General features: G+C 44.6%; 4 protein-coding genes and 2 long non-coding RNA genes across 7 annotated transcripts; 2 read left to right on the top strand and 4 right to left on the bottom strand.

The window, feature by feature from the left end:
• Positions 1 to 19,611: 19,611 nt before the first annotated feature.
• On the bottom strand, positions 19,612 to 23,892 carry LOC139070589 (uncharacterized). The gene is made up of 2 exons (XM_070553080.1): positions 22,279 to 23,892; positions 19,612 to 22,216 (listed from the first exon to the last, which is right to left on the bottom strand). The coding sequence occupies exon 2, from the start codon at positions 21,634 to 21,636 to the stop codon at positions 19,612 to 19,614; it is 2,025 nt and encodes a 674-aa protein (XP_070409181.1). The 5' UTR covers positions 21,637 to 22,216; positions 22,279 to 23,892.
• A 1,494-nt stretch (positions 23,893 to 25,386) lies between these two features.
• On the bottom strand, positions 25,387 to 28,901 carry LOC139070591 (zinc finger CCHC domain-containing protein 12-like). The gene is made up of 3 exons (XM_070553084.1): positions 28,780 to 28,901; positions 28,632 to 28,702; positions 25,387 to 27,929 (listed from the first exon to the last, which is right to left on the bottom strand). Exon 3 carries the CDS (start codon positions 27,229 to 27,231, stop codon positions 25,573 to 25,575), a length of 1,659 nt encoding a protein of 552 aa, XP_070409185.1. The 5' UTR covers positions 27,232 to 27,929; positions 28,632 to 28,702; positions 28,780 to 28,901; the 3' UTR covers positions 25,387 to 25,572.
• Positions 28,902 to 37,328: 8,427 nt separating this feature from the next.
• Positions 37,329 to 48,646, bottom strand: LOC107396593 (uncharacterized). The gene is made up of 5 exons (XM_070553674.1): positions 48,556 to 48,646; positions 46,962 to 47,147; positions 46,718 to 46,850; positions 39,047 to 39,186; positions 37,329 to 37,619 (listed from the first exon to the last, which is right to left on the bottom strand). Exons 2-5 carry the CDS (start codon positions 47,061 to 47,063, stop codon positions 37,329 to 37,331), a joined length of 666 nt encoding a protein of 221 aa, XP_070409775.1. The 5' UTR covers positions 47,064 to 47,147; positions 48,556 to 48,646.
• Positions 39,244 to 43,673, top strand: LOC139070594 (uncharacterized). The gene is made up of 3 exons (XR_011521085.1): positions 39,244 to 39,888; positions 40,590 to 40,651; positions 40,740 to 43,673. It is a non-coding gene; the product is annotated as an uncharacterized lncRNA (long non-coding RNA).
• On the bottom strand, positions 41,188 to 42,152 carry LOC139070592 (spectrin alpha chain, non-erythrocytic 1-like). Of its 2 annotated transcripts, XM_070553094.1 has the most exons (4): positions 42,069 to 42,152; positions 41,854 to 41,958; positions 41,749 to 41,781; positions 41,188 to 41,676 (listed from the first exon to the last, which is right to left on the bottom strand). In XM_070553094.1, exons 1-4 carry the CDS (start codon positions 42,132 to 42,134, stop codon positions 41,623 to 41,625), a joined length of 258 nt encoding a protein of 85 aa, XP_070409195.1. In that variant the 5' UTR covers positions 42,135 to 42,152; the 3' UTR covers positions 41,188 to 41,622. The 2 variants fall into 2 exon arrangements, with proteins under 2 accessions (XP_070409195.1, XP_070409189.1); XM_070553088.1 differs by having other exon boundaries at positions 41,188 to 41,781.
• A 3,519-nt stretch (positions 48,647 to 52,165) lies between the features above and the next one.
• LOC129162774 (uncharacterized) lies at positions 52,166 to 60,298 on the top strand. The gene is made up of 3 exons (XR_008562763.2): positions 52,166 to 58,047; positions 58,176 to 58,399; positions 58,467 to 60,298. It is a non-coding gene; the product is annotated as an uncharacterized lncRNA (long non-coding RNA).
• The last annotated feature ends 520 nt before the right edge of the window (positions 60,299 to 60,818 follow it).

Genomic DNA, 60,818 nt, shown 5'->3' with positions numbered 1-60,818 from the left:
GGATCCACTGATTTCCCTCTTTCCTATTCACTCTCTCTTTCTTAGCATTTTTCTTTTAAATCCCAATTGTCTATTTTTAATCATTTTAAATATATTTTTAAACATTTTCTAAATGCTTTTTTATATTTTTACAATTTTTTGTTTTTGTGAAGCGCCTCATGATTTTTATCTTGAGAGGCGCTATAGAAATGATATTTTCTGTTTCTTCTTCTTCAGTTCTTCAGCCTCACAAACTGTGGTCTGTTTGTCAGGTAGTCTTTAATCCAGGCAATAGTTGAGGCCCCCACCGGTGTCTTCTAGAGTTTCTGGCAAAGTACATCAGGCTGGACTGTGTTAAATGCACTGGAGAAATCAAAGAACATGACCCTGACAGTGCTGCCTGCTTTGTCCAGATGACAGTGGATTGGTTGAAGCAGCTGGATGATGGCATCTTCAACTCCAACTCCATGGCGATAAGCAAACTGTAGCGGGTCCTGATATGTTCTAGTTTGCTTATTCAGGTGGACCAACAGGAGTCTCTCCAGGACCTTCATTATGTGGGATGTCAGGGCAACCGGTCTGTGGTCGTCATTGACTGATGGGCGAGTTTTCTTTGGAACTGGAACAAGGCAGGATGTCTTCCACAGGACTGGAACGTTCTCCTGGGCCAGGCTGAGGTTGAAGAGGTGCTGCAGAATCCCACAGAGCTGCTCTGCATAGGCCTTCAGTACTCTGGGGCTGACACCATCTGGACCTGCAGCCTTGTTCCTGTTCAGTCTCTCCAGCTGCCTCTTCAGCAGCATCTCCTGACTTGGTTGAAGACATATTTATAGAACCAGAAGAGTCCATGACTGTGTTAGAGGACAAAAGAGCTGGTGTGTGACAGGAAAATGTTGGATCAGAGGAGGATGGGATGTCTGATTGGCTGGGGACAGGCGAGGAGGATTCTGGGTTTGTTCCTGAACTGAACCTATTGAAGAACTTGTTCAGTTCATTGGCTGTGTCCATGCTGCCATCTGTGCAATCCTTCCTCTGCGTGAAGCCTGTAGTCTTCTTCATCCCTGACCAGATATCCCTGATATTGTTCCTCTGAAGTTTGTTCTCCAGCTTCTTCCTTTATGTCTCCTTGCTGTCTCTGATCTTGATCTTCAGTTGCTTCTGTATACTCCGCAATAATTCCCTGTCTCCCTCAAATGAAGGCTCTTTTTTCTCATTTAGCAGATTCTTAAGTTCACTGGTGATCCAGGGTTTGTTATTAGCGAAGCATGTCACTGTTCTGGTGGGTATGATGTTGTCCACACAGAAGTTTATATAGTCAGTGACACATCCAGTCATGGCATTGATGTCCTCTTCATATCCTTGGCAGAGAGTCATCCAATCTGTGGTCTCAAAACAACTCTGCAGGGCTTCTTCAGCATCCTGTGACCATTTTCTCACAGTTCTTCTTGTCACAGGTTGCCTCTGAACAAGTGGTTTGTATTCTGAGCAGAGAAAAACAAGATTGTGATCTGATTGTCCCAGAGGAGGTCTTGTTTTGGACATGTATGCATTCTTTACATTTGCATAACACAAATACAATGTCTTGTTTTCTCTGGTGGAGCAGCTGACAAACTGTTGAAATGTTGGAAGTGTAGCAGAGAGCGAGGCATGATTAAAATCACCAGATATAGCCACAGATGCATTGGGGTGCTGGGTTTATAGCTTAGCGACAACAGAACTGATGGCATCACATGCATTTTCAGCAAAGGCTGAAGGTGGAATATAAACGGTTGCCAAGACAACACTGGTGAACTCTCTTAGCAAATAATATGGGCGGCAACTTACTGCCAAGAGTTCAACATCTGGGCTGCAGAGACGACATTTCACTGAAACATGACCTGGATGGCACCATCTGTTGTTGACAAGCACTGCCACTCCACCTCCTTTTCTTTTCCCTCTCCTCTTCAGATCTCTGAAGAAATACACTCCTCGATGTCTAATGGCTTTATTGACAAGGATGAAGGAGCCCTGCGGCAAGATACAAAGCTGAGTGAGCAGAAGCTAACGGCAGCATGAAGCAGCAGCATGGGCTGAAGACCGAAGCTAAGCAATGCGATAAAATTAGTAAATAAATGCAGCGTGGCTTAGCATGCATACTGACAATGTGACCATTACATTAGCTCAACCAGCAGGTGAAGACTTACAGATACAAGTCGAACAGTAGCATAGATAGACAGCAGTGTGATGGTTGAGCAGCAGCAATCCAAATGAGAAGCAGCAGTATGTTCAGTGAGGGATAGTCACATGTACATGACTTCAGGCACGTCCCTGCAGGGGATAGTCACCTGTACGTGACTTCAGGCACATCCCTGAATACACCTTTTCCCAAAGTCACATCCCTGAATACACCTTTTTCTCTCGAGGCTTGATCGCAGCACACCCTAGTGGCCAGTGGTGACCTCTGCAATCTCTGTCTGCTCGTACAGTCAGGAATCCTGGCAGAGAGACGCTGGAATCAGGGATGTGGTCCTGCAGCCACGTCTCACTGAAACACATAACACTACACTGTCGATACTCTGGCGGAGTCATGAAAAGTCATGGAGTTCATCCATCTTGTTGGCCAGTGATCTCACATTGCCCATTATGATCGATGGAAGAGATGGTTTGAATTTCCTCTTTCTCTGTCTCCGTTTTGCTCCGGCTCTGCACCCACGCTTCTTGAGTTTTAGCTCATTTGGGATTTGTGGCTTCAGTTGAGGTATTATTTCAGCCTTCCCAATGTTAATCAGCTGCTCCTGATTGTAAACCAGCTTCTTGCCATGGTTATGCATCATAACAAATGCTCAAAAAGTGAAAAAAGTGAAAAAATAGCAGTAAAAAACCTCCATGCTTCACAGCACCAGAAACAGAAAAGTAAAATGTCCAAAAAATACCGTTTGTCCCGAGAAACCAGAAGAAAAAATGGTCCTGACAATTACATCCATGCACTGTGGTCCTGTCCACCTGTCCAGGAACTTTGGGGTAGAGTATGTGAAGACCTGTCAAAGTGTCTGAAATGTCATATCCCAACTTCCCCCTCTCTTTGTTTACTGGGAAACCTGGACAATGTCCCGATTGAAACATCTTTGGTTCACGTGGTTCTGACTGCCATATGCATCGCTAAGAAAACTATCCTCATGAATTGGAAAAATAGAGATACTCTTTGCATTAACCAGTATAGAAATCTTTTGTTGGATCATATTTCACTTGATACAGCCTCTGCTTCCACTTCAAATGAATCTATCTGGGCTCCTTTGATCGGTTCCATCACATAGCAATGATCACATAGCTGCCTGGCAGCTGCATTGCCCCTGAGCAGGTCTGGGTGAGAGCCTGGGGGCTCGGGTGTGGGGGTGGCCTGCCCCGTGTGGGAATCCGGGCGGGACCTTGGGGATCGGGTCCTGATATGTATGCTGCCGGGGAGAAGGCAGGAACATGCTGCAGTGCCTGGCCCAGGCTCAGGGGCCTCAGGTAGACCTTGGCTCCTCTGCTGTTCCATCACAGGGGAGGGAGATGTCCAGGAGGGGGAGGACCCAACCCTACCTGGATGTCCTATGTCTTATATATCCTGGAAGTTGTGCAAATGCAGGGATGGGAGTAAGTATTCTGCTGGGGTGGGGCTGGGTTGGTGCCCTCGGACTCTGTGAGGCTTTGCAGTGCTGCTGCTTTGGGCTCTGGCAGGATGGGCTGGGGTCTCCATGCCGTGGGTGGCATTTTGGCAACAGAGGTGCCTATTGGGGCCAGTGGGGGAGCTGGCTCCCTGGAGGGCTTAGGCAAACCAGCCATTCCTCCCAAAGCCCACACACTTTTCTCCTCCTGCTCCCTCACATCATCACACAAACATGCACATAGGATCATGGGGGGTGGACAGGTCAGGGGGTGCGGGTATGGACCCAATTTCCGCATTCCTGTGGCAGCCTGCCCCCAACTTTATTTGCACCATAAACACTTCAACCAATGAAATTCCACGCAAACACACACGTAGGGCCTTGGGAGTGAGCACATTCTACGGCATTTGGCAAGAGGATTTTTCAGCCTCATCCCAAGTGCCGGTGCCCACTTCCAAATTTAAACTGCACTTAGACACAGAGGGCTTCAAGGGGTTTAAGATTTTTGGCATCTGCCTGATCGAAGCTAGTCTTTAAGAGTTTGATGGTGTTTTCTGCGATGCATCAGGGGGATTGTTAAAAACTTTATTGATAGTGGAAAACAGGATTTTTATTTTCTGAGATGATTTAGAAAAAGTATTCATACCTTGAGCTCCTTACTGCATTGTTGAATGACTTTAGAGTTTCTCTGTATATCTGATGGTTTATTATGATTTAGTGTTTCCTCCATTTTCTCTCTGCTGCCCTGCAGTTCCTCTTTTGTGTTCTGAGAACTTCGTTTCTCCATGGGAATGTCAGTCTAGGCTGTATCTTTTTATTTTATTTTTTTTGTGGAGCCAGACGGTCAAGAGTGGATTGAAGCCTGATTGAAAAAAAAACGTAATTGTCTTTTTGCTTTTATTATATGTAGCATGAGCTAGCTAGAAGGTGGAAAAACAAAGGAACTCAGGTCCTGGTGTTTGCTTTTTTTTTCTTTATTATTTTTATTTTTTGTTAAAAGGACACTATGCTACTTTTTCATATTTTTAAATCATTTTCTGGAGCCAGTATGTGTTAAAATGACCCTTTAACTCAGCCCCCACCACCCCTAATAGCCAGAATACCACACTTGCAACTTCAGAGTATCTGGACCACTCTCCAAAGTCACGTATCTTGTATTAACAAGTAACACTTTACGGCAGTCTATGTTTACACCTCAGGAAAGACTATCTGTATCTGGTTAGCATTTATTGAAACGTGTCAGATTGGTCTGTAGTTATTCATCACTAAGGGATCTCATTTTCTTTTCTTTAGAAGAGGCCTAACAGCAGCAGTTTTCAGTGATTTAGGAAAAATACCTGACATTAAGAAGCAATTAACTATCTTCAGTACATCAACTTTCAAGCAGCTAAAAACAAAAGTTTGTTGGCAGGTTGTCCAGAGTAGATGAATCTATCCTATCTCCTCCAGTATTTTAGCACTAATCACATTGGAATCTGGCTTTCTAGCCAGATTGTTGTTGTGAGGCTAGCTGTGGTCATGGTTGTGTTGGGTTGACATGCAGTGCCTAAACTAATGTCTTTAGTGTTAAAGACTCAAAAATCACATGTAATACATACATAAAACCACAAGATGTCAGTGTTATACCATATTAGAAGATGGTGTAAAATGACTGATGCGAAAACAAATATATGGGAACATGGGAAACTAGAAGGCCAGTACCAGGTGTTTATAATGCAAATGCACCAGAAAAGGCTGCGGTGGAGGCACTGAATGTAAACACTTGGAAGAACACCCTAAAACTGTATTTAATCAGCAAGAAACAGGAAGGGTCTATTGTGCATCAAGAATAAAAATTTGTAGTTTAGTGCATTTATACATCATATAGAATTAAAAAACATTTTTCAGGGAGATGGTGGCACAGGAGTTAAGTGCTTGCTCTGTAACTGGAAGGTTGCAGGTTTGTGCCCTGCACAGTCTGTCGTTGTGTCCTTGGGCAAGACACTTATACCCACCTTGCTTGCTGGTGGTGTTCGGTGGGACTGGTGGCGCCTGTGTACACCAGACTCGCCTCTGACAGTGCACCCCAGGGCAGCTGTGGCTACCACGTAGCTCATCACCACTAGGGTGTGAATGTGTGTGTGATTGATAGTGTTGGAAAGCGCCTTGGGGGTTTTCCAGGACTCTAGAAGGAGCTGCATCAAATGAAGGCCATTCAGCATAATTTGTACACTGACTGAACAAAGATGCAAACTGGTATATTAACATATTTATCATGCTTTATTAGCAAAACATGCATTCAATTACATTTGGTCATTCACTAAAAATATAATTGGTCTTACTTCAACACCAGTTACAACTTTTATATAAGATTGAACAAATGTTTAGAGTTTGTTTATTAGGAAGCTTTATAATGTTAAATCCTTCTTGACTATGAATGACTTTGAGAAGCTTATTCATGCATTTATAGCATCTCATTTAGACTACTGCAGTAGACTTTTATTAGGTGTTAATCGTGGTACAAGGCTGCAGCTAGTTCAGAGTGCTGCAGCTCGTCTCCTCCTGACTGGCACAGGTAGGTTTGACCATATCACTACAGTTCTTGCCTCTGTGCATTGGATCCCAGTTTAGTTCCATGTGCAGTTTAAGATTTAGGTTTTAGCTTACAAATGTTTGAATGGACTTGCTCCTAGTTATTTATCTGAACTCCTCGTGTCACATGTTCCATCTCGTGGATTGCATTCAGCTGATCAACATTGGTTGAGTGTACCTAGGGCAAGTGTAACGGGTATTACAATTAAATAATATGAAATAGGTATTGAACTATTGTCTTGACAACTCTGGACCAGTATCAAAAGTTCTAGGTAAGATTATGGAGCCTTGAAAGGATCAGCAGAGAAGGAACCACACAATGACAGATAAGATATGATTTAAATAGAAACTGTATTGAAAAGGTGTAAAGTTTACAAACCCTGCCTGTCTAAGCCGGCTTCCTACAGTGCACAAACGCACATTAAAGGACTCAAAATAAAACCAAAACCCTCTTTGAGGAAATTCTCCAAAGAGTTTCAATTAAAGAGCTTCCACTCCTGTTGCTCAGTCCACTTCTCTTTGGAAAGAGAAATTAGTTTGTGTGTGTGCGTTTCTGTCCAGTGGATCTAACACTACCCGGGTAGATTTTTTAAAAGTGTCAGTCTTATCTGTGTGAAGGGATGTAGTGATAGTCCTGGGGTTCGCTGAAGATGGATCCCACGGCTGGCCACACCGTACTCTGGTCCGTCTACAGTCACTCTCTTGGAACTGGCTCGCCACTGAACCCACAAGGTTCAGATCTCAAATGATCCGGTCCTGGTCAAAAAACCAATCTATGCACACAGGGCAGAGTGCATACATTACTATTTTATCTATGCTCCTTCCATCACTCATCTTTAGTTACACAATGTCTCAAGCATCATGAAATAACTTGAGTTGCATCACACAAGGTTTTAGCGCAACAGAAAATATACCTTATATTTACCCTTTTAAGAATAAATAAATTTGTAAGATTCACTCTCCCACATTTATCTTTTTTTTCAGCTTGCTTTTAACTGTTCTTCCTTTTCAGATATTTCAACTGAATTATTTCTCAGAAAAATATATCAACTTCTTTAAACACTAATACATCCAACAGAGTAATGAGATCCTTCACATTTTATAATGCCATTTTATGAACTTTTTGCATCTTTATCAAATGAATTAACTTTTAAATCAACAACTAAAAGGGTGCCTTTAAGCACTACATGACAATATTACTGTTCCTTTAACGTTTTGGAAAGCTAACAAACTCAAATGAATCACAGTAATAGTAGAACACACAGAAATTGCTAAGCAGTAGCTTAATACTAGCGGTTAGCTGGGCACATTTTAATATATTCTTTAACACTTAAAAATAAACATCTGCACATCAGTGATGTTACAGTACTTTAAACATAAATATCACAACTCCGACTGGTTTTTAAACAGGAAATATATTAACAGCAGTCAACTACATGTCTTTATGGTGCTAACATTCATGTAGCATCCCTTACCGGAGCTCGTGGTGAGATAGCTCGCCTGGCTGACGCAGCTTCCCACGGCCGTATTTCACAGAATTCAGATCCTAACAAATAGCCATCTGTTAATAGCTAGTTGGTGAAGATAAATTGCAAATTTAACTTTTATTTTAACTTTTCTTACCAGGATCTTTCAGTTAATCTGGCGGTTGCCTCGTGAGTAACGGCTTTCACAACAGGAAATGCTGACTAACAGGAAGTCATCTCAAGGCATACTCGCCTCCTAGTGGCGGAGAGGGAAATTACACCTCCAACCTTATGCCGCAGCACAAACCACAATTCTGATGTGGGTTACACTCTCCCCTCCTGAACTCTTGCACGTCCCTGTGCATGACAAGGTTCACACAAATGTCTCTTGGGGGTAAAGGCAAGAGTAGAAGCATGTGCTTCACCTTCATTTACCATGTCATTCCACGCATCGGTCAACCCTTGGAAGAAGGACTTTACCACGGTGACAATTGGTTTCCCCAATTCAGTGTAGTCGAGCCTCATCGGTGGTTGGCGATCCCGCTCAGACCTCCTAACATGGGTATCAGTGTCAGCTTGTTCCTCTACTTCACCATCCTCCTCCTGTCCTTCAGTTCTAGGATCATTCATCACATCCTCCAACGCTTCTGGGAGGACAGGGATCTCTTTAGGTTGGTCCTCACTTAAGTCCTTGACCTCGTTAAGCAACTCCTCCTCTCCTGAACTGCAATCCAGCAGCATCCTTTGTCCCTCAGATTCAGTGGATGCACTATCATCCACCTTTGCTCCTCCCACAGACTCATGGAGTTCAAGTGCTGGTACGTTTGCAGCAGGAGGTAAGGTCTCACCATCGTCTGGAGTCTGCTCATTGCCACAATGATCTGTTCTGTGGTAAATTGATGTGACCTCAGGCATAACATTGGCACCTTCCAGATCGTCCGTTGACTCGGCAGAGATTGGTGTCAAGTTATGCTTGGCGTGACTGGAACCTAGGTCTCTTGAGGCGTTTTGTGTTGCAGCACCCCCAGTCGTCTCAGAGAGTGGTTGTATTTCAAACCAAGCAATGGGAACAATGTCCTCCTCATCTGAAGACTGGTCAAGCTTCGTTGTGCTGCTAGGAGTACTCTGACGTGTCCTATGCTTTCTAGCTCGTTTGGGCTGAGAACACTCCTCCGTTGGTGCAGCAAGAAATCCGCATGGGAGTAGGAGGTCGCGATGCAGCGTGCGTTTGGGACCCTCGTTGTTCTCTGGTCTAACTGTATAGACTGGAAGGTCTCCAGCTTTCTTCACTACCACATGGACTGTGGATTCCCACTTATCAGCGAGCTTGTGCTTTCCTCGAATACGCACATTTCTGACAAGTACTCTGTCGCCAACGCCTAAAGCAGAAGGACTTACTCGCTTATCAAACCGAATCTTATTTTTCTCAGCTACCTTGGCAGCAGTCCTTGTGGCAACTTCGTAGCTCTGCTCAAGACGAGATTTAAGGTCCTGTACGTATTGGGAATGTGACTTGTGTCGCTGTTCTTTCACTGGTAACCCAAATGCGAGGTCAACAGGCAACCTTGGCTGGCGTCCAAACATTAGTTCATATGGTGTGAACCCAGTCACCTCACTCCTGGTACAGTTGTACGCGTGCACCAACGGCTTTACAAAGTCCTTCCAGTGAGATTTTTCTTGACTTCCCAGAGTGCCAAGCATGTCTAATAGAGTGCGGTTGAAGCGTTCCACCGGGTTGCCTCTCGGGTGGTATGGTGTTGTTCGCGTTTTACGGATGCCCGCAATCTGACAGAGTTCCTTGATCAACCGCGACTCAAAGTCAGGACCTTGGTCACTGTGCAGCTTCTCTGGGAATCCATAATGGACGATGAAATTGTCCCACAACCACTTTGCAACTGTTCGAGCCTTTTGATTTTGTGTCGGCCCAGCTACAGCATACTTGGTGAAGTGATCAGTGATCACGAGAATGTCCTTTGTGTTGCTTCTGTCTGGTTCAACAGACAAAAAGTCCATGCATACCAATTCGAGTGGTCGTGTAGTCATTATATTCACCAGAGGTGCAGCTCTCTCAGGTAGAGCTTTCCTGCACACACACCGGGTACACGTTCTTATTTTCTTCTCAATGTCCGAAGCCATTCTTGGCCAGTAGAATCTGGCTCTGACCAGATCCACGGTGCGTCCCTTTCCCGTGTGACCCATGTCATCGTGTAGGCTTCTCAGAACCACGTCTCGAAGTTCTTCAGGCAAGACTAACTGATGTTGTGTGTGTCCCTCTTCTAGGCGTGTTCTATAGAGGATGCCATTTCGGAGCTCAAACTTGTTCAACTCTCTCAACAAGAGAGGCAGGTCTGGAAGCTCGGTTCTTAGACTAGGTGGTGGTTTCACTCCTTGCTCAATCTGGGAAATGACATGCTTAATGCACTGATCAGCTCGTTGCTTGTCTCTGAGGTCCTCTTCTGAAAGGTTTGGAATGATGGGTAGTCCTCCAAGCCCATCCTCATGCCCAAAGCTGTCAGGCACTGCATCTGCAGAAATGGCCAGGCTTTCAACCAGAGAGATACCACCATCACAGACCATTGCACTGTTGGCGCAATAGATAAGTTGTCTCTCACAAATGGCTTGAACGACTTCTGGTTTAACCACTTCAATGTCTCCTGGGTCAGATAGGTGATGTTGAGTGAAACGACGTATCCTGTCCCACTCTTTCTGAGACGGTAGGTCGTCATGCAGATTGCCGTGAGGCCGTCGTGACAACGCGTCAGCGTCTCCATTTCGTTTCCCAGGGCGGTACTGGAGCTTAAAAGAGAAGGTGGAGAGTGCAGCCAGCCACCTATAGCTGGTTGCATCGAGCTTGGCAGAAGTAAGTACGTAAGTGAGGGGATTGCTGTCAGTGACCACCGTAAACTGGTTGCCATACAGATAGTCGCTGAACTTCTCTGTCACAGACCACTTCAATGCCAGAAACTCGAGCTTGTGAGCTGGGTAGCGGGATTCACTACGTGATAGCCCTCTGCTAGCGTAGGCAACAACACGCAGCTGCCCCTCCTGCTCCTGATACAGGGCCGCTCCGAGGCCGGTGGAGCTTGCATCCGTGTGTATGATGTAGGGCAACGTGGGATCCGCAAAGGCTAGAACTGGGGATGTTGTTAATTTGTCTATAATCATTTCAAAGGCCTGCTGGCAGGCAGGTGTCCAACGGTCCAGAAATGGTTCTTTTGGGTGGTAGTACTGGCCACTCTTGTCTTTCGACTTGGAATGCTTCTGTACAGGTGGGTACCCCGATGTCAGATCATTCAGAGGCTTTACTATGTTTGAATAGCCTTTGATGAACTTCCTATAGTACCCGCAGAATCCCAGGAAGGCTCTCAGCTCTTTTAGACGTTGAGGAACTGGCCAGGTCTTTAACGCTGCTATCTTCTCCGGGTCTGTTTCCACTCCCTGCTCCGACACCACATGCCCCAGATAGCGAACCGAAGACTGGAAGAACTTGCATTTTTCCGGAGACAGCTTCAGACTGTTGGGGTTATTAGGAGCGAACAATTCGTAAGCGTTAACTTACTTTTGGATTCTTCAATAAATTCTGTAAATATGTAAATATTTACTGATTTATTAATTAATTAAGATATTCTTAGATATACGGGGCACCATTCCCCTTCAACCGGGGAAAAAATTGAATCCAAAACTCTTATCAGTCTTTCTTGAAGTTCGTAGAATCCTTGGAGCAGAGACTTCTCTTCGACACAACAAAGCTACTGGAGACGAAAATCTGAATTTTATAACGTTTAATTAACAATTTGTCAAATGAATAAACAGTGGAATAGATGAATAATAACCGTGTGATATGATTGAAGATGGATGTGTTTGCATGTGATGGAGGATGTATGAATGGGGTCCTTTGTTCTCACAAAGGAGTAGTGTGTATGTGTGTGTGTGTGTGCGTGTGTATGGATTCAAAATGGAGTCTTGAATACAAGATGGCTGACCCCTTTGTCTGGCTAAAGTGTGGGTGGCAACTTGCACTTTAACTTCCAAAGCACTTAGAATCAGTAGTAACTTAACCTTAAATCACTCAAAACATTTCAAAAGATCATGAAACAACACAAAAGATTAATCACAAATTAATATCTTTTAGTTTCAGCCTGGCCATGACAGAAACCATTTTAAGATACCAAACAATGATCAATAAGCAGTTTATTCTTTCAAAATGACCCGACGGACGTGTTTGGGACGAAAGAGGAAAACACGAAGCTACTTTTTAAGCAATAGACGCGGTTTATTGCTTATTTGAGACTATAGAGGAAACGGGAGAAGAAAAGGAGAGAAAAAAATGAGTTTCCTGATCACCAAAGCAGCAAGGCGTCCCCCGCTGTTATGACTTGACGGTTCTCCGTTTTTCTCCGCAGTTTCCGGCGTCATCCGTCGGTTTGATGCTTTCTCCGTTGTTTGGCGTTCACGAGTGTTTCTCCACGGGCTGGACAGAGACAGCAAAGTTTCTTTCTGTGCTGAGTTATAACTTACAGCGTTTCTGAGAGCTGGATGGAGTTGTTGTTTCCCTCCGCAGTTCTGTGTCCTCAAACATCAGCTGGAGGGGAGCAGAAACGAGCAGATCAGCGGTCCCGTGGGCTCAACTTGGCTCTTAGAGCTTCCGCGTGCTCAAAGAAGTCGGAGCGTTCGACAAGCGTGTCCTCACCGCCAGGTATCCTGGGCAAAAGAACGAGGTTTCTTTGTCTCATTCATGATTTATAGTCTTTGAAGTCGCGGGAAAGCTCCAAGCTCCCGCCTCCCGCAGATCGTGTTTCTGGTATTAGGCGGTGACGTCATCACAATGCTTCCGTGTGCAAAGCATCATGGGAAATGAAGTTTCTTGGCGCTGATGTGGTTATTTGCTTTTCAGAGCAATTTAAGCACAGTCATTTTGGAGAAAATCACTGCATAGTAATTTCCTCATGAGGTCAGACCCTCAACATTCCCCCTTTTGGTTTCGGGGATCGCGCCCAAAGCTCGATCGTCGGAAGCACAGATGGGTTTGTTCCTCATGAACGTAGGTCGACTTGATTGTCGGAAGCACAGGTGGGTTTGTCCCTTAGGACGTTGGTCTCCTTGGACGCCTTTGTCTTTGGTCTTTGTCTTGGATCCTGGCGCCTTTGGTCTTTGATCCTGGTCAGGCACAAAGAGGATAGGAAACGGGATAGTCCCCAACGCGCATAACGAGAAGAAGCCACTCACGCAGGTGGTACGCAATGATGATGTCGTCCATGCGAGAGGTAGTAGTGTAGAAGGAGGAATGTCGGTGGGCGGTTAACTCCACGAGGGGACACAAAGGCATCTCACCGCCGGCCATACAGTTCAGTTTATGGATCACGCGGTGATGTACGAGGTCCATAGTTCGCAAACGCGCATTGACCTATGTGGTCCCAAGATTCCCCCCTTTTTGGTCCAAAGGGTGGATCAGGACAGTCTTTGGGCTAAAACAAGGACCATAAAACTAAGAGGTACTACAATGTGCTGGTGCGTCAGACAGAGTCATTGACAGACTGAGCTGGGCCGGCACATAACCACTAGTTAATATGTGACCAAGTAAGAAACAAAAATACAGAAAACCCAAAAAAAAAAAAACATGTAACATATAACATCCAAGAAAATTCATAGCAACCTTGAGGTCTCATAAAATACATTCTTAGGTCATACATTCAGTGTGTAGCTTATAAAGAATGTGACATAATGCAACACTCAGATAAAAATGTGAGGTAGACTAAAGTGAGAACTACTCTTAGGGTTACAAAATAATAAAGAAAATGTTGCTCACCCCCTTTAGACAGGTGTGGTACATTCACGCTTGGATTCTCCCCGAACGCGGTCACGAGGCACACCGTAGGTGAGCAAGTGCATCTTATCTTGGAGTTTATTAACACGCCTGTAGGCGGAATAAGCTATCACGGCCGTGATGAGCCATCCCATCCCCAGGGCGACCAATGTGCAGATTAAAGTCGTATAATCTGTGTCAATGTAGCGTCTTGGGCGTCAAAGTAAGTTCACGCGGGTTTTGTGTGAACTCAGCAAATTTGGTTCCTTCAATCAGTAATTGTTGGTCAATTTCTAAATCGATGGTAAAGTTATAACCCTGGAAAGCGTCCATGATCTCAATCTCCGAATCATGCTGTTCGAGGTTGAGGTGATGGAGTGCCAGGTTTTTAGTTCAAGGTGGAAATGCCTACCGTCCTTTCAAATACCAATGTTCAGCATCGACCTAAACTTATAGATGTGAGGTGTCACAATTATGGGAACGTTTAACAGGAAACCGAGTTCTAATTTTTTTTCCAACGTGAATGGGAATTGCACTGCCTAGGCTGTACGCTAGGTGGATTTATGAAAGGTGCACAGTAGAGGGGTAGCAGCTGTCAAGCTAACTTTGAGCAGGTCCAGTGGTACCAAGTACGGGGAAATACGACTTTCAACCAAGCTGTCAGCGTGGAACTTACTTCCCTGAGCAGGTCCTGCATCAAATCTCTCACCACTCGTGTGTACACAATATCCTGATGTATGGTTTCAGACAAAGTCTTGATTGCACGTAGAGATTCATTAATCAGAGCAGAATGTAGGTTCCAAAGTACCCTGTAAGGTTTTAGTAGGTACTTCCTGTTAGAGGTCTAGGAGGAGTTACTCTTGGTTAGTGAAAGTGACGGCGGGGGGCCTGGTTCTTTGTCGGTTAGTACATGTTAGTGGGTTAAACGTGCACTTTCCCCCCCTTTCCATTTCCATGCATAGAACTATGTCGAGACTACGTCTACCTCCTGCGGGGAGTCTGGTCTCTGTACCCGCGGGGATGGTTTGACGTAGGGTTTGATTTGGTTTGCATGCACCCATTTGTAGACAGGCTCCTGTCTCGCTTTGGTGATGCGTAACCTGTATGCAACTGGAGAGAGTTTTGCCACGATCTCAAATGGTCCTGACCAGCGGGGCAGGAACTTCTTAGCTTTGCGTGCCGGTTGGGCGAACCGAAAGTAGAATACTTTGTCCCCCACCTCGTATTCGCGGATGGTTGTCTTTTGGTCGTAGTAGGCCTTAGCGCCTTCTACGTTGGTCTCCAGTTTCTTCTGAGCGTGCGCGAACGTAGCTCTGAGGTGTGTTTTCAAGTCTGCCACATACTGATGAGCGGTATAGGCAGTGGCAACACTGACATCCTCTGGGTGATACAGGAGGTGCAGTGGTAGAGTCATCAGTCTGCCGGTCATCATCTCAAAGGGCGTAACCCCCGTGGATCGCTGTGGAGTGGACCGTATGGCCATCAGGACCAGAGGGAGCTTGACGTCCCAGTCCTTCCCAGTGGAGCAGACGTACTTTTTGAGCATAGAGACGACCGTGCGGTTCATCCGTTCGACCTGTCCGGATGACTGTGGGTGATAGGGGAGGTGGAATCTCACTTCCACTCCCAAAAGTTCAAACAGGGACGTCATTACACTGGATGTGAAATGAGTTCCTCGGTCAGAGTCAATGCAGAGTGGAAGTCCCCATCGACTGAAAACGTGGTTAATCAGCAGTACAGCGGTTGTGACGGCTGTATCGTTTGGCGCTGGAAGGCACTCCACCCACTTTGTGAAACTGCAAGTTACAGTTAGCATATATTTGTTTCCTCTTGCCGATTTGGGAACCGGTCCAACCCAGTCGATCTGCAGGTGGGACCAAGGGAAGGTTATTCCCCTGCGTTGCAGTGGTGCTCTAGCAAGCGGCTGGGAGGGTTGAAACTGGGCACAGATGAGGCAGCCTTGGACATAGCTGTGTACGTCCTTGGACATCGACGGCCAATATGCTACTTCTGTCAGTGATGCGAGGGTAGCTTTTGCTCCACGGTGACCTCCAACCGGAGTGTCGTGGGCGTAGGCAAGCATCACTCCTCTGTGGTCGAGTGGAACAACCCAGCGCGGCGGGCTGTGATCGTCACGCATGTAAACTAACAAATCGTTTTGTAGTTTCAGGTGCGTGAGTTGACGATGCAGGTTTACCAAATCTTGGCTTGCACCAATAGGTGGTGATGGTTGTTTAGACATCGGGCCCTTTTGGAGAAGCTCGCGGATGAGCTTCAGGTCAGGATCTTGTTCCTGCATGGTGACTAAGTCCGCGTCCTGTGGTTGTCTGCCTAGAAACACGGGTACCTCAACGGTCCGAGGTTCGTCTGCCTGTTTAGCATGGCGACGAGTAATCGCGCAGACCTTGTGAACGGCCTTGGGTGGAAGCCACTCGTCTTTGAATTCCCAGCAGGTTCCCTGGTCAGCACCGAGCTTAGCAAGGCGGTCAGCTTCGTCATTACCATCTTTCTCTGGACCTAGGGTCCTGGAGTGACCTTTGACCTTTTTCCAGTAGACCATTATGCCTTTCTCAGTGGTGAGCAGATCACACGCTAGGAATAACTCCGAGTGTTTCACGTCTCTGTTCCTGGCGTTTTTCATGTGGTTCTCCTTCCACATGGGGAAGTGAGAAATGAAGCTGTGTCTAGCGTAGTTTGAATCTGAGCAAAGGACGATTTGAGTGATGTCCAAGGCTGCCGCCTGCTGGAGGGTTATCAACACTGCAGCAATTTCGGCGTACTGACTAGACTTTTGGCCCAACCGGTAGTGATTTGGTTGCTTAGTGTCACAGTCCACCCAAACGACTCCAACCCCGGCACGGAGCTGGCCTTCGTGAAGGTAGGCACATCCGTCAGTGTAAACTTTTGGAAGCCCTTGGCAAACATTCTCATCAAAGTAGCGATGATTGGATGCGGTTGGGTAGACTGCGGCAGGTGTGTCCAGGGGGCCCATGACGGAGTCAGAGTCACAGTGCTGGCAGCCTGCTAGCCCTTGTCCTAGCGCTAGCTTGGTGTTCTGACCATACTTGACCTCAATGTTGTATCCTTGGAGCACCATCATCCACGTCGCAATGCGGCTGTTTGACACTCTTCCTTCGCGCAGTCGCTGGCTGTTTAGGAAGGTGACGGGCTGATGACACGTTTCAATGATCACTTTCTGTCCACCGATGTAACTACGAAAGTGTTCGACAGCCCAGACTGTAGAGAGGAGAGCTCTCTCGCAGTCTGAGAACTGGAGTTCCACCTTGCTCAGAGGCTTGCTGGCGTATGCCACAACTCTCATGTCCTGATCGTGTTTCTGCTTCAAAGCAGCGCTCAGGCAGTGAGAGGAGAAAGTCGCCTCTATGAAGAACTCTTTATCCTTGTCTGGGTAAGCCAGACAGGGTGCGGACGCCAACTTCTGTTTTAGGAACTGGAAGGAGTGTTCTTGGGGTCTGTCCCACACGAAAGGTGTGTCGTTCTGAAGCAGCTCAGTGAGGGGCCTCGCTATTTCAGCATACTCCTCAATGAACTGCCTGGAGTAGTTGCAGACTCCGAGGAAGCTCCTGAGTTCGGTCAGATTAGCTGGGGCTTTGATGTCCTGAATGGCTCTAATGCGTCCCGCTTGGGGCTCGACTCCATTAGGGCCAACCAGCAGTCCAACATACTCCACTTTGGTTCGACACCACTGTCCCTTGAGAATCGCCAATTTAGCTCCGGCGTCAGCGAGCTGTTGCAGCACGTGACGGAGTTCGGCCAGGTGCTCCTCGAAGGTTCGACTCCTCATCAAGATGTCATCGACATATATGAGGTTCCCTCTGGAAGCAGCATCTGACATGGCTTTGTGGAGGAAGATGTTGAACTCGGCAGGTGAGTTAGAGTAGCCAAAGGGGCAGCGGTTCCAAGTATATTGGCGATTTCCAAAGGAGAAAGCCAGTTTATACTGGTCCGCCGGCTCAACCTTCATGGTCCAGAAGCCGTTGGCTACGTCAACCGTAGAGAAGAAACGAGCATCTCTGACTCTGGCTAGCTCCTGATCTAAATGGATCATAGGCCACCTGGAGAGAGGTACTTGTTTGTTCAGTGCACGATAGTCTATGGTGAGACGCCATTTCCCAGTCGGTTTCAGAACCGGCCAGATGGGAGAGTTGTAAGTGGAGTTACACTCTCTGATGATGTTTTTCTCCTTCAGCTGATCGAGGATCTCTTGGATCGACTCATAAGCAGCGAGGGGAATCTTGTACTGACGTACAAAAGTAGGAGGGGCATTCGGGTTCGTTGGAATGCGAACCGTGTGCAGGTTTGTGAGTCCACAGTCCAGGGAGTCCCTGGATAAGACGGACTGAAACTCATAGAACAGGCTTCTAAGCTCTGCTCTCTGCTCCTCTGACTCCAGCGCATCCGCTTTGTCAAGCTGCTGGCTGACTTCGGCCTCGAAGCCGTCATAAGGTTCAGAGGAGGAGGGTCTCTGGTGTTCCGGGCTTTCAGCCGGTGACTCAGAGGGTTGAGTACTTATTGCAAAAACCGTTAGACACTGACCACCGTCAGTATCTAAGGTTGCACTGCAAATGGGTTCCTCAGGAAGGGCTTCATGCCGCTTGATGGTAATCATTTGTGAAGGGAAAGTACTGAATGTGTCTGCACCAACCTGTCTGTCGTTCAAGAACAACGGAAGTTGTCCGATCACGGGGACTGAAAGTTCGAAGTCATGGAATGAGCTATCTATCAGCATGCCCAAGGGCTTTCCTGCCGGCATGTGGATAGGACTCCGGGTCGGATTTTCGACCAACAAGTAGGCAGAACAATTGTTCAGCTCCAAGAGTGGCGTGCCACAGACGGCTAAGTTGAGCTCCAAGAAGTGTGGTGATGGCTGGAAGAAGGCCTGTGTGCCTGGCAGCTTCTGATGCTTCATCAGAGTCAGACGAACAGGCACTCCTTTGACCAGTGGGGGCAGAACCGTGCTGGCCTCAACCACTGCACGGCAGGCCTGTGGAATGGTCTGTCCGGACAGCAAGTGTTCACAGCCTTCTGAGCGAGGCTCAGAGGAAGGTGTGGCCCGGGCCCAAAGGACTTGATTGCAAGTGTCCAGCTGGGCACCGAGTCGAACCAGCAGATCTGCTCCGATGAGTGCAGGTGGATCAAGCTGTGGTATGATGCTGAATGTATGTGTGAGCTGTCTTGCTCCAAGTTGGATAGTCAGAGAGCAGACCTCTGGCGCTTTCAGGAGCCTCTGCGGCCAAGTAGGTGACAAGAGCCGATGGCTACGTGTCACACTGACCAGAAGGGGGTCCTTCTGACGCAGGTGTTCAAACGTCTGCTGGCTGATGGCTGACTTTTCAGACCAAAGAGCAAGGCGAGCATCTGAGATGTGGGTGCAGTTGATGGTAAGACCACCAACTATGTGTGGTGCATATGGCTGCAGGCTGACGTTCTTCAGCGAGCAGAGAAAAGATGAATGTGTGCAGAGAGGAGTTCCAGGAGCGGTTTCGTGCCTTTGCAGGCGGACATCGTCTGTGGGAGCTGTAGGGAGGGGCATGACCTTGGAACAAGGGTTTTGCGGCTCACTTATGCTGACTTCAAGAATGGAGGATGGTCGGCTGCTATCTGGGTTCCAGGGCTTAGGTGTGTCCACCTGGGCCCACAGTTGACCCTTCTGGCAGTCGATGAGGGGAGCTAGACGTTCAAGCAGGTCCTGACCAATGAGAAGTGGTTCAGTGTCTAGCTGGCAGACATAAAACGGGTGAACCAGAGTCATGTCTTGGAAGGTGATATCCAGCCACGCCCGGTGAGTGATACACTCCCGGGTCTGGGTGTAGCTGGTGATTTTCAGGTCACAGGGTTCTACCTGGACTGGTTTCCCGAGCGACCGCATTGTGTCAGACACGCGATGGAACAGTGTGGAGCACATCAGGGTGATTTCTGAGCCGGTATCCAGCAGAGCATCAACCTGTATGCATCCACCTACGTTGGTGCTACAGTACAAACGGCGAGCATGATCATGGTTTGTTAAGTCACCAAGGAACTTCAGAAATTTAGTATCAGGTTTCTCTGGGGGGTAGATTTCAGGAGACTCCTGTGATCTACCAGTAGTGTTCCCCCAGCTGATCAGGTAGGTCCTGGCCACGCTGGGGGGTTGAGCCACGCCTAGTCATGCGGACGTTGGCTCTGGGTCTGGCTTCTTAGAAGACGACTTTGGTGCAAGGGTTTCATCTGCAGATCTCAGCTGTTCCTTCTGTTTAGCTAGGAACTGCTGAAACATCTCCTGGAGGTCGGCTTTGGTCAAGTACTCACTTGCGGACTTGTGTTCGGGACCTACCTGTGGGCGGCGCTCCTTAAACCTTCCACTGTTCCGACCTGCTTGCCGTTGGTTTTGGTTGGGCCACTTCCTGTCTGATTGTCCAGACCTAGGCAGCCAATCAGCACCCCCCTTCCCCTGTTGAGGAGATTGGGACTGCTCTCGCGGTTTAACAGGTCTAGGTTTAGCAGATTTTGGCTTAGTGGGTGGAGCTTCTGTGCCTTCGAGCTCCAAACGCGGCTCGGCGTCGGGAGCTAGGTGCATAACGCGGTGATGTGCGTCAGGCTTTTGGGGCTTTCCGCCGGCTTCCCAAGCCTGTTGAGCGTATCTCCTAATCTCCTGAGTTGTCAGTTTTTTAATCCGACAATACATTGAGACTTCGGAGCGAACACACTCGTGCAGGTTGTGAATGAACAGGGATCTGAAGGCAGGGTCTTCCTCGAGCCCAGGGCCGTTTCGACCTTGGAAATAAGCACTTTTGAGTCGGCGATAATACTCTCTGGGGGGTTCGTTCCTCCCGTGTTTGATGGAGAAGGCCCCCATTGTAGCTGACGCAGAGTCTGCATACGTGGCGTATTCATCTCTCAACGCTCGGCAGAGCGAGGAGTACCGATCACGAATGTCAGGTGGTAGAGTTTCCATGAAACCGTGCACCGTTCTAGATGTGGTTTTCCAAATTAGCTTGAGCTTTTCCCTTGAAGAGGGTGCTGGAAGATCAAGCAGACAACGTTCTATCTCCCTGAGATAATCGTCGACATTGGATTCATTGGTGTTAGGATCAAAACGTTCTACGTCTTTAGCTAGCGATTCAATTTGACGTACACGGAGCCCTGACTCACGGTACGGCGCGTCATCCTCTGACTCTGACCCACGGTCTGTCTCAGAAGGCGCTGGATATCGCTGGTGTGCTCTGGGCTCCCAATGTTGACTCCTGGGGCCCAAATCGGGGTTCGGCATGTTGTGGCGGGCTGCTGGCACGTCACGTGGGTGTCTTGGGAGGTCCTCCTCCCGGAGCACGTCTGCGAAGTGCAGCCTGCGTCTTTCAACTGGGGCTTCTGCGTAATACGCTCTGTCCGGGTACGGACTGGCGTATGATGCTTTGTCCTGCAGCTGGTTATCGGCATGCCGAATACCGGAGTAGCTAGGATGGGTAGATGGTTGAGGTGCAGCTTGGGCTTGTGCATAACCCCAGCCGGCACCTTGCACCCTTCGTGGACTGGGGGAGCGGTCTAAATAGAGGTGCCGCTCAGCTGGTCGACTTCTCACAGATTGAGAAGGCCGTGAAGATGAGGGTGGTGGTCCAACCTGGGGTTCGAGGGCGAACTGCCCTCGGCCCCTAGATGGTCCTGAATGCCCTATAGTGTGTATAGGGAACGGGGCCGAAGGTTGGAACAGATGAGCTTCATCTCTCCCCTGCGGCGTGCGTCCGTCCAGAGAGTCCTGGTGTTTCCCCCCTTCCCACTGTCTGTTGTCATCAGCAGAGGGGGGCAGGGTCTCCTCCCCATCTTCCCCAGAATCGGTGCGGGTGTCGTCTTCCTCGATCAGCCTTCCATTTCGCTGTTTTTCAGCTAGCATACTCTGGAGGTTCATGATCTTCTGACCACGTTGGAGTCCTCTCTGATAGAGGATCAGGGCTAACTTAGCTAAGTGAACCTGGATTGGTTTTGTACCATCCGGGTTTTCTATTTGATCAATTACAGCTTCTAGCTCGACGCTACGCTGTTCTTCAGTGAAATCCCTAGAAGGGTAGTCGGGTTCTCGAGCAACCGCGACCAGTTTGGACAATATTTGTCCAGAAAGTAGGCCAGGTTCATAGTCGTGGGCCGCAGCGTCACCTGGTTGCTGGGAGTTGGTCAGTTCACTACTCTGTCCCTCCATTTTAACAACCGAACCAAAAATAGCCTAGTAGAGCTTCTGCAGATAGCTCAAGGCTGCACCTTTGGCAGCAACTGCTAGCTTTGTAGCAGAAAAACACTAAATTAACCTTTGTGCGCACAGGTTTTAGCGTTTTAAGATTGCACGGAATGCCGTGACTGACGCTTAAAATACTATTCCTTTCAGTATTTTAGCAAAAGCTGGTGCGTTGTCGTAGCAACGTCTTACAACACTTGCAGTGTTAAATATGCTAGTTATTCCTTCAGAATATTAGCAAACAGGGTGTTATCAGTCTTTGAGTGAAGGTTTCAGTTAGTTATAATAGCCACTGTGAGTTAAAGTCGCTAAATTAGCAGTTAATTTTAGCCTAAAAGGGTTAGTCAGAATTACTTACACGCTGCACCTTTAATGAGGAACTGAATTTTAACCTAAAAGGTTAGCCAGAATTAATTACACGTTGCACCTTTAAGGAAAAACTGAATTTTAACCTAAAAGGTTAGCCAGAATTAATTACACGTTGCACCTTTAAGGAAAAGCTGAATTTTAACCTAAAAGGTTAGCCAGAATTAATTACACGTTGCACCTTTAAGGAAAAACTGAATTTTTAACCTAAAAGGTCAACCAGAATTAATTTACACGTTGCACCTTTAAAGAAGCACTGAGTTACTGGTGAGAGTTCGATGCAGCTTCCTGCTCAGCGAAATCAGCACCACTCTGTTGCTGGTTCAAGGCTGAACAACGGATTATTTTTAATTCAAGCTCTTTGGATTTATTTGTTTGTTTGTGCCGGATAGAAATCTCTGTGTATCCAAGCCTCACACGGCTGCACCAATAAAATGTTGGGGTTATTAGGAGCGAACAATTCGTAAGCGTTAACTTACTTTTGGATTCTTCAATAAATTCTGTAAATATGTAAATATTTACTGATTTATTAATTAATTAAGATATTCTTAGATATACGGGGCACCATTCCCCTTCAACCGGGGAAAAAATTGAATCCAAAACTCTTATCAGTCTTTCTTGAAGTTCGTAGAATCCTTGGAGCAGAGACTTCTCTTCGACACAACAAAGCTACTGGAGACGAAAATCTGAATTTTATAACGTTTAATTAACAATTTGTCAAATGAATAAACAGTGGAATAGATGAATAATAACCGTGTGATATGATTGAAGATGGATGTGTTTGCATGTGATGGAGGATGTATGAATGGGGTCCTTTGTTCTCACAAAGGAGTAGTGTGTATGTGTGTGTGTGTGTGCGTGTGTATGGATTCAAAATGGAGTCTTGAATACAAGATGGCTGACCCCTTTGTCTGGCTAAAGTGTGGGTGGCAACTTGCACTTTAACTTCCAAAGCACTTAGAATCAGTAGTAACTTAACCTTAAATCACTCAAAACATTTCAAAAGATCATGAAACAACACAAAAGATTAATCACAAATTAATATCTTTTAGTTTCAGCCTGGCCATGACAGAAACCATTTTAAGATACCAAACAATGATCAATAAGCAGTTTATTCTTTCAAAATGACCCGACGGACGTGTTTGGGACGAAAGAGGAAAACACGAAGCTACTTTTTAAGCAATAGACGCGGTTTATTGCTTATTTGAGACTATAGAGGAAACGGGAGAAGAAAAGGAGAGAAAAAAATGAGTTTCCTGATCACCAAAGCAGCAAGGCGTCCCCCGCTGTTATGACTTGACGGTTCTCCGTTTTTCTCCGCAGTTTCCGGCGTCATCCGTCGGTTTGATGCTTTCTCCGTTGTTTGGCGTTCACGAGTGTTTCTCCACGGGCTGGACAGAGACAGCAAAGTTTCTTTCTGTGCTGAGTTATAACTTACAGCGTTTCTGAGAGCTGGATGGAGTTGTTGTTTCCCTCCGCAGTTCTGTGTCCACAAACATCAGCTGGAGGGGAGCAGAAACGAGCAGATCAGCGGTCCCGTGGGCTCAACTTGGCTCTTAGAGCTTCCGCGTGCTCAAAGAAGTCGGAGCGTTCGACAAGCGTGTCCTCACCGCCAGGTATCCTGGGCAAAAGAACGAGGTTTCTTTGTCTCATTCATGATTTATAGTCTTTGAAGTCGCGGGAAAGCTCCAAGCTCCCGCCTCCCGCAGATCGTGTTTCTGGTATTAGGCGGTGACGTCATCACAATGCTTCCGTGTGCAAAGCATCATGGGAAATGAAGTTTCTTGGCGCTGATGTGGTTATTTGCTTTTCAGAGCAATTTAAGCACAGTCATTTTGGAGAAAATCACTGCATAGTAATTTCCTCATGAGGTCAGACCCTCAACAAGACCGTACTCCTTCAATCGGTTAAGGACCTTGACGAGTCTGACTTCGTGTTCTTCTAAAGTCCGCGAGAAGACTATCAGGTCATCCAGAAAAACTACAACTTCCTTCAGGTTCATGTCACCCATGCACTTCTCCATCAGCCTCTGGAAGGTGCTTGGGGCATTCGTCACTCCTTGAGGCATGCGATTAAACTCCCAGAAGCCAAGCGGGCAGACAAAGGCAGTCTTGGGCTTATCAGCTTCATCAACCTCAATCTGGTAATAACCAGACTTGAGGTCGAGAACACTGAACCACTTGGAACCAGAGAGTGCTGCGAAAGTGTCGTCCATCCTTGGGAGTGCGTACGCATCCTTCACTGTCTGCAGGTTCAACTTCCTGTAATCAATACAGAGACGAACTTGACCATTTTTCTTCCTGACCACAACAATGGGGGATGCAAATGGAGACTCGCTCTCACGAATCACTCCAGCATCAAGAAGCTCTTGAAGATGGTTTCTGACGGCTCCCACATCGTTTGGGTGGATTGGCCGGGCCCTGTGCTTGAATGGTGTTTGGTCAGACAGCTTGATGTGATGCTTTACTTTATCTGTCCTCCCAAAGTCAATATCATTCATGGCAAAGACTTCAGGCATGCCATTCAGCTTTTTCACAATTCTGTCTCTCCACTCTGGAGAGATTTGAGATTCCCCAAAGTCAAAGACCAGCTTAGGTTGATCAGGGGACTTGGATCCAGGTAGCTTAGTTGGCTCCTGACCCTCCGTCGCACTCTGCTTGTGTGGTAGAATAGCTTGGATTGCATTGAGCGCAGCAATCACGCTCTTGGCCGGAATAGTGATGTCGTGCTCAGACGCATTAGATATCACAACTGGTAGCCTGCATGGGGATCTGGTTGGTATGTTGAGGAGGCAGGTCTTTACCAGCAGTCCTCCAGGTAGAGATGATGTAGGGTACTCCACAATGGCACACTTCTCCGACTGGAACCCCTTGACTGCTACAGTTCCTTCTAAAACAACAGTTGCTCCAGCCGGAACAACCTTTGTTTCTTTCCCATGCATCCTCACCACTCCAATGTTACTGTTGTGACATTGTTCATGTCGCAGCTGTAATACTTTCAGCACAGTCTTATAGCCATCTGATGAGGGGTGATGGATCGCTGGACCTTCCTCTTTATGCATGTTATATGCCACATCAAGGGTGTTAGTACCAATCAGGACATGAAAGCCAGATGTTCCACTGTCTGGGACCACTAAGGCCAAGGTTGGGACATCACACTCCTTGCCCAGGAATTGTTCTGGGAAGGTGATGGTGATTTTAATGTAGCCCAAATAAGGTACGGGTAACCCATTGGCACCTTCAACTTCCAATAGATCATACAGTGGCTCTATCTGTGTTTCAAACAGATGTTGATCAAAGAAGGACTTGGTAACCGTAGTCACTTGTGAACCTGTGTCCATCAGACAGTTAAACTGTTTATCTTGGATCATTACTTGGCATGTACTCTTTGTACCTACCAGTTTTGGGGAAACCTTCGAAAGGTGTTTCCTGACATTACACTGGTTCAAAGCAGCACTTAATTTGGGTGTAGCATCTCTATTAACAGGGCACTGGTGAGCTGCTTCAGCCTCAGTTTGCCCTACAACTGAGGCTTCATCTAAAAATTTTCATTGGGAGTTAGATGGTTTGTCGCATCCCACAGACGCTGCTTTTCTCTTAGCTGACTTCTTTTTTCATCAACAAGAGTGGGGTTTGGTTCGTTAGTGCATGTTGAAGAAATATGGCCATCCTGACCACACTTGAAACAATACCAGGCCTTTGGCCTTGCGTTCTGTTTTGGGTTGGATGGCTTCCAGCTTGGTGCTCTAGGGTCAAGTTTAGGTGGGATTGGTCGGCTGGATGCGTGCTCAGCGCTCCCCTTGGGTTTCGAGGTCTTTTGGGGTTTCTTTGACATCAGTGCAGTAAGCTGGCTCTGAACAGATGCAACTTGCTGTTTGAGTTCCTCCAATGTGTTGGACTCGGGTGGGATCACTACTTGCTGGCTGCAGGCACATGTGCTTTGCGAGCTAGTAACGGCCCGCTGTCGATTTGAGCCGAGGTGCTTCTTCATGCGCGTGACTTTGGCTGCATGTCTATCCTCCTCAGTACGGATCTGTAACAGGAGCTCTGCAAATGCTGGAGGGTGACTTTTCTTATCTTCTAGATTGAGGTCAGAGAGCAAGATGTTGTCCCAACAACCGCGGCAGAATTGCTTGAGAATATATTTGTCTGCTTCTTCAGCAGCAATTCCTCCCCTCTTAACAGCAAGGTTTAGAACAGCCTGTAGGCGGCAGAGGTAGGACGAAGCCTTTTCACCAGGATCCTGAAGAGTATTCATAAACTGGGCGAAAAGTTCTTCGCCATCTTCAACAGTTCCAAAGGCTGCATCCAGCAGTTGAAGGTAAGTTTCAGGGGTAGCTTCAGGACTTAGCCTTTTGACAATATCTGCTGCAGGGGAGAGCAAGCTCTCAACCATCTTCCGAGACTTCTGAAGATTAGACAGAGTGGAATCTTTTCTGAGAAGCTCAGCATGTGATCGCCATGTGTCGTAGTCGCTCTCATTACTGGGCCTTGGGGTTTTGCCTGAAAATGGGTGAAGCTTGATGGGAAAATGTGGATATATGTTACAGTCACTTTTCCTTACAATGTGTTCAACGATGACCTTTTGAACTTCAGGTGGATGTAGGTCACTCTCCCTGATGGGTAGATTTTGCATCAGGATGGTGGGTGGCTTTGGTTCGGGGCAATCTTGACCGAAATCCATCAAGGAGGGACTTCTGAACATCTGGTGATCTGAGGTTTCGACTGTTTCAAGAGATGTGTTGAACGGTTTGGCTACAGATACCTCATCAGCGCTGCCTGTTCCAATTGCCTCACTGATCTCTGACATCATGTCTCTCAGCACTTCTTCGTACTCTTTCCCACTTAATTTTGCCAATTTCTTTATCTCATTGAGGTAGGTTTTGGTAACATTGCAGCCAACCTTTGTAGTGTAAATGCTAGCCAAAGCTTGAACGAGATACCTGACACTTGGGTTCTCTTTGAGTTCATGTGTGTAAGGCAAAAGAGAAGATAAGGCTTCAATGGCGGCACCATCTTGATACTCAATAATCAGGTTTTTATAAAACTCTGATTCAGCATCAGTTACTGAAACGAGCCTAGCAGAACCATATTTCTTCAGAAAGTCTATAATCTCCTCATCTTCTGGCGATCCAAGCAACCCACTCACAATCACTGCATTTGGGACTTTGATACCTGAGTTAGCTATGAACTCCATCTTTGGCAATAATGCTAAAGCATATAAACACCTTTTTTCTCATACAATTTCCCAAACATGAGATGTGTTTCACTGCTGGCACTTAACTAGGCTCCTGGCTGGCTCGCCACTTTTGTAACGGGTATTACAATTAAATAATATGAAATAGGTATTGAACTATTGTCTTGACAACTCTGGACCAGTATCAAAAGTTCTAGGTAAGATTATGGAGCCTTGAAAGGATCAGCAGAGAAGGAACCACACAATGACAGATAAGATATGATTTAAATAGAAACTGTATTGAAAAGGTGTAAAGTTTACAAACCCTGCCTGTCTAAGCCGGCTTCCTACAGTGCACAAACGCACATTAAAGGACTCAAAATAAAACCAAAACCCTCTTTGAGGAAATTCTCCAAAGAGTTTCAATTAAAGAGCTTCCACTCCTGTTGCTCAGTCCACTTCTCTTTGGAAAGAGAAATTAGTTTGTGTGTGTGCGTTTCTGTCCAGTGGATCTAACACTACCCGGGTAGATTTTTTAAAAGTGTCAGTCTTATCTGTGTGAAGGGATGTAGTGATAGTCCTGGGGTTCGCTGAAGATGGATCCCACGGCTGGCCACACCGTACTCTGGTCCGTCTACAGTCACTCTCTTGGAACTGGCTCGCCACTGAACCCACAAGGTTCAGATCTCAAATGATCCGGTCCTGGTCAAAAAACCAATCTATGCACACAGGGCAGAGTGCATACATTACTATTTTATCTATGCTCCTTCCATCACTCATCTTTAGTTACACAATGTCTCAAGCATCATGAAATAACTTGAGTTGCATCACACAAGGTTTTAGCGCAACAGAAAATATACCTTATATTTACCCTTTTAAGAATAAATAAATTTGTAAGATTCACTCTCCCACATTTATCTTTTTTTTCAGCTTGCTTTTAACTGTTCTTCCTTTTCAGATATTTCAACTGAATTATTTCTCAGAAAAATATATCAACTTCTTTAAACACTAATACATCCAACAGAGTAATGAGATCCTTCACATTTTATAATGCCATTTTATGAACTTTTTGCATCTTTATCAAATGAATTAACTTTTAAATCAACAACTAAAAGGGTGCCTTTAAGCACTACATGACAATATTACTGTTCCTTTAACGTTTTGGAAAGCTAACAAACTCAAATGAATCACAGTAATAGTAGAACACACAGAAATTGCTAAGCAGTAGCTTAATACTAGCGGTTAGCTGGGCACATTTTAATATATTCTTTAACACTTAAAAATAAACATCTGCACATCAGTGATGTTACAGTACTTTAAACATAAATATCACAACTCCGACTGGTTTTTAAACAGGAAATATATTAACAGCAGTCAACTACATGTCTTTATGGTGCTAACATTCATGTAGCATCCCTTACCGGAGCTCGTGGTGAGATAGCTCGCCTGGCTGACGCAGCTTCCCACGGCCGTATTTCACAGAATTCAGATCCTAACAAATAGCCATCTGTTAATAGCTAGTTGGTGAAGATAAATTGCAAATTTAACTTTTATTTTAACTTTTCTTACCAGGATCTTTCAGTTAATCTGGCGGTTGCCTCGTGAGTAACGGCTTTCACAACAGGAAATGCTGACTAACAGGAAGTCATCTCAAGGCATACTCGCCTCCTAGTGGCGGAGAGGGAAATTACACCTCCAACCTTATGCCGCAGCACAAACCACAATTCTGATGTGGGTTACACTCTCCCGTCCCGTCCATCTGAGGGAGAGATGCGCATGCGCTGACGGCCGATTACCGGACACAGCAGCGTTTGAAGCTGATGGCAGCTCGTTAGCAAACATTCACAAACAATTCAGATGCATTTTTGCCTAATTTAAAAACTGACAACGCAAAAAAATAATCTGGTAAGTATAACTCGCTCAATCTGGAGGTAAGTGAAGAAAATTTAGAAAGTTTACAGAACTTTATTGACGGAGTTTTCGAGTTATTTGTTATGGGTCCGAAGAAATCAGCGGGTGAACCTGAAACACCTGGGACGAAGCGGAGCCGCCCTCAGGACTCGCCTGAGGCCTCATCTCCCCGGAAGGACATATTGGAATTATTAGAATCCATAGATAAACGGCTTGTGGGATTTGAGGGGCGTCTTCATCTGCTTGAGGTTCTGCACCAGGAGTTTCAGAACCTCCGCCAGTCCCTGGAATTCAGCCAGGAGCAGGTGGAGCGGCTCGCTGCTGAGAACACGTCTCTGCGGGAGTCCGTTTCTTCCCTGGAGGAGGGAATGACGCGGATCACCCAGGACAACAAAACTCTGAAGGAGACGGTTTTGGACCTTCAGGCCCGTAGCATGAGGGATAATTTGGTGTTTGCAGGTCTGTCGGAGGAGGTGGGAGGGGCCGAGGACTGCGAACGCACTGTTAAACACTTTCTCCAGACCCAAATGAAGATACCCGAAGAAACGGTAAAAAACATCACCTTCGACCGAGTACATCGCCTTGGAGCTAAAAGAGGGGACAGCAGACGACCTCGTCCCATCGTGGCTAAATTTGAACATTTTAAGCAGAAGGATCTGGTTAAAAGTCACGGAAGAGAGCTCAAAGGCAAAGACTTCAGCGTTAATGACCAGTTTCCTAAGGAAATCCTGGATCGGCGCAGAGTTCTCTTTCCGCTGCGTAAAAAGTTTATCCAAGATGGGAAGAGAGCTGTCATCTCAGTGGATAAGCTTTATGTGGATAATAAACTTTACAAGGAGCGAGGAGTGACAGACTGGCTGTATTAGCCCAACATCAGGTCAGACCTTTATTTTTCTTATCAGATTCACTGGGTTTGAGCACGTCAGTAATAAACAGCTGCTAGATCCGTGTTTTAGATGATGAGTTCACCTGTTCATCATCACCTCACACCCCATCACCTTTTCTTTTTAGTTCTTTCTTCTTTTTTAACCTGTTTCTGTATTTTCCTTTCCTCTTTTTATCTGCTTCTTTACACCTGTATGGCACAACCACACAACTTTCCAACACTGCGTCAGACTCCACACACACACACACACACACGCACACGCACGCACACACACAGACACACACATGCACACACAGACCCACACACACACACACACAGGAACACGCACACACACACACACACACACACACACACACACACACACACATACACACACACACACACACACACACACATGGATATATTTAAGTCACAACACAATATCATAATTTATGCGTCAAATAATACAACCACAAACACTGTTGAATCCTTATTATTATTTACTTTTCTGTTATTTATTAACATACTATTTTATACATTTAGATACTTATTCCATCTTATTCACATGAAGGCGTCATATTTTAGCTACTCACACACACATCTATGGGTGCACTAAGATTTGTCTCATGGAACGTACATGGAACTGGCTCAAGAGATAAAAGATTAAAGATTTTTGATCAGTTAAAAAGAATGCAAGCAGACGTAATATTATTACAGGAGACTCATAGATCTGCCACATCGGCAGATGAACTTAAAACACCTGAGTTTCCCAGCATGTTCTCTGCCTGCTATAACTCTAGGCAAAGAGGGGTAGCTATTTTAATACACAAAAACATCAATTTCACAGTACTGGACACAGTTTCTGATCCAGAAGGTAGATTTATAATGTTAAAAATAACTATACAGAACCAACGCTTATGTATTGTGAGCATATACTGTCCAAATATTGATGACCCTCCATTCTTTCATAATTTTTTCTCTGTACTCTCCGAACACTTGGACTGTCCACTTATACTTGGAGGTGATTTTAATCTTTGGATGCATTCCTTAGACAGGCTCAGTACAGCTGGGACTCGGCGCAATTGGCAATCCACTTATATAGTTAAACAGTACATGAGTGATTATGGGCTTTGTGATGCATGGCGATCTCTTCATCCTAACCGTAGAGAGTATACTTTTTTCTCACACGTCCATCACTCTCATTCACGTTTGGATTATTTTCTAGTCAGCAGCTCATTGCTGGCTGACATTTCAGACACTGAGATACACCCTATTGTTGTCAGCGACCATGCTCCGGTTTCTTTAACTCTAGTAAACAAGAAAGCAATCCCACCAAGCAAAAACTGGAGGTTTAATACATCACTGCTTAAAGATGAAGGTTTTATAGAATTTTTTAAAAAGGAGTGGGCTTTATATTTAGAACATAATGACCTGCCTGGAACATCAGCATCTATTCTCTGGGAGGCAGGAAAGGCAGTGATGAGAGGTAAAATAATCTCTTTCTCATCACATAAGAAAAAAACAGAAAATAAACGTATCCAGGAGTTAGAAGAAATCATTAAGTCTTTAGAGACATCCACAGAAGAAGAGTTACTGAGCAAATTACGTAAAGCTAAATTAGAACTTCATGGAATTATTGACAAAAAAACACAATTTTTAGCACAAAGACTACGAATAGAAAACTTTGAACATAGTAATAAATCCGGTAAATTTCTGGCCAGCCAATTAAAAATTAATAAAGAGAAAACTACCATATCTGCTGTTAAAGACTCAACTGGGAATATAGTTTATGACCCTGAAAGAATAAACAACACTTTCAGAGACTTTTACCAAACTTTGTACTCACCACAGATAAACCCATCAGATGACGAGATCGATGAGTTCCTTGATAGGTTAACACTTCCTAAATTAACAGACAGCCAAGTTGCAGTCCTGGACTCGCCACTAACATCAGCAGAGCTCCAAGAAGCCCTTAAATCCATGACTAATGGGAAAGCTCCAGGTCCAGACGGGTTCCCAGCAGAGTTCTACAAAGAATTCTGGACCATTTTGGCTCCAACATTTTTCAGAATGGTGAGGGAAATCGAAGAGAGCGGCAGATTACAGCCAAACATGAACTCAGCCAATATTAGTCTCTTGTTAAAACCAGGCAAAGACCCAGCATTTCCAACCAGCTATCGCCCAATTTCTCTTATTAATGTTGATCTCAAAATAATTTGTAAAGCCCTGGCAAAAAGATTAGAGAAGGTAACCCCCTTCTTAATACACCCTGACCAAACTGGTTTCATAAAGGGTAGACAGTCGTCCACTAATTCGCGTAGATTACTTAATTTGATAGATTTCTCTTACAGTAGAAATATAGAAACTAGTATATTATCTCTAGATGCAGAAAAGGCTTTTGATAGAGTTAACTGGAAGTTCTTATTTGCAACTTTACATAAATTTGGTTTTGGGAACTTCTTCATAAACTGGCTACAAACATTATACAGTTCGCCAATTGCACGTGTTAGGACGAACGACCAAATATCAGCTAGCTTCTGTCTTCAGAGGGGGACCAGGCAGGGATGCCCACTCTCCCCCTCACTGTTTGCTATCTTTATCGAACCACTAGCAGCAGCAATTAGGCAAACAACAGGTATTAAAGGGATAAAGTGTAATAAAATAGAACATAAGATCAGTCTTTATGCAGATGATGTTTTACTCTTCCTCCAGAATTCTCAATCGTCTCTGTCTCATTCAATAGAACTGATAAACTCTTTTTCAAAAGTTTCAGATTACTCTATAAACTGGTTAAAATCAACAGTTCTACCAATTAATTTCTCTTTTGTCAATTTACTTAATACTCAACTGGAGTCAGGTAATATCACATACCTGGGAATTAATGTCTCTCCCAAGTTAGCAGATCTAACCAAATTAAACTACATCCCACTTTTAAAGAAAGTGGAGGATGATCTTGCTAGATGGAAATCCTTACCAATATCACTGATGGGAAGAGTTGCTACAATTAAAATGATGGTCTTACCCAGAATAAATTACTTATTTTCAATGATCCCAAACAAACCACCAGCTGACTGGTTTAGATCTCTGGACTCCTCAATTACCAAATTCCTCTGGCAGGATAAACCTCCACGAATTAGCTTAAAAACGCTTCAGAAGAGCAAAGACAGAGGAGGACTGGATCTACCCAACTTTTATTATTATTTTTTAGCCAACAGGCTGCAATATATACCAAGATGGTTGCAAGATAACCCATTAGACGAGTCCTGGTTAGATATAGAACAGACACTTTGCAATACGATAGAGCTTTCAGACTTACCATTTATTAGCTCAAGCGTAAGAAAACATGAAGGCTTCAAAAGTATTAGTATCAGCACTTCTCTGACAGCATGGTGGGAGTATCTTAAAATGACAGAGTCTTCACTAGTACCATGCAGACGCACACCTATCTGGAATAATCCTGATATTTTGCAAAATAATAAAATGATGAACCTTCTGGACTGGAAAAATAAAGGAATCCTATACCTGGAAAACATATATGAAGGATTGGACTTCATCCCATTTAATAGAATAGTCTCCCAATTTGGAATAGAAAAGAATAGCTTTTTAGAATACCACCAAATCAAATCTGTAGTCAAACAAAAATTTAAGCTCAATAAAATAGAATTACAAACCCCGCCAAGGGTTTTAGACTTCTGCAATCTCAAACCCCCTAAACTACTGTCTAAAGTATATAAGACACTGTCCAAAATAGACGATAGAATAGCAATCCCTATTGAAAAATGGGAGGTGGATCTATCAGTCAGCTTTGACCAGAACTTCTGGTCCCAAACTTGTTTAAAAACTTTTAAAATGATCAGACACCCCAATTTACAATTAATTCAGTACAAAGTTCTACACAGAGTACACTATACAGGTCATCGGATGTTCAAGATGGGGTTTGTGTCGTCTGACATCTGTACACACTGCACAAACAACATTCCTGACAATTACGTTCATGCACTGTGGTCCTGTCCACCTGTCCAGGAATTTTGGGGTAGAGTATGTGAAGACCTGTCAAAGTCTCTGAAATGTCATATCCCAATCACCCCCTCTCTTTGTTTACTGGGAAACCTGGATGATGTCCCGATTGAAAAATCTTTGGTTCACGTGGTTCTGACTGCCATATGCATCGCTAAGAAAACTATCCTCTTGAATTGGAAAAATAGAGAAAATCTCTGCATTAACCAGTATAGAAATCTTTTGTTAGATCATATTGCACTTGATTTAGCCTCTGCTTCCACTTCAAATAAATCTCTCTGGGCTCCTTTGATCGGTTCCATCACATGGCGGTGATGGGGGGCCGTTGATGATGTCCTGCGGGATGATGTGGGTGGGGGGGTGGAGGGTCTGAGTTTGGAGTATCTGGATGTTCCCTGGGGATGGGTTCACTGGGGATGTCTGGCACTGGGGGGCCGTTCCCCCCCTCTGGAGGTGCTTGGGTTGCCTCGGGGGGTGTACTGCTGGCGGTTGTGAGTGGAGCCCCTTGGAGGTCTTGGCGGCGGCCATGGGTCACTGCCTGGCGGCTGCATTGCCCCTGGGTGGGTCTGGGTGGGGGCCTGGGGGCTCGGGGTGTTGGGGTGGCCGGCCCCGTGTGGGGATCTGGGCTGGGCCTTGGGGGTCGGGTCCCTACATGTACGCTGCCGGGAAGAAGGCAGGAATACGCAGAAGTACCTGGCCCGGGTTCAGGGGCGTAGGGCAGGCCCTGGCTCCTCTGTTGTCCCATCACAGGGGAGGGGGAGGTCCAGGAGGGGGAGGACCCAACCTTACCTGGATGTCTTATGTCTTATATATTCTGGAAGTTGTGCAAATGCAGGGATGGGCATAGATATTCTGCTGGGGTGGGGCTGGGTCGGCTCCCTCGGGCTCTGTGGGGCTCTGTGATGCTGCTGCTTTGGGCCCTGGCAGGATGGGCTGGGGTCTCCATGCCCTGGGCGGCGGTATGACAACGGAGGTGCCTATTGGGGTCAGTGGGGGAGCTGGCTCCCTGGAGGGCTAAGCCCTACCAGCCATTCCTCCCCATCCCCGTTTATTTCTCTCCTCCTGCTCCCTCACATCATCACACAAACATGCACATAGGACCTTGGGGGGTGGACAAGTCGAGGAGTGCGGGTATGGACCCCATTTCCGCATTCCTGTGGCTTCCTGCCCCCCAATTTTATTTGCACCTTATGCACTTCCACCGACGACATTCCACGCAAACATACACTTAGGGCCTTGGGAGTGAGCACATTCAACGGCACTTGGCAGGGGGAGTTCTCAGCCTCCTCCCGAGTGCCGGTGCCCACTTCGAATTTTAAACTGCATTTAGACACCAAGGGCTGTGGGTGCAAGTAGGGTGGTGCAGTGGCATCAGCTGGCATAGGCCAGAAAATGCCCGCACTGCCCGCTCACCACAGCAATAGAATACACCTCATTAACACACAACACTATGTTGGAGCAGGTGGAGGGAGACCAGGGGGTCTTAGCACACCTCTGTTGTTGCTTGGCTGCCTGGGGCTGGAGACTAGGAGGGAGATCTGGCCGTCTGGTTGGGGTCTGGGGTGGTGGGTTGCTGTGCTCGGCGGTGGGCGGGGGAGCCTGCTCATCAGCACCCCAGCAGAAAGGGTCAAACTCTGGTAACCGGTGGTGGTTGTACCCCATGTGCAGCATTACCGGGACCAGAGTGAATAGGGTGTGTATGGGGAGCATGAATGGGTGTCCGGCGTGTATTTTTGTAAGTCTTTGGTTGTATGTGCATGTGTGAGCATGAGGGAGGGAGTGTGTGACTGTGTTTGTGTATGACTGTATATGTCAGGTGGGGCCTTTGACTCCTCCCTTCTCCTGGGACCTCCTTTGATGATATAGATCTTCGTCTCCCCTCCCCCCTGTCACACCTGGTGTGGGTGTGATGCCTTGGTCTGCCTGAGTGTTCGTGGCTCCCGGGTCAGGGAGTTTAAGATTTTTGGCATCTGCCTGATCAATCCCGGTGGCGGCCTGGGGGGGTCTGGGTCCCTGGGCTCTGCTGGGTCCCCGGCGGGGGTGGTCGCCCTTGGGTCCCGGGTCGCTGGGTCCCGGACTCGGCCGGCTAGGGGGTGGGAGGCTGCGGGCAGGCCTGAGGACTTGCCGCTGATATCTCCCGGGGCTCTGCCGGCTGCTGGTTGTGGCCTCCCGGGGCGATCCTCTGTGCCTCTCGAGGGGGGCGGGGGCCTTTCTGGTTGCGGGCTCCTTGGGGTTCCTGTGTTCTGGGGCAGCGCCTGGATCTCTGGGACTTGGAGCTCCCCCCCCCGTCTCCTACGCGTCTTTGGGGGGCAGATCTGTGGTCCCTCACACTCTCTATTGGACGCTCCTATAGATAAACCTTACATAAACAAGCGCATGTACACACACAGGTGCTCACATGGTGCTCTCATAAGTATGGGCTTGGGCACGTTCAACACATGTCTTAAGACTATGGTGGGCACTCAATGCACTGTGGTATATTATCGTGTGACTGTTTAGTTAAACAATGATTGATTATATATTTCTTCATCAAGTTGATGCAGTGATAGCTTGATTTTGTTATATTGGTGTTGTGTCCCATTTTTTTGTTATGTTTTGCTTTTTTCTCGTCTCATTTTGCAGGTCTAGAAGCAGACTCTTGTTCATTATTGTTTATTTTTGTTGAATCCCCCCCCCACCTAACCCCCTCTCTCCCCACCTTTTCTCTTTTCCTTTCTCTTTCACCTCTGTCTCCGTGTCTGGTCGAAATTACAAAGCATTCAAAAACAATAACAATAAAGTTTTAAATATCAGGTGCGACATTAAAAGCAGACTCTTTGATGCTCCACCTGAGACATTAAAAGCAGATGCTCTGATGCTCCACCTGAGAGTAAAACTGTAAGGCTTGTTACCAGCATTCAGACATCAATTCTGCTTGCTTCACAGCCAGACAGGACACGTTAAAAAAAAAAAAAAAAAAAAAAAAAAAAAAAAAAAAGCCAAATTATTTCTAACTCATTACATACAGTGCATTTTGGAAGACAGAAAATTGCACCTCTCCATACTCAACTATCAAAACATACATGCTAGACTTGGTCACGTAAAGCATATACAATACAATAAAACTTCAACAATACTGAAATCTTTACAAGGCACTGCCTTGAAATTTATTCATATAAATGTAAACAATATAAAAGTTCTAATCACTTCACATCAAGAACTGCAACAATGTACACTGAAATACATGTAACTCAGTGCTAAACAACATTTAAATGGTCAAGAGTACATTTTACAAATACCTATTTGCTTCTTTTGCTAGCACGTATTCTACTCTGCAGAAACTTTACTAGTTTCGACTCCCCTCCTGGGATTTCATAGACGGTGGTGTAGCGTTATGCAGCGTTTGCAGGAATTTCCAGACGTGTTCACATTGCCTCGGGTATTCAATGTCTAAAATAAAGAATGCCTTGAAGCAGGCATCGACGGCCTGAAGCAGTGTGTCATGTTCCACAGCCTGACCAGCAATGATGACAAAGGCCTGAGACACATGCTGCGTATCATTTCCCAATGTCAGCACATAGGGGAATGGTCTTGTGGCCTTGGCCTCGTGGAGGTATTCCACCATGTTAGTTCCAGGCTAAAAAACAGAGAAAGAAAGCATAAAAAAAAACAGATGAGAAGGAATGCGTGAGTAAGGAACAAATGTCTACCAACGTCAACTGGGTGACAGTGGCACAGGAGTTAAGTGCTTGCCCCGTAATCGAAAGGTTGCGTGTTTAAGCCCCGCTCAGTTTATCGCTGTCATTGTGTCCTTGGGCAAGACACTTAACAACCCCCCCCCCCCCCCCCCCCCCCCCGCCTTTGTCAGTACGCACCAGGGCAGCTATGGCTACCCAGTGTGTGAATGTGTTTGTGAATGGGTGAATGACTGTGTTGTAAAGTGCCTTGGGGGTTCAGGGCTCTATAAGATGCTATATCAAATAAAGGTTATTTATCATTTAACTAGTACAGCAGAATAAAAAAAGACATTATGACAAGCATTTTCCTGGTCCTCACAAGAAATATTTAAAGAGCAAAATGCAGGTTAAAGACTCCCAGGAACCAATGTTTAGAGAAATACAATAGAAACTTGTTCCAATTTTTTACACATATATAATTTGGACTTTTAGAGTCATTTTTGTGAGATTTTATTTTTGTTTTGCCAAACCAAGTGACGTTTGCTGAGGGAGTCCTGTTAGTTTAATCTAGTGATGCACCGATATGAAAAATTTTGGGCCGATGCCAATATCCGATATTAACATCACTGTTATGGCCGATAACCGATATTTGCCGATACCAATATACTGGCATTAATGCTTCTAAAATCAGATTTTGTATAGAATGAAAATTTTTAAAGCTGAATTTACGTTATGTACACACCACACACACATTTACAGTTCTGAGATGATTTCATTCACTGTTCACATGACTAAACAATCACACATCCCCCCCCCCCCCCTCACTCTCTGAAACAGGCAAACAAATGGAGACAAGATGGAAAAAATATTGGTTGTTAATATCGGCCCGGTTTTATTTATCGAACCGATATCGATATGTAAAAAAAATGACTACCTTCGGCTGATACCGATATTCATCCCCTGTTTAATCCGGAGAAAAATCTGGATTCTAATGCGGTTCTGACACAGAGGAAACTTTAAATGTTTATAATTCTACTTCTAATGGACCAAAACCATACAGCAAGGTCTGAATGGATTAAAACACAAAAGTGTTAACATATAAATATGTTAACTTCTGAGTCAGTATGGTGTGGCAACGAGGCGATCATTCAGTGGCACTGCAGCCTTGTTTTAAAAGCATAAGATGTTTTTAAAGTGACCAACACAAGCTTGTAGATGACTTGACAATATTTGGAGGTATAGAATAACAAATTTGGATATGCGTGCGTGTGTGTGTGTGCGCGCGCGTGCGTGTGCGTCTGCGCACACACATTCATGAGCCAAAGAATAACAGGTATATGTTAATGAAAAGATAAAAGTTTGCCTTTAGATGTACTGGAAGACTTACAGGTTTATGGTCGATGAAGGCCAAGTTACATTCTTCAATGGTGTGGCGAACCATTATAGCACTGTGGCCACGGCCGAGTTTGTAAGCAGTTGGAGGGAGCAAGCATGGCAACTGCCTCAGGCTGAGTTCACCAATGGCATCTGTTGAAGACAATATAGGTGAGAATATAATGTGGAATGGCATACATGTGATTTGTCATTTGGTATCCAAATAACATGAAACCTATGGTAACAGTTACATGCAGCCAATTCCCACCCTGTGGATGGTTATAGTGACATGTCTGTCGCGAACAAAATGGCTCTCAGAGCCAGCTCGTTGATGTGACCGATAGGAGCCGACTCCCTCCTGCAGGAGCCGGAGAGAATGACACAGACTGTACCTGCAGGCTCTAGAGCCGCTAAAAGACTGCAAAATGTGCGCATGTGGTACGCGCGCACCATAGACTGTACATATACTGGACAATTCGATTCCATAGGCTTCAATTTCACGTTATCTGTCCATAATGGGAGGTGTCCACCACCGCCATTTTGACCGTGTCACAGGTTCCGTCCAGCCCAGACAATTCCATAAAAGGGAAGAGAGGAGGCGCTGAGGGTGTGGCTGTAAGGCTGGGCTCGAGTGACGACACCCAGGCGAACTAGCTACGAGCTAACCTGAAGCTAACCCTGGCTAACCCAAAGCTAAAGCGGAGGTGGGAGCCGAGCTAACGGATGTAGCCACCTAGCTTCAACCCAACCGGAGCTAACTGGAACACCCATCGACCTGAACCTTACACGGAGTTTAGGTGGAGGTTTTCTGCGCCTGTTCGTGAGAAGTACCTGTATTAAAAAAGTTTTAAATCGGTAAGTTTATAATTTATTTCCGTAATGAAAACATTTTGCTTTGAGCAAGTTTTCAGTAGTTTTTTTTTGGCGCTATCACTCCTGAGTCGCACCAGCCATTAAATGTATCATGAAGAAGAGAAAATATATTTAAGTCGTATTTTGGGGGGACATTTTATTATCTTTCTTACAAAATCTGAGACCAAGCGTTTCACATTGCAACACAAGCACCGGTAACCATAACAGAATTTACAGCCAGCAGAGGAGAGGATGGCGGTGTTTCAAACCCTCCCAGCCGGCGTGTAGAGCTCATTCCTGGGCTGGAGCCGGCCCTCAGCACCCCGCCACAGGCTCTAACAGATGCTGGCGGTGTTTCATATATTTCCAAAACGTAATACTTGTTTGTATCTTGTACAGCCAACTAGCCTTTATTCTGGACTCAGTACAATTTACCAAAAGTAAAGAGACATTATACAGATGAAGTAAGCACAAGATAACTTACTGGAAGACACAGAGTTATCATCAGAACCAGAACAAGAGAGCCTGATAACAGTCATGTGAAAATAACAGTTAAAAAGTATGTATGTATAATAGAAATAAAAATATATTAGAATTAGTGTAACTCACTGTGATCCAAACAAATCAGCCATAGCTGATGAGTAAATATGACATGAGGTCTGGGAGTTTTTAAGTTTCATTCTTTTATTACATTTTTTTCTTAGATCTATTAAAAGGTCACCATGGCAGCCTGTGTGTCTCCAACGTCAGCTACACAACGCAGCGTGTAAGTTCCAAGTACTTGTCTTGACCACTTCATGAATGGTTTTGTACTTTAAACAGCTAGGCCAAACCTGTTATTTTTTCCTCCATAGCCATTTGGATCATTGGAGACAGCTGAGTGAGGCGTGGTGCCCAGAGAGCTGCAGAGACAACCTTGGCCTCCCTGACGTCTGTGTCTCTTGGTTTGGTTGGGGCAGACCATCGACATACATACATGTGCCGACACTTTGCGCCCTGTTTTATAAACTGTAGTGTTAAAAATAAATGTTTTTGCTCAATTACTGGAATTTCTTTGGTTAAGACAAAAGTGAGGAATAATCATTTACAAGTTATTTGTACAACAGGCCCATTTTAAATCCCAACAGTTTCTTAGCAGACAATAGAAATGTGTTCTTTACTAACTTTACTTGGTTTGAAAATCTTACTAAAATAAACTTGAGTGCCGTATTGCAAAACCCAATCATACTTGTTATGTAAACATTAGCTTTGTAGATATTTTTTACAGATATATATTTGTGTGCAACAAAAACCAAACTTAAATAATTTGTCATTCTTTATTGAAAAACAACAAAATACAGGTATACAGAAGTGTGGGAAAATGATAATGTGAAAGTATTGCACTATAAATGAAGTGAGATGAGATGAAGGTGAGATGAAGGTGGACGCCAGCGGGCTGGACGCCGGACGAAGAAACCTGGAGACGGATCGCTCAGACAGGAAGGGAAGAGCTTCCTCTTACCTTGATGGAATTAAAGTTAGCCGTCGTCTGAACGCCCAACCGTACGGTCTGAGGTCAAAGGTCACAGGAAACACACACCAGTCAGCAGTCATACAGATGCATAAAGATAACTAGCCATGGCAACCAGCTGACATGTCCCCACTTTCACCAAAACCTGGTGCCTGCCGGGTCACCTGAATTCCTGTGTGATGTCAGCACGGTCGGCCGTGACTGCGGCCATCAGAGGTGACCTCTGATCAGCTGAATGAACTCACCTTCCAGGGTGACGCCGTGTTAGAGTCAGCTTCATCCTGTAAACAAACAAATGAGTGGTAACATAAACACCACGTCTGGTTCTGGTGGAGGCGGAGGACAACACGCACCTTTCCAGGAGCAGAACCCAGATGTTCTTGTTGCTACAAACAGAGACGAGCAGAGTTAAACCAGGAAGTGAGAGGGACCAGCTGCTGCAGACAGGTGACGCTCACCTGAGCCTGAACCATAGGAGCCTCCTCAGCCATCAGACCTTCTGACTCCAGTTCAGATGCCACCGTGTTGATGTCCCTCAGGCGGGACTCGTTGGCCTTCAGGTCCTGCAGGACAAAAGCACCTGCTGATCACCTTGTTGCTGTCGGGTTAACAGGTCTGGTGTTAGAACGTGGTGGATAAGAATGTTCTGACGGGCCGAGGGCTCTGAACTCACCCTGCAGGACTGGGCCTGCTCCTTCAGGGCCTGGATGCTGCTGCCATAAGCCGACAGGTCCGACATCAGGGCCTCGTGCTTCTTCAGGAGAGCCTGTGGAGCAGAACATCAGAACCTTCAGCTCGTCTGACACAAGTGGAGCTTTCTCGCAGCGATGGTCCAATCGGATCCGCCACTGTAAAACAAACCCTGCTCAGTTCACCGCAGACGCAGCTCTGCGGGTGTTTAGTGGAAAAGCGTGAGCCTTCTGCCGGCTGCCACGTGTCATGGCTGCTCTGCAGCGGGAACACACATCACAGCTTGTAAACCGTTTGAAATAAGAGCGCCGGGAACACGTTTGTCATCACTTCCTGTGCGAGGCCAGCACTTCTACCCCTAACCCATGAGACGCTCAAACGAGCAACGACATCTGGTAGACACCCGAAGGAAATGACAAATACAGAAACACTAATTATGAAGGACTGGAAAGAGAGCAAAGAAAAGCGATTGGAGTTTCTCAGGAAGGGACTTCCATACCTCGGCCAAGTCCTCGTCTTTCCCTTAGTCTGGACTTCCAACGATGGGCTCCTTCTCCCTCATCCAGGACTCGGCCTCATTAGCATCCGCAAAGTACTGCTGGGCCTGCAGAGTCCTCCAGGTCCTGCCTCCTCTGGGACGCCTTGGCCTTTAGCGTGTCCCAATGTCCATGAAGCTCTGACAGCTTAGTCTTCACCTCCTCACCAGCGAAGTGACCTGGACCCAAAAAAAGTGAGCCAGAACCTGCAGACACCTCAGAAACATGTCAGGACCAGACCTGCTCTACCTTCCTCCACCATGGTCTCTCCTTTCTGGGTGACAGCCTTGATGCGAGGTTCATGACCTGTGATCTCAGCCTGCAGAGCCTGGTGCTTCTTCAACAGGTTCTGGACACCAATCAGGTCCTTCCCTGAGGACACATGTTAGAGTTCAGCATTATGCAGTAGACAGACCAGTTTAACCCAGGGGTTTCTTTCTTCTACAATCTGCTCTTGAACTGTATTATTTCCTGCTATTTCAGCTGTTAACTTTATTTTTTCTCCAAGTGTTTTTCTCCCCAGAAGAAGCTACAATGATGTTCTGCTGAGTTGTGGTGGCCTCATGGAGGGGGCCATCGGCTAGCACACTGCTGCTAACCACTTAAACATTCTCCCTCTCCTGATAGTAACATTTTACTTTCTTTGATGTTGGATGTGCTACTACTAGTTTACCCGTTTAATTAGATTCACTAGGATAAATACAATAAAGTTTATCTCTTGCCAAATAGAATATTTACTGTGGCGAGCCCGTGAAGAGGTGTAGGAGAATGCGACAAATTTGTCTGTTAAAAAGTCTGTTATGTACAAAAACACAATATCATCACACTATTTTGGACCGATACATGACGGTCAGGTCCAGCTTGGGGAGAAAATATGACACGTCTTTCAGGATGGACTTCATCTTTGGTAGCTGGCAAAGCCGGGAAAAGCAGGATCTAACCACCTGGCTAATGTGGGAGTCCATCCGCATCTCTGGGTCCAAAACCACCCCCAGGTTAGTGATGGTTGGCTTCACTAAGCTGCAAAAACAGGGTTGCAGGACAGGACTAACTGCAGTGGGAGAGGGAGGAACAAATATTCCAGTTATAAATATTAAATATTTGAACAAATAAATATTTGTTAAAAGGAAGAAACTGATGATGACTTTAAGATTAGAGGAATGTTCTAGAACGGGTCTGGAACCAACGATGGCCCTTTGGATCAAATTTGGATTAAAAAAATAGCTCATGATTTTATTTATGGATGGAATAAAAATACAGGTTGTAAGCATCTTCTCAGTATCTTCATGTTGCACGACTTTCCACAGCAGAAGGACACAAAAACTGCCAGAATTATGATTAGAAAGATTTACGTTTTAATCTCAGAATCCCAACTTTTCCCAGAATCTTCACATTATTCTATGAATTCAGAGAAAATATACATTTTTCAGAGGTCTCGCTCCCCTGTTGTGGATATTTCTCAAAATTCAACCATTTTTTCTTTTCAAAAGCTTTAGTAAGAGTTTGGACTCTACAAGTTTTACTTTGCAGACTGCTTGTCTAAACCTTCATCAGATCTGCTCATAATAAAACATTTGGGTTATATTTAATGCCCAGGAAGATGCTTTTCCTGGGCATTAAGTTATCAAAAACAGATAAAATTATTTTTTACCATAATTTTAACTGCTATCAGCTGATAAAAATAATAAAAAACAGCCTGATCATTAAAGGGGTGTAAGTGAAACCGCACGGATCACACAAACCATCATGCTGTCTATATGACTTTGAAAATATATAGTTTAATTACAGTTTGATTTATTTGACATCTGTATAATGTTTATTATTTTGTTTTTTCCCCCTAAATGCCTAACGTTTCAGTTTAACATGAATATTAGTCATTCATCACAATACATAAAGTTACACATTTTAAATTTTAATAGGGGAAGACTGCAGGAGGGAGCGGTAAAATACAGAAATGCCCAGCAAAAACAAGAAACTTTACGAGTCTGATGAAACCCGCTGGAGTTCCTTCAGCAGGCCTGGTGGCAGCTACAACGGCCCAGTGGCTGTGCTTGGTCAATGTTATCGAGCTCAGTCCGGCTCGGCCGTGAACGAGCCGAGGCGACATCCTGCTCTGCTTAAGAAGAGGTGTTATTTTCCGCTTCAGAAGAAGCGTCCGTGTTTTACGCTTTCTCAGAGACATGTCACGTTGCTAAGTTGTTAGCGCCGCGCGCTAACACGTCAATAGTGCAGCATAGCCTGCTGGAGGGTTCAGATGAAAACACCCTACCACTCAGGCTGCTTACACATCGATATTAAGTTGTCGCTGTTGCGCTCACGCCGTAATACAGTATTAGATGCGGTTAAAGTCAGACATGAAAAACTCCACGAGCGGTCAGACCGCGCAGCAGCTAGGCGCAGCAAGTAGGCGCCGGATCGGTCAGGCTGCCCGGCCTGACCGCTGGGGATTACCGGATGGAAGAATGGACACAGAAGTCTCCCTCTTAGCGCTCCGTCATATTTCAACCCATTTTTATCTTAAATGCACTGGGTTTTACCCTATTACCCATCTAAATATGCCCTATTAATTATTTTACCGTATTTTACATTTAAATTTCATGGTTAAACAGTACATGCTACATGTTAAACTGATAGTTAGCTAGCTACTTCGGTAAACTCAGCTAGTTTAAAGGTGGCAGTGACATAAAATACGAATATAGATTTTAACTTACCGAAAAAAATGAAGTGGAGACTCCTTGGACGCTCTATTAGTGCAATTAATACCACTGCAAGTCATTTTGTCCAACAATTGCACCAATAATATCCAAAGAAGAATACACAAACACAGAGACTCAAAATGCCGGAGCAGTTTCCAAGCCAGACCGAGGCTGTACTGAGGCCTTTCCACGGAGCTAGCTCTGTGGTCACGTGGGTCTGAGGCGGCGGTCACGTGTGTCGGATGCTCATTAATTATACAGAATTTTAGGCTTTCAATACACTTAAACAGAAGAGTGAGAAAAAAATTCACCCCCCTCAGAGTTGTCATGAGTATAAACTAGATAATTTAGACAAAAAACATGTTTTGGCACCAGGCTGTAAACATGTTTATTTCTGCTGTGAAATCGGCATTTTTAACATGGGAGTCAATGAGGATTTGCTCGCTTCTGGCACCAGCCCCCAGCGGATGAGGGTGGAACTGCAATTTTTCTTACTTCCGGGATGGGACCATTTTCTGAGCGGCATTGTGGGGGCTTGGCGCGCACCAACACGCACCATACCTCTGATTGCTGTGAGACAAGGAGGAAGGGGGTGGTGAGGTTGTGGCGCACCTCCGACCACTCTGAAAGCAGGGAGAGGGATGGCACGCACAAATTGCCAGGGACAATTACTACACTGAACAAAAATATAAATGCAACACTTTTGTTTATGCTCCCATTTTTCATGAGCCGAACTCAAACATCTGAAACCTTATCTACATACACAAAATACCCATGACTCTCAAATACTGTTCTGAAATCTGTCTGCGTGTGTTAGTGAGCACTTTTCCTTTAACAAGATAATCCATCCCACCTCACAGGTGTGGCATATCAAGGGGCTAACTAGACATTATGAATAATGTGCAGGTGTGCCTTAGACTGGGATTGGGATTATCTTGTTAAAGGAAAAGTGCCCACTAACACACATGTGGACAGATTTCAGAACAATATTTGAAAGTCATGGGTATTTTGTGTTTGTAGATAAAATTCTAGGTGTTTGAGTTCAACTCATGAAAAATGAGAGCAAAAACAGAAGTGTCGCGTTTATATTTTTGTTCAGTATACATTAAAATGATAGGACCAGTAAACATTGGTGGAGACATATCTGTAAGAGACGAGCACTGCACAGTTTCCCCTACAATGGCTCAGATGTGGTGCTGCGCCACATGCGCTATTACAGAAAGTCCATCACAGCCCAGGTGAGTAATGTGCCCATCAGTTAGACTAGGGGTCTTGTTGCAGGCTTTCGACACCAGTTGGACTAAAATAGCCTAGTGAGGGAGACCAGCCTCATTGGGGAAACCTTACATTGACACAAACCATATTGACAATTGCAAAGATGGCAAGCAAGAATATATTACCTTGTGTTAACCCATCCAGGGACGAGATCAGCTTTCCCTCCCGTCTTGACAGGTACAGGATTTTCTCCGCATAAATGGGTAGCCAAGTTTCAAACAACTTTGATGAAGCATCCCCATGCAGGATAAGAAAGTCCTGTGCAATGTACAAAATAGGAAACCTTTTTTAAACAAATTCAATGTGGCATACTAATAAAAAAAAAAAATCATCGTCATCACATGTTAATTATTATTTCTCTAAACGTACCATGCCTTTGCTCATTAGGTGAGGGAATTCTTGGAGGATCTGGTAGATGGTCCAATTGTTGTCCCTAATGCACTTGGCCCTGTAGACTGCAGTGTCTTGCATGTAGTCCTGTACCTGACTGAGGGGCTGGCAATTGTTTCTTCACCATTCTTTAAGCTGTGATGCGCGCTCGTCAGATATGGTACACTGTTAAAAAAAACACAAGAATTTGATTCTGACATGCAAACACATACATGATGAAAAATTTTGAACACGTAGATTCCAGTTATTGGGTGAACTTTTTAAAGGGGTCATCACCTGAAATGTTTACCTTTCTATGGTAAAACATGTATATAATGGTTTGATAATGATTGTACACTGGCCTAGAAGCCAATATTTAAAAGAGATTATATATAATCTGAATATTTGTGCTGACTATCCACAACAGAATGATAGTAAAAGTACAAGTAACATTTTTAGATCTATTTGTGTCTCCCGCCCCCCCCCCCCCCCCCCCAACTATTATCAACATCTCATTCATTGAAAACATTTCCATACTGTTTTCAAAGTACTTTATTTTTTCTTCTTAATTTCAAATCCCTTATATAATATATGTAGGGAAGACGTGCCTAAAATGATTTAGCTTGAATGTATCTGAAACAACAACCGCAGCATCTAGTCTGAGTCAGAATCTTCTTTGGGTTTAGGATGAACCTGTCTAATTACTGGGAAACTTGTTTTTGACCCAACACTTGAACTCAACTCACCCCCCAAAAAAGAACACAAGCCTCGGGAAACATCAGTTTAGGCTGAACGTGAAAGGAGAAAACCCTGCAAAAGTTCTTCATAGAATACTGTAGTATTTGGAGAGGATTTTGTTTGACTTACGAACTTCAAGCTCCAACCGCTGTGAGATGTTGAAGCAGCAGTAGGAGCAGCACAGCGATACCGGCTACCGCAGTGTTTTGCCTAGCTATCTCCGTGACTGTATTTGATCAAATGACGACTCATGACCCACTAACAAAGATGGTTTGTGAACAGGATGAACACTCCTCCTTTTTCTGAAACCGATTCTTATAGAGAGCGACTGAAACCCGACCAAAGACTCACGTGAACGTTATATTTGGCTTCATAAACGGCAGTTTTCGCCGAAAAGCGTCAAATTTGCAAGTGTGAGATGAATGTATTTTAAACCCACGTCAATACTAACCAAATTTAAGACTTTAATAAGTCGATTTAAGACATTTTAAATACTTTAAGCGTCTTAATTTTCCTTTCATCTCCTTTACCCAGCCGGGAGCTAGCTGGGAGCAATTTCCCGCTCCTCCCCCACACCCCACGACTGTTTCATTAGCCACAGACTACTCATTAGTTCAAATGCAAAGTACAGAAGTTCCACTGGATTTTTTAATGTAAAAAAGTAATCAGAATAGCAGTTTATGAACGACACAGATAAGCTACTGACACTAGAAAAGGCTAAAGACAACCGCTAAATGGCTAGCTAGCTACATTGTTACCCAAACCAACCAACAGAGCCTCAACAACATTCAGATACCAACAGGTAACGCGGCACAGACGTGACGGGAATCAGATAGTAAACACAAACAATACAAACCTCTTATTGTTGATTTACCTCGCAACGAGGATGTTTTCCCCCACTCAGATCGAAGACAAAATGGATCCTGGCGTTGCGTTGTGGAGGATGACTGTAGATGTAATGATGTTCAAACCGGTTCAAACAAGTACAACAACCCAGGTGCTGGGTCAAGTTGCACTAAAATAACCCAAATCTCATTCAAATAACCCAAAATGGGTTACACATTTCATAACCCAGCAGTTGAGTAGATTAAATAACCCAACTGTTGCACAAAAATAACCCAAATCTCATTCAAATAACCCAAAATGGGTTACACATTTCATAACCCAGCAGTTGAGTAGATTAAATAACCCAGCAGTTTTTAGAGAGTAGTTGATGCTCTGAATGTTTTGGACAAAGCAGCAATGAAGTGAAATGAATTTCAAAAAATGCTTTATTGTTTGTTTGAAAGTTGTTAATAAAGGGTTTTTGACAAAAGTTTCACAGCGACCAGCATCACGGCATACGTTGCAATGCTCCCTGTCTCAATTCTGCAATTATTTGCACACTTGTGTACTACACTCTCGATCCCTACTGCTCACTTTCTCCAAGTGTACTTTGCTGAAGGCCGCAGGACGCAGAGTGAGTATTGAGATTGGGCCTTACTCTGTGGCAGCACTGTGGAATATGTTGCATATCTCCATTAGGCAGCCGTCATCTGTTGCCATTTTTAAAAAGCTGCTGAAAACTTACTTTTACTTGACAGCTTTTATTATTCCTAGTTGACATGGTAGTCCTGTTTTTATCATTTCTCATGTCTCATTTTTATGCATTGTTTTTTGATGTGTTATTGTGCTTTTACTTGACTGCTCATATATTTTTTATGTTTTTATGCGTCTATGTTCAGCACTTTGGGCAACATTGTTGCATTTAAATGTGCTATACAAATAAACGTGATTTGATTTGAAAATTTATAAAATCACAACGGTTATTTATACAAATGGAAATCCAACGTACCAAGTGTAAATCTAAACTAAACTTGTTTGGTAAACCCTGTCAAATCCCATTTGTAGGACTTTTAAAGAATTTGCTGGGGTGGCAGCAAATCCTCCAGTGTGTCAAAAGAAAAAGCAAACACACTGTGCATGTATATATGCATGCAAGAAATAATAAAGGATTCTTGGCCCTAGTTGTCATGTCCCTGGGAAGGAGTTTAACCCACGACATGAAGAATCATCACACTAGTAATCGCTTGCCCAATCTCAATACTTGCACTGCGCCCTGCGGTCTTCAGCAAAGTGCACTTGGAGAAAGAGGGCTGTGAGGCTTAGAGTGCGTAGTACACAAATGTGCGAATAATTGCCAAATTGGACAGGGAGCATTGTGTCATCGATGCTGGTCGCTGTGATACTTTTTTCTAAAACCTTTATTGACAACTTTCAAACAACCAAACAATTATATGAAATAAATTTACATTCATTGTTGCTTTGTCTGAAAGTTTCCGAGCATCAACTAACCATCCTAAAATGAACTACTTTCAGTAGAAAATACATGTTTTCAGAAAAGGAACTTGAGCCTTTTCTCCCGCAGGAATGGATTGTGGGTAATACCCTTCACCTAAGTCCGCATCAGTGCAGACTTGGGTGAAGTGCGGATCAAGGGTGCAAACGTGGTGCGATCAACTTCCGCGCCTGAGAATCTGGACTGAAATCGGGATTGAAAAGGTTGCGCCTCTGCCCTCCATGTGACAGATCTGCGACCCGCGGGTGTGCCAAACCGTAGAGAGAGTTCCTTATGGATCACAGAACAATGATGATCTGTTGCACCCCTAGTGGGTAGTACATAAGAAACTGTCCAAAATAGACGATTCAGTATCCATTTTTATAGCAAAGTGGGAGGTGGACGTATCATTCAGCTTTGACCAGAACTTCTGGTCTCAGACTTGTCTAAAAACCTTTAAGTTGACCAGGAACCCCAATTCACAATTAATGTAATACAAATTTCTGCACAGAGTACATTATACAGGTCATTGGATGTTCAGAAAGGGTTCTGATGATGCTTGCTTAGTATGAGGATTGTTGTAAAGACACTGACACTAGTCAGTGACTTGATGCAATTTGCTGGGTTCCTTATATAGGAAACTTTTTTCTGATTGGCTTAATGAACTGACCTGTATTGGAATGTTTTTTATGTGATGTGCCTTGAGACGACTCTTGTCGTGATTTGTTGCTTTATAAATAAACTTGAAATTAATTTAATTGAATGATAAAAAGAGAGATCATATCTCTCCTGTCTTAGCTTCTCTACATTGGCTACCTGTTAAATTCAGAATAGATTTTAAGATTTTTCTTCTCACATATAAAGCTCTTAATAATCAAGCTCCATCATACATCAGTAATCTGATTGTTCCATACGTTCCTAACCGAGCACTTCGCTCTCAGACTGCAGGTTTACTGGTGGTTCCCAGAATATCTAAACTTAGGATGGGATCTTTTAGCTATCAGGCTCCTCTCCTGTGGAACCTGCTCCCAGCTTTAGTCCGTGAGGCAGACACCTTGTCTACTTTTAAGAATAGGTTTAAAACATTTTTATTTGATAGGGCCTATGGTTAAAATCTGATGTTAGCCTAAATCTGGACCAGTGGGGGAGTAGAGGGAGGTGGAGTGTACAGTCGGTAAAGACGGCTCTCCCTTGCCCTGCCTCCAACATGCCTCCATCTAAAAGGCTAGGTTTCCAGAGTTATCTCTGTAGTTATGCTGCTATAGGCTTAGACTGCTGGAGGACACACTGAACACTTTTACACTCTGTTACCTTCTTCTCCCACTACTCTCTAAGTGCATTATTTCCTGTTTTTTGAGCTGTTAACTTTATTTTATCACTAAGTGCTACACTGGTGTTCTGCTGAGCTGTGATAGCCTCCTGGATGGGGGCATCAGCCACTGCTGACGACCACTAGACATTCTCCTTTTCCTGATAATACCTTCTTATTTTCTCTAACATAGAAGTAGTACGACTATTTCACCAGCTTATTGTGTGTGTGTGTGCTGTAGCAGTCACAAGCATGCCCCTCCTGCCACATCTGTTTGTTGTTGTGTTCCCAGCAGAGGTTTTATCTGAAGTATCTCGGAGCTAAGTGCATTACTGCGGCCCATCTCCATGCAGCAGATAAGCAGCCTGTGCTGCTTACAGAACAATCAGATTTGCATCAAGGTCTCAGGGCACTTTTATAGACTGTCCTAGGTTCCCAGTGGAGTAATAGTGCCTTTCAAAAGTATTACACATTTTGACACCTTTAATCACAAACATAGATGTTTTATTGTGATTTTTTGTGATAGACCAACACAAAGTAGGACACTGATGCATGGTTTTCAAAAATGTAAGCAAATAAAAATCTAAAAAGTCTGGAGTTCAACCCCGTTGCATCAATATTTGGTAGAGCCACCTTTGGCTGCAACAGCTGCAAGTCTTTAGGGTGTGTCTCTAGCGTTGAACATCTTAAATGTACATCAGAGACTGATATTTTTACCCATTCTTCTCCTACAAACAGGGTGGTCAGCAGTGCTACTTTTCCTTTGCATTTAGACCCAAAAGTTCTACACCCCGTGTCTAACGAGCGATGGCTCCGCCATCTTGGATGGATTGAACCCCCCCCCCCCCCCCCTTGACAAAGGCATTGAATTGTCAGCATGTAAATCTACCATAACTCGCAGAATTCTGAACCGATTTTGATGCATTTTCCCCCCTGCAAACTTCACACATGTAGCTCTGACACAGGAACGTGTTTTAGCATTTTCAATATTAGTGGGTTTGCTGTGGGTACTTATGTGACTCTTGTCCAGAGCTTAGTGTCAAAACTTATAGAAAAAAGGATCAAAATCTAAAAATCTGTCAAACAATGACAATCAAAATAATAAAAACTGTACATACAACAGGTGTGAGATCTATGGCAGGTATGTTTAAAAAAACACACTTAATACATGATAGAGAAGCAGAAATAACTACTCAGCCGATTTCATAAACAATATGTACAATATAATTCTTATAGATAACAATAGAAGTTTTTGTGTAATTCACATACATAGAGTGTCAATATCATTCAGAGAGAAGGTGAGAGAGAACAACTAGAACAAAGTCTGGTTGACAAGAACACGACAAACCATCCATCAGAACTGGCTGCTGGTGATGTTCTGGTTCTGTTGGGTTTTTGTCTCACTCTCTTCCTACAGATCTAGAAGCTGCTTCTTGTTCATCCTTTGTTGTTAATTTTTGTGAACTCTCCCTCATCTCTTCTTTTCCTTTCCCACGTTCTCTTTCATTTCCGTCGTCGTGTCCTTTGGGATTAAAAACAACCAAAAGCATCTCTAATAAAGTTTACATATCAGGTGGAGGATTACAGCTGAATCTGTAACACTCTACCTGTGAGAGTAAAACTGAGGCTTGTTTTCGCTACTCAGACGTCAGTTCTGGTTGCTTTACAGCCAGACAGGACACGGGGGAGAGAGAGAGAAAAGGACTGACTGCTTAAAGGAGTTAATTTTATTCGTTTTGTCTTAATTTATCTGTTACTTGTGTTGAGAAGTTTTTAAAATAGTAATTGAAAGCTTTCCATGAGCTAAAACCCCTGACAGAGGACTGCTTTGTTGAACTTTTATCTGGAGCTCCTCTTCTGCAGTAAGAGAGGTGAGATTGGCCATGTGGGGCTGTCTTCTCTTCAGAACCACCGACTTGACCAATAACATCACGTCTGATGGCTGTGGCGTCAGCATGAGTGCTGCACATCTGTGTTGAGCCTGGCCTAAGAAGACCAGGCTCATCAACCACCAACCACAGCCTCCTGTAAAAGAATAGAAACATATTTAAAGAGCAAGTCACCCCCTACAAGAAACTTACTTCACTCCCTCTTCATGTTTGAAAAATGCAACAAATGCTGTTGCCTAGCAGACCGAGAGGGCGGAGCTGCTAACAAATACACACACACACAGGCTCACAACAGCATTGTGACATCATAATGTACCAGTTTACATCATAGCATACCTCTTAGCCAATAGCGGTGGCAGATTTAAATTAGAATACAGTGCAGAGTTTTTACCTGACAGCGGCACAACACTGACAGTTTTAGGCAGAATATTTAAATTTTAACTAAGATGCACTGAAGTATCAAATTATTGACGACACGTGTCTACAGCACAATTAGTTCCACATTTATATAGTTTATCAGCAAGAAAAAGTTGATTTGGGGGTGACTTGCTCTTTAAATGTTCATTATAGAAATGAAGTAAAAATGGCATCCTGTGGTAAAAAGTGGTTACTGCAACCACTTTAAACAACGCCGGAAGTTTTTGCCAGCTGTCGTCAAATTACAGCTGTGGGTGCTGCAGAATTGGCTAACAGGAGACGGCTCAGGCATCCCGTTCACTGCTGCTGTTATGGTTTTTGTCTGCCGGAAGCTCGACCGATCTAAGATGGTGACCGTATTTCCTGTGCCCGAGCTGCCAGTAGGGGGTCTATCAATATATGTGTCAGTGCCTACATGGCTCCTGGCAAACAGGACTTTTTATGCCTTTTTGTCAGCACTCTTCCATGTAGGCCAGACTCGTGGAGGACACGACTTACATTAGTCCTGTGGACAGATTGTCCCACCTGAGCTGTGGATTTCTGCAGCTCTTCCAGACGGACCATGGTCCTCTTAGAAGCTTCTCTGACCAAAGCTCTCCTTGCTCGAGCTGTTCGGTTAGATGGACGGCTGTGTCTTGGTAGGACTGCAGTTGTTGCGTACTTTTCCATGTTTGGATGAAGGACTAAACTGTGCTTCTTGAGATGTTCAAAGCTTGGGATATTTTTATAGCCCAACCCTGCAGCTTTGACCTATACCTGCCAGAGAACAGCTGTATTTGTGATGAGTCTAACTCATCACAGGTGAACGCTACTATCTAATGAGGTTCCATCTGAAAGCAGTTGATAGCTCTGGATTTTGTCTAGGGGTGTCAGAGGAAAAGGAGCTGAGTACAAACGCTCGCCACACTTTTCAAATTTTTAACAGCTTCAATTGTGAAAACCATCACTTTCTTTCCACTTCACAATTATGTGAAACTTTGTGTTGGTCTATCACAGAAAATCTCAACGAAAAAATGTAAATTTGTGTTTGTGTCAAGGCGTGAACACTTTTGCAAGGCACTGTAGCATAAGGTTGAATTTATGTGGCATTTATTTCCTGCCTTTTCCAGGTGGTTGCTATGTTACTTTGCCTCATTCACATCAACACCTTTTATTGCTACGACTGAGGGCAAACAAGAGGGCCCTTTGTGTACTGGCGCTGTAATTTCCCTCAAGAGATGGAGAGTGTTGGTTGGTTGACGAGTGAATGTGAAGTTAATGAAAGTGTTTCACTTTCTGGTTTGACTCATGTAATCCTGATGTTTGAAAAAGCAGCAGGGGCCTAAACCTGAAGCTGTTCTGCATGGGGATGTAAATAAAAAGATCCAATTTTAATACATTTCTGTCAGAAACGGCAAGTTAAAGCTACCAAAATGAAAAGGCAAAGACCGATAACCGATTTTGTAATTTAGTGACCATCACATTGTAGCGTCCAGAAATGGTCAGTTTTTCATCTACAGCAGGGGAGTCAAACTCAAACTCACACGGGGCCGAAATGAAACTCTGGGACGAAGCCGCGGGACAAACTTAATATTTTTGAAAAAGTGACGGCAAAGTTGCACATTTTCTTTATCAACATGTATGCAACTTTGAACCTTTTAATTTGGAAACAAACTTATTTCTGCATTAACACTGAATGTGGAATAACCAAATTACACACGAGCAAGTCAGTTTTAAATAAAAGGCATCAGTGGTATTCATTACTTGTGGTATATTCAGCATTTTATAAATCTATTCAGGGTTTGTGTTTTCTTGTTTATTAATTTTTCTTATTTTTTATTCTCCTTTTTTTCTCCTGTAATACGTGTCATTGCTGCTGTGACGTCTAGCTTTCCCCACTGAGGAACAATAAAGGGATTTTCTATTCTATTCATCTATCTGCAGCCTTTCCACTTCCTGTTTACTGTAGGTTAAATCTTTTCTCACGGGCCAACAACAAAATGAAAATATCATTTTATCTTAAATGAAAATGCAACATCTCACCTGTTAACTTTCATGTTTTGGAGCAGAAAAAGAGCATAAAACCAACATATTTAAAGCTCAGTTTGCTCCACTGGTTTACTGTGATGCTCACCTGTTCCAGCCAGATACCTGCATCATGGGGTTGATCTGAGCTGAGGAGGAGACTCCTGTTGTTTTGTTCATCTTCATCATAATAATGACAACATTAGATGACAACAGGTGCTCACATAGGTTTGTGCTGATGAACATGTCTGAGCAGCTTGACCGCGTTGTTGTGTGTCGGGGAGGAAACACGATAGCAACCACAGAGTCGTGCTGGTTTGAGCGTGTCGCTGCTCGCTGGAGTTATATCAGCTCTGTCTGGACGTTAGTTGGAAAACTTTCTCTTTCAGTCGTGAACACATTACTGAGCGGCTAGAATTTCCGTTTCTGGGCTTCAATGTCAGAAAATAGCTGAGTGAACTCGGCGCTGAGTGAGAGGAGTGTAGTTTGTCCGAGACAGCGGGGCTGCAGAGACCGGCAGCAGGCGCTGGAAAAAACACAATGGAGGGGGCGCGTCGGCTCCGCGCTGACGCCGCAAAGCATCATGGGAGTGGAAGTCTTTGCGGTAAAATCGGCCAGCGGGCCAGTTTTAATATATTTTTGATATTTATCTCGCGGGCCACATAAAAATACTCCGCGGGCTGCATCTGGCCTGCGGGCCTTGTGTCTGACACGTGATCTACAGTTTGACCTCTTCAGTATCCGGTCATATGGAGACATAAGTCTTAACTGGTGCCTTTAATCTGCAAGAAAGATTCGACGCTGCATGTTTACACCCAGATTGTTAACATCATGTTCCCTTCCCAAGGTTCTTCTACGCCGAGTTGCTCTTATCTATCCCTTGTTTCACAGAAGAAGAATGAACATTTATAATAATGAACTGTTATAAATAATGAAGTGTTAAAATAATAATGAAAAGAACAATATAGTTAAATGGAATACTTAAATAATCATATAATGAATGGACAATGTGGTTAAAAGAAATGTTTTGATTAATTTGTGCTTAGATTAATAAGGATGAAATGAAATATATGACCCATACATTTATTCAGCGTACGTGACCGGACAGCTCACACACTCATACACATGACGATGACAAGGTTAAAGTAATCTCATGACACATTGTTTTCTGATCCACAAATCAGAGCTCCTGTATCTGAGCAGGGTGTGTTCTGAGGTTTGTTTTTTAACACCTCTTAACCTCTTTTGACCTGATTGGCCACAATCATAATATGAGAATTATTAAAACAATCACTTCTCGAGTTGATTCAGTGCTTTTTGAGCAGAGCTTCGGACCGGCCAGCCGGAGCAAAACTCTTGAACCACCGCATCTTTTGACAAGCTGTCAAAACCTGTTGCATGCTGCCGCTGAAACAGCAAAACGGTTCCTTCAGAACAAAGCTGACACAGCCAAGACTCCTTCAGAGTCCATCCGTTCGAGACGCAAAACAAGTCCACCTGTTTGACGACTCTGGACTGACCTGGTCATACTTCGGTTTTTCTACGAACTTCGGTACCTTGGGGTAACCCGACCTCCTCGACATCTTGGATCCAAAAGAGAGTCTCCGAAAAGGGTGCGTAGACACGACAAGATTGCGTCTGATGCTGTTTTACAAACCATCCCTCCTAGTTTATAGCAGACCAAATTCAATCACACTCAGAACTCAGTTTCTTCCAGATATAAGGTTCTGATAAACACCACAATCACACATCACATTACGCTACATCATACACTCATCACCTCATAGCTTCCTCGTTGTCTTGTTTTCTAATTTGTTCAGAAAATAAATGTCTTTTTATATACCTGACTTTGTCTGAATTAATATGAAGTGTACTTACTGTCATGATGAGGGGAAGGTGTCTGACCCACGGCATGCAGAATCATGCACAGAGATCGGATGTTATAAGAAACAAGGTTAATTATAGAAATGTAAACATAAAGGGCAGTAGGAGAATCCAGCTGGGACTCCGGGGAGGAATCTAGAGCCAGGGAGGGAGAGTTAGCGGAAGTGGATGACCAGGAATATTGAGGTAAGGGTCGGGACTTACGGTTCGTGATCCAGGGGAAACATAAGAGGGGGGAGTAGTTTGGTCTGGGGAGGTCCGGGAGGCGTGGGGAAACAGAGACACACACTTGCCGGTTAACAGGAGATTGGGGTTTCAGGTTGCTGGCGGACTGGAGGAGCTGAGCACGGGAGCAAGGACTGTCACGGTCCGTGGTGAGCTTCCTGCACGTAACCTATCTTCTCTGAGCATTGTTTTCAGGTGGGCGTGTCTGAGAGTCTCCAGCTGCAGCTAATCCTGTCATTACGGTCCAGGGGATTTAAGGAGCAGTGTGACACTTCATTTCGCCGGATGATTACTCTGTTTTGGGTAGCCTTTAACCTGTCTTGATCCCGTGTTTCTTTCTAGTTCCGATTCGCTTACCTGTGCTTATGAAGTTCTGCTTGATTTCCTGTCGCCAGAGAAAACCCTGATTGTCCTTCCCTGCTCTGCTCCAGGTTTCTCTCCACACTCCACCACCTCCATAACCAATTCGGACCCCTGCAATCCAGATCACGCTGTCTCCTCCCCTGGCCGCTCGCTCTCAGCCGCTCACCTGCCTTCACCAAACCGTTGCTCCTACCTCCTCTCTGGACCAACAGTTCCATCACCTTCTGGAGCCTTCCTGCTCACCCGGACCAGACCTAATCCCTCCGGAAGATCTCACCACTAGCTGCAATCAGTAAGCTCCACTCCCAATATCATTCTACGTCATTCCCTCCATATACTCACTCTGTCTCCCTCCTCAGAATTCCATCCTGGAATCTTGCTGCCAGCCTGCCCGTCGTCTGTTCCCGTTCCTATCATTGTTCTTCAGTAGATAATAAAATCGTTTTACTTACTTGCCGGTTCCTGTGTGGTGATTCTGCATGTCGTGGGTCAAAAGACTGCCACCCACCATGACAAGGACAGGATCCGGTAAGGTGGGTTGTCAAGGAGGAGTGGACGGCCAGGTACCAGCTGGGAGACAGTGGAACGGGTCCGGTGGGGTTGCAGGTACGTGGTGGAAGGTGGTGGTGGAAATCTGGAGAGAAGGCAGGTTGTAAAATCAAGCCGGCTCGGAACAAACATACAAAAACTTGGAATTCAGGCTAGAAGCTAGACTCAGAAGATCTCTGATAAAGATACTCGAAAACAGGCTCAGAGACATAGATACCCAAGTTGAGCTAATCATCCAGCCAAGTGAAGATGTCTCCCAGCAGCTTATATGTCCCCGGCCCGCTGATGAGCAGATGGACTGCAGCTGGTCCACTCCCTGACACGCCCACCTGCAGGAGAAGCTCAGAGAATGTTTAGACTGAGAGGAGGACTCCCCCCAGACCATGACACTTATGGTCCCTGAATAAACAAAGAATCCTAATTCTTCTGGTTAAACCCTTTAAGACCAATCAGGTTGGATTTCCATATTTATATAGAAATTCACATCTCATTGGCCAAATGTAGTGTAGTATGTTGAGCTTAAAAAGCACCCAAAATACATATGTAGATTACACGAAGAGTGAGACATGCACATGTCGCACCCCGCTGCTCTGTCCTGTATTTAACTTACTCTGACTGCTGAGGTGTCTTTCTGGGTTCAGTGATGTCTGGTAGAGAGCTCGCAGGTTTACATAAGCTGGATGAATCACTTATTCCTCTGAATACCCAATGCACCATTAGCAGTATTGATTAACTATAAATAATCACAGCTCACCTTTTAATTAGTCTACAGATAATCAGATGCTGATATGAAGATCAACATGCTTCAAAACGGATGAACTTGTAGATCTGTTGTGTGCATCTGTACCACACAATGTGAACTTGAAAGTTTGATTGTTGGCTTGGTGGTCTGTTAGCATCTCTCAGTGTTGGCGAACTGCGCCACAGTTTGCTCTCGAGCAGAGATTCACATTTTCAGAGTTGGGAGGTTCTTTCACAGGGCTGGCAGCTCTCATACACGTATTGCACGTATCGCACTACCTGCACACGCTCTCACGCCACATCTCCAGCTTCTCATTCATAAAGAGCAATAGTCCACCTGACACAAGCACATATTTTACATATTTATCAGTTTTAACAGCTGTCTCTTTTTTAGCAGTGAACTTCCTCCAGCAGACTCACTAACATCACTCCTGAGGGCTGGAAAAAGCGCCCCTAAACTGCCAATCATGTTAGTTTTCTCAAGAGAACTGGAGACTGTCACCAGATTTATTATCTCAAGGGATCTGGTCGATAGTGCCCCTGCTTCAGGAAACAGCTAGCTAGCATGCTAGCCAGTGTTGGTTCTCTTTTACCCTTACTCTCTCACTCCCTGGGTGTTTCTCAATGTCAAGGCGCCTGGCCTCGCAAGGCGATGTCTTGCGAGGCCAGATGCCTTGCTTACGAGGACACCGTCCTTCCTTGGTCAAAGAAAACAGTAAAATTGAACAGACTTACATCCCGTGCCCTTACCAAAAAGAAGTACACTGAAGTATACTTGAAGTATACTAAAAATGAATACAGTATACTTCAAGTTTACTTTCAATGTACTTATCAGAAGTATAGTTATCCGAGTACATTTTTTAAATACTACTAAGTATACTTTAATACATACTTACATTAAAGTTTACTTACATTTAGACTATACTTGTACTTGACTCTATCAGAAGTATATTTCAACAAGTAATGTGTAAGTATACTTAATATATATATATATATATATATATATATATATATATATATATATACTTATATAATATAATAAATATCTAAGTATCTATATAATATATATATACTTATATATATAATATCTAAGTATATATATATATATATATATATATACTTATATATTATATATAAGTATATATATATACATATATATATACTTATATAATACTTATATATATATATATATATGTATATATATATATATATATATATATATATATATATATATATATATATATATATATATATATATATATATATTTGGAACTTTTTATTTTTGAATTAGAACAACAACATTTACATGGAGATGCATTTGAGTTTCTTCTTCCCTTCTCCAGGGCAGTGTTTCCCTGAACAAAGTTTGAATTTCCTTGTGGCCATAAGATCTATCCAACTTAACCAAGTCACCATTCAGT

Source organism: Nothobranchius furzeri, chromosome 1, assembly GCF_043380555.1.
Source record: "Nothobranchius furzeri strain GRZ-AD chromosome 1, NfurGRZ-RIMD1, whole genome shotgun sequence".
Lineage (NCBI taxonomy): Eukaryota > Metazoa > Chordata > Actinopteri > Cyprinodontiformes > Nothobranchiidae > Nothobranchius > Nothobranchius furzeri.
This window is presented reverse-complemented; position numbering and strand designations above follow the sequence as displayed.

Coding starts and splice junctions, on each gene's coding strand:
- LOC139070589 (XM_070553080.1), bottom strand. CDS start 21,636: ATGGAGGGACAGAGTAGTGAACTGACCAACTCCCAGCAACCAGGTGAC.
- LOC139070591 (XM_070553084.1), bottom strand. CDS start 27,231: ATGGAGTTCATAGCTAACTCAGGTATCAAAGTCCCAAATGCAGTGATT.
- LOC139070592 (XM_070553088.1), bottom strand. CDS start 42,134: ATGTCGGACCTGTCGGCTTATGGCAGCAGCATCCAGGCCCTGAAGGAG. Junction 41,959..42,068: donor AGCAGGCCCAGTCCTGCAGG/GTGAGTTCAGAG, acceptor TTTGTCCTGCAG/GACCTGAAGGCCAACGAGTC. Junction 41,782..41,853: donor CTCCTATGGTTCAGGCTCAG/GTGAGCGTCACC, acceptor CTCTGTTTGTAG/CAACAAGAACATCTGGGTTC.
- LOC107396593 (XM_070553674.1), bottom strand. CDS start 47,063: ATGCAAGACACTGCAGTCTACAGGGCCAAGTGCATTAGGGACAACAAT. Junction 46,851..46,961: donor ACCTAATGAGCAAAGGCATG/GTACGTTTAGAG, acceptor TACATTGCACAG/GACTTTCTTATCCTGCATGG. Junction 39,187..46,717: donor CCTGGATGGGTTAACACAAG/GTAATATATTCT, acceptor TGTCTTCAACAG/ATGCCATTGGTGAACTCAGC.